The 71,078-nt window shown below is 43.3% G+C and overlaps 2 protein-coding genes and 2 long non-coding RNA genes across 22 annotated transcripts in view; 2 read left to right on the top strand and 2 right to left on the bottom strand.

Annotated features, from left to right (window-relative positions):
- The window catches only part of LOC147368218 (cytochrome P450 4F2-like), a 23,506-nt gene extending 9,109 nt beyond the window's left edge, over positions 1–14,397 (top strand). For 3 of the 6 annotated variants that reach the window (XM_086408698.1, XM_086408700.1, XM_086408699.1), the window contains exons 7-13: positions 8,987–9,257; positions 10,237–10,303; positions 10,473–10,602; positions 13,168–13,301; positions 13,397–13,461; positions 13,649–13,731; positions 14,140–14,397. In XM_086408698.1, coding sequence (XP_086264824.1) covers positions 8,987–9,257; positions 10,237–10,303; positions 10,473–10,602; positions 13,168–13,301; positions 13,397–13,461; positions 13,649–13,731; positions 14,140–14,314 — 925 coding nt within the window. In that variant the 3' untranslated portion in view covers positions 14,315–14,397. The remainder of the gene's footprint in view (positions 1–8,986; positions 9,258–10,236; positions 10,304–10,472; positions 10,603–13,167; positions 13,302–13,396; positions 13,462–13,648; positions 13,732–14,139) is intronic. The other 3 variants (XM_086408701.1, XM_086408702.1, XM_086408703.1) reach the window with 2 other exon arrangements.
- Positions 14,398–31,318: 16,921 nt separating this feature from the next.
- Positions 31,319–58,175, top strand: LOC147368216 (cytochrome P450 4F3-like). 14 transcript variants are annotated; one of them, XM_086408693.1, is made up of 14 exons: positions 31,332–31,382; positions 31,752–31,950; positions 33,517–33,614; positions 34,181–34,325; positions 46,104–46,157; positions 46,248–46,375; positions 50,139–50,260; positions 51,042–51,312; positions 52,208–52,274; positions 52,652–52,781; positions 56,610–56,743; positions 56,840–56,904; positions 57,085–57,167; positions 57,574–58,175. In XM_086408693.1, exons 3-14 carry the CDS (start codon positions 33,546–33,548, stop codon positions 57,746–57,748), a joined length of 1,443 nt encoding a protein of 480 aa, XP_086264819.1. In that variant the 5' UTR covers positions 31,332–31,382; positions 31,752–31,950; positions 33,517–33,545; the 3' UTR covers positions 57,749–58,175. The 14 variants fall into 14 exon arrangements, with proteins under 14 accessions (XP_086264815.1, XP_086264819.1, XP_086264817.1 ...); XM_086408691.1 differs by having other exon boundaries at positions 31,721–31,950; XM_086408690.1 differs by having other exon boundaries at positions 31,332–31,491.
- Positions 33,573–35,283, bottom strand: LOC147368217 (uncharacterized). The gene is made up of 3 exons (XR_015166541.1): positions 35,144–35,283; positions 34,593–34,713; positions 33,573–33,704 (listed from the first exon to the last, which is right to left on the bottom strand). It is a non-coding gene; the product is annotated as an uncharacterized LOC147368217 (long non-coding RNA).
- A 1,183-nt stretch (positions 58,176–59,358) lies between the features above and the next one.
- On the bottom strand, positions 59,359–64,211 carry LOC147368215 (uncharacterized). The gene is made up of 2 exons (XR_015166542.1): positions 64,081–64,211; positions 59,359–59,594 (listed from the first exon to the last, which is right to left on the bottom strand). It is a non-coding gene; the product is annotated as an uncharacterized LOC147368215 (long non-coding RNA).
- Positions 64,212–71,078: the final 6,867 nt, after the last annotated feature.

Here is a 71,078-nt window from a genome sequence, read left to right as displayed (position 1 = left end):
GTTTTTGAGATTAATTCTTTGTCAGTTGCTTCATTTGCTATTATTTTCTCCCATTCCGAAGGCTGTCTTTTCACCTTGCTTATAGTTTCCTTTGTTGTGCAGAAGCTTTTAATTTTAATTAGGTCCCATTTGTTTATTTTTGCTTTTATTTCCAATATTCCAAGAGGTGGGTCATAGAGGATCCTGTTGTGATTTATGTTGGAGAGTGTTTTGCTTATGTTTTCCTCTAGGAGTTTTATAGTTTCCGGTCTTATGTTTAGATCTTTAATCCATTTTGAGTTTATTTTTGTGTATGGTGTTAGAAAGTGTTCTAGTTTCATTTACAAGCGGTTGACCAGTTTTCCCAGCACCACTTGTTAAAGAGATTGTCTTTTCTCCATTGTATGTTGTTGCCTTTGTCAAAGATAAGGTGTCCATCAGATCAGATCAGATCAGTCGCTTAGTTGTGTCCGACTCTTTGCGACCCCATGAATCGCAGCACTCCAGGCCTCCCTGTACATCACCAACTCCCAGAGTTCACTGAGACTCACATCCATCGAGTCAGTGATGCCATCCAGCCATCTCATCCTCTGTCGTCCCCTTCTCTTCTTGCCCCCAGTCCCTCCATAGGTGCGTGGATTTATCTCTGGGCTTTCTCTTTTGTTCCATTGATCTATATTTCTGTCTTTGTGCCAGCACCATACTGTCTTGATGACAGTGGCTTTGTAGTAGAGCCTGAAGTCAGGCACGTTGATTCCTCCAGTTCCATTCTTCTTTCTCAAGATTGCTTTGGCTATTAGAGGTTTTTTGTATTTCTGTACAAATTGTGAAATTATTTGTTCTGGCTCTGTGAAAAATACTGTTGGTAGCTTGATAGGGATTGCATTGAATCTATAGATTGCTTTGGGTAGTATACTTATTTCCACTATATTGATTCTTCTGATCCATGAACATGGTATATTTTTCCATCTATTTGTGTCCTCTTTGATTTCTTTCACTAGTGTTTTATAGTTTTATATATATAGGTCTTTTGTTTATTTAGGTAGATATATACTTAAGTGTTTTATTCTTTTCATTGCAACAGTGAATGGAATTGTTTCCTTAATTTCTCTATTTTCTCATTATTAGTGTATAGGAATGCAAGGGATTTCTGTGTGTTGATTTTATATCCTGCAACTTTACTATATTCATTGATTAGCTCTAGTAATTTTTTGGTGGATTCTTTTGGGTTTTCTATGTAGAGGATCATGTCATCTGCAAACAGTGAGAGTTTTACTTCTTCTTTTCCAATCTTGATTCTTTTTATTTCCTTTTCTACTCTGATTGCTGTGGCCAAAACTTCCAACACTATATTGAATAGTAGTGGTAAGAGTGGGCATCCTTGTTTTGTTCCTGACTTTAGGGGAAATGCTTTCAATTTTTCACCATTGAGGATAATGTTTGCTGTGGGTTTGTCATATATAGCTTTTATTATTTTGAGGTATGCTAATGCTATGCTAAGTCACTTCAGTCGTGTCCGACTCTGTTCGACCCCATAGATGGCAGCCCACCAGGCTCCCCCGTCCCTGAGATTCTTCAGGCAAGAACACTGGAGTGGGTTGCCATTTCCTTCTCCAATGCATGAAAGTGAAAAGTGAAAGTGAAGTCACTCAGTCGTGTCCGACTCTTTGTGACCCCATGGACTGCAGCCTACCAGTCTCCTCCATCCATGGGATTTTCCAGGCAAGAGTACTGGAGTGGGGTACCATTGCCTATTCCTGCTTTCTGGAGGGTTTTTATAATAAATGGATGATGAATTTTGTCAAAGGTTTTCTCTGCATCTATTGAGATAATCATATGGTTTTTATCTTTCAATTTCTTAATGTGGTGTATTACATTGATTGATTTGTGGATAGTGAAGAATCCTTGCATCCCTGAGATAAAATCCACTTGGTCATGATGTATGATTTTTTTTTTTTTTTTTGCTAGTGGTTCTCTATTTATTTATAGTATTTTGCTCCCGCCAATCCCACAAACTACATATTTGATAATAAACAAGCATGGAGATCTTTTTAATGTGTTGTTGGATTCTGTTTGCTAGAATTTTGTTAAGGATTTTTGCATCTATTTTCATCAGTGATATTGGCCTGTAGTTTTCTTTTTTGTGGCATCTTTGTCTGATTTTGGTATTAGGGTGATGGTGGCCTTACAGAATGAGTTTAGAAGTTTACCTTCCTCTGCAATTTTCTGGAAGAGTTTGAGTAGGATAGGTGTTATCTCTTCTCTAAATTTTGGGTAGAATTCAGCAGTGAAGCCATCTGGTCCTGGGTTTTCGTTTGTTGGAAGATTTCTGATTACAGTTTCAATTTCCGTGCTTGTGATGGGTCTGTTAAGATTTTATATTTCTTCCTGGTTCAGTTTTGGAAAGTTGTACTTTTATAAGATTTTGTCCATTTCTTCCAAGTTGTCCATTTTATTGGCATATAGTTGCTGATAGTAGTCTCTTATGATCCTTTGTATTTCTGTGTTGTCTGTTTTGATCTTTCCACTTTCATTTCTAATTTTATTGATTTTTCTCTCTTTGTTTCTTTATGAGTCTGGCTAATGGTTTGTCAATTTTATTTATCTTCTCAAAGAACCAGCTTTTGGCTTTGTTGATTTTTGTTATGGTCTGTTTTGTTTCTTTTGCATTTATTTCTGTCCTAATTTTTAAGATTTCTTTCCTTCTACTAATCCTGGGGTTCTTCATTTCTTCCTTTTCTAGTTGCTTTAGGTGTAGAGTTAGGTTATTTATTTGACTTTTTCTTGTTTCTTGAGGTATACCTGTATTGCTATGAACCTTCCCCTTAGCACTGCTTTTACAGTGTCCCACAGGTTTTGTGTTGTTGTGTTTTCATTTCCATTCATTTCTATGCATATTTTTATTTCTTTTTTGATTTCTTCTGTGATTTGTTGGTTATTTAGCAGCATGTTTTTCAGCCTCCATATGTTGGAATTTTTAAGTTTTGTCCTGTAATTGAGATGTAATCTTATGGCATTGTGGTCAGAAAAGGTGCTTGGAATGATTTCAATTTTTTTTAATTTACCAAGGCTAGATTTATGGCCCAGGATGTGATCTATCCTGGAGAAGCTTCCATCTGCGCTTGAGAAAAAGGTGAAATTCATTGTTTTGAGGTGAAATGTCCTATAGATATCAATTAGGTCTAACTGGTCTGTTGTATCATTTAAAGTTTGTGTTTCCTTGTTAATTTTCTGTTTAGTTGATCTATCCATAGGTGTGAGTGGGGTATTAAAGTCTCCCACTATTATTGTGTTATTGTTAATTTCCCCTTTCATACTTGTTAGCATTTGTCTTACATATTGTGGTGCTCCTATGTTGGGTGCATATATATTTATAATTGTTATATCTTCTTCTTGGATTGATCCTTTGATCATTACATAGTGTCCTTCTTTGGCTCTTTTCACAGCCTTTGTTTTAAAGTCTATTTTATCTGATATGAGTATTGCTACTCCTGATTTCTTTTGGTCTGTATTTGCATGAAATATCTTTTTTCCAGACCTTCCCTTTCAGTCTGTATGTGTCCCTTGTTTTGAGGTGGGTCTCTTGTAGACAATATATATAGGGGTTTTGTTTTTGTAACCATTCAGCAAGAGTTTGTCTCTTGGTTGGGGCATTCAACCCATTTACATTTAAGGTAATTATTGATAAGTATGATCCCATTGCCATTTACTTTGTTGTTTTGGGTTTGAGTTTATACGCCCTTTCTGTGTTTCCTGTCTAGAGAATATCCTTTAGCCTTTGTTGGAGAGCTGGTTTGGTGGTGCTGAGTTCTATCAGCTTTTGTTTGTCTGTAAAGCTTTTGATTTCTCCTTCATATTTGAATGAGATCCTTGCTGGGTACAGTAATCTGGGATGTAGGTTATTTTCTTTCATCACTTTAAGTATGCCCTGCCATTCCCTCCTGGCCTGAAGAGTTTCTGTTGAAAGGTCAGCTGTTATCCTTATGGGAATCCCCTTGTGTGTTATTTGTTGTTTTTCCCTTGCTGCTTTTAATATTTGTTCTTTGTGTTTGATCTTTGGTAATTTGATTAATATGTGTCCTGCGTTGGTTTACCTTGGGTTTATCCTGTTTGAGACACTCTGGGTTTCTTGGACTTGGGTGACTATTTCCTTCCCCATTTTAGGGAAGTTTTCAGCTATTATCTCCTCAAGTATTTTCTCATGGTCTTTCTTTTTGTCTTCTTCTTCTGGGACTCCTATGATTTGAATGTTTGGGCATTTAACATTGTCCTAGAGGTTTCTGAGATTGTCCTTATTTCTTTTAATTCATTTTTCTTTTTTCCTCTCTGTTTCATTTATTTCCACCATTCTATCTTCTACTTACTTATCCTATCTTCTGCCTCCATTATTCTACTGTTGGTTCCCTCCAGAGTGTTTCTGATCTCATTTATTGCATTATTCATTATATACTGACTCTTTTTTATTTCTTCTAGGTCCTTGTTAAACCTTTCTTGCATCTTCTCAATCCTTGTCTCCAGGCTATATATCTGTAACTCCATTTTGTTTTCAAGATACTGGATCATTTTCACTATCATTATTCTGAATTCTTTATCAGGTAGATTCCCTATCTCTTCCTCTTTTGTTTGGTTTGGTGGGCATTTATCCTGTTCCTTTACCTTCTGGTATTTCTCTACCTTTTCATCTTGTTTATATTTCTGTGTTTGGGGTGGCCTTTCCGTATTCTCACAGTTTCTAGAGTTCTCTTTATTGTGGAGTTTCCTCACTATGGGTGGGGTTGGATCCGTGGCTTGTCAAGGTTTCCTGGTTAGGGAAGCTTGTGTCAGTGTTCTTGTGGGTGGAGCTGGATTTCTTCTCTCTGGAGTGCAATGAAGTGACTAGTAATGAGTTATGAGATGTCAGTGGGTTTGGTGTGACTTTGGGCAGCCTGTATATTGAAGCCCAGGGCTATGTTCTTGTGTTGCTGGAGAATTTGCGTGGTATGTCTGCTCTGGATCTTGTTGGCCCTTGGGTGATGCTTGGTTTCAGTGTCAGCATGGAGGCGTTTGATGAGCTCCTATTGATTAATGTTCCCTGGAGTCAGGAGTTCTCTGGTGTTCTCAGGATTTGGACTTAAGCCTCCTGCCTCTGGTTTTCAGTCTTATTCTTACAGTAGCTTCAGGACTTCTCCATCTATACAGCACTGATGATAAAACATCTTGGTTAAAGATGAAAAGTTTCTCCACAGTGAGGGACACCCAGAGAGGTTCACAGAGTTACATGAAGAAGAGAAGAGGGAGGAGGGAGATAGAGGTGACCAGGAGAAGATGGGGAATCAAAAGGGGCGAGAGCAAGCTAGCTAGTAATCAATTCCCTATGTGCTCTCCACAGTGTGGATCCCTCAGAGATGTTCATGGAGTTACACAGAGAAGAGAAGAGGGAGGAAGGAGACAGAGGTGGCCAGGAGGATAAAAGGGGGAATCAAAGGGTGAGAGACAGGTCCAGGCAGTAATCAGTTCCCTAAATGTTCTCCACTACCCAGAACACACAAAGAGATTCAAAGTTGAGTAGAGAAGAGAAGGGGGAGGGAGGAGATAGAGGTGACCTGGTGGAGAAAAAGGATAGTCAAAAGAGGGAGAGAGCAGTCAAGTCAGTAATCTGATTCCCAAGTCAAAATGGGTACTGAAGATTGGGTTCTTAAAGGTGCAAAATTGATAACAAATACCAATAAGCAAAGATTAAAAATCTAGAGTAGAGGTTCAGTTCAGTTCAGTTCAGTTGCTCAGTCGTGTCTGACTCTGCGACCCCATGAATTGCAGCACGCCAGGCCTCCCTGTCCATCACCAAAATCCCAGAGTTCACCCAGACTCACGTCCATCGAGTCAGTGATGCCATCCAGCCATCTCATCCTCTGTCGTCCCCTTCTCCTCTTGCCCCCAATCCCTCCCAGCATCAGAGTCTTTTCCAATGAGTCAACTCTTCGCATGAGATGGCCAAAGTACTGGAGTTTCAGCTTTAGCATTATTCCTTCCAAAAAAATCCCAGGGCTGATCTCCTTCAGAATGGACTGGTTGGATCTCCTTGCAGTCCAAGGGACTCTCAAGAGTCTTCTCCAACACCACAGTTCAAAAGCATCAATTCTTCGGCGCTCAGCTTTCTTCACAGTCCAACTCTCACATCCATACATGACCACAGGAAAAACCATAACCTTGACTAGACAAAGCTTTGTTGGCAAAGTAATGTCTCTGCTTTTGAATATGCTATCTAGGTTGGTCATAACTTTCCTTCCAAGGAGTAAGCATCTTTTAATTTCATGGCTGAAGTCACCATCTGCAGTGATTTTGGAGCCCAGAAAAATAAAGTCTGACACTGTTTCAACTGTTTCCCCATCTATTTCCCATGATGTGATGGGATCGGATGCCATGATCTTCGTTTTCTGAATGTTGAGCTTTAAGCCAACTTTTTCACTCTCCACTTTAGATTCTCATAAATACAATATTAAAGAAAAAAACAAAGCCACAAAAATTATAATATATATATATATATATATATATGAGGTTTGCTTTAAAAAATAGGGTCTTTTTGTGCAAAGTAATAGTAGGTTATAAAATGAAAATTAAAAGAGTAATAGAGGACTTAAAAATAATTTTATTTTTAATTTAAAGAATGATAATAGTAAAGATATATCTAAGACTTTCTCTGGTGTTGTTGTGGACAGTGTGGGGTCAGTTCATTTTCAGATAGTTCCTTAATCCGGCTTATACTTCTCAAGATCTATAGGCCCCTTCCTATGTAGCTGGTGCTAACTACAGGGTTTTAATCTATTGCACCTGTCACTTCCAAGGTGGTTCCCTCTGTTTTATTTAGCTTCTTCTGTTTACTGGTCTCTTCAGTGCCTAATTTCTGCCCTGACACAAGGTGGCGGTGGTGGACACTTTTTTAGGCTCATTCCGTTGTGCTGTGGGGAGCGAGGAACACTGCAAACAAATAACACTGTCGTGTGCTCGCAGTGTCTCAGCCACACTGGGTTTGCCCCAGCTCCCAGCGTTTGTGCTTTCCCTGTCTGCACTGCTTAGGCTCTAGGTTGCTCTGCCGGGAACTGTCTGAGGCTGGCCCTGGGTTGTATGCACTTCCCAGGTCTAAGCCGCTCAGGTTCAGGTACTCAGGTGCTCCAGAAAGGTGCAGGCTTGTTTTAGCCTGCATTTTATGTCTTCCCAGGTCCAAGCAGCTAAGGTACCAGGTGCCTGGCAAGCAGGGTCGCTGCAACTTATCGCCTCCCCCGCCCCTGCCACTTGGTTTTCTGGGTGTACAACTAGTGCACCTTCTCAGGTGTGCTGTGTGTCTCTTCTGGGAAGCTGATCTCTGGCTGTGACCCTCCCGGCAGATGTCGACCATCCAGAATATCAAGAAATCTTGGTTAGCAACGAAGCCTGCTTGCAGTTGGTAGATGATGCCTCTCTGGGGCCACGATAGCTCCCTTCCGGCTCTGGCTGCCCTCACCTGCCTGTCTCCAGTGGGGGGTGGGCCAGTCCACAGCCGGCTAGCTCTGCTCAGTCCTTTGTTCTGTGAGTGGGCCTGGTGGTGTCTTAGGTTAGGGCTTTTCGCGGGATAGCTATCCCACAGTCTGGTTTGCTATCTCAAGTTAGTTCCTTCAGATTGCCCTCAGAGCATTCAGGCCTGGTCTTTACCCTAAGCAATGCAGCCCTTGCCTCCCTGCCAAGCCCCTGCTTGCTAGTGGCAGATGCGGGTGTCTGTGCTGCTTATTCGCCGGGAGTTACCACTGGGCACATAATCTGTGGCTTTTGATTATTTATTTATTTTTCCTCCCAGTTATGCTGCCCTCTGAGGTTCCAAGGCTTGCCACAGACTTGCCAGTGAGAGTGTTTCCTGGTGTTTGGAAACTTCTCTCTTTTTACAGACTCCCTTCCCAGGATGGATCTCTGTCCCTACTTCTTTTGACTCTCTTTTTATCTTTTATATATTTTTTCCTACCTCCTTTTGAAGACAATGGGCTGCTTTTCTGGGTGCCTGATGTCCTCTGTCAGCATTCAGAAGTGGTTTTGTGGAACTTACTCAGCATTCAAATGTTCTTTTGATGAATTTGTGGGGGAGAAAGTGGTCTCCCTGTCCTATTCCTCCACCATCTTAGGACCCTTCACCCACTTCAGGAGATATCCTTTTAGGTAGGTAGAATTGCTTGGAAAGTGAAGTTGCTCAGTCGTGTCTGACTCTTTGTGACCCCGTGGACTGTAGCCCACCAGGCTCCTCTGTCCATGGGATTCTCCAGGCAAGAATACTGGAGTGGGTTGCCATTTCCTTCTCCAGGGGATCTTCCCAACCTAGGAATCAAACCCAGGTCTCCTGCATTGCAGGCAGATGCTTTAACCTCTGAGCCACCAGGGAAGCCCTTGATAAAAACTAGCAGGCTAAAATGAGCAAAGTGTGTGCAATAGTGAGGAGACACCTTGGAAATAAGTTTAGAGGAGTGGGCTTAAAACCTTCTGAAACCAAACAAAAAGGATAGGAAATTTATTCTGAGGTTTCCAGAGAGCCAAGGAAGATATTTGAGCACATGAAGGTCATGGTCAAAGTTGAGCTTTGAAGATGTCCAAGAGATCACTTGTCAGATGACTCAGGACCAACTGTGATAGGCACAACACCATTCAACTGTGTTGACACGGGAAGTAAGGAGAGTAAGGAAGCTGTTATCCCCATTGATCAGCTGGGCAAGGTTAAGGTTCTGAATTGAGTGAACACTGTGGGGAAGGAATGGGGAACAGAAACTGGGTGAGAAAGGAGAGAAGCCTGATGTCTAAGCTGTACTCTGGGTGCCTGGGGAATGGAGGCAGCTCACGGAGATGGGATGTGGGTTGAGAAGAGTTTGAAGAGCCACATCTCCTGGCTCATCCCCACACTGTATCTATGAACCATCTGTTTCTGGAGCCTCAGCTTCCTGAAGGGAGGTAGCCCCCAGCTTCTGGGCTTCTGGTATTTTAAGTGGTGGCTTCCCTTCATGCTCTCATCCTTCAGGAAGCCCAATGAATATATTGCCACCATCTTGGAGCTCAGTGCGCTTGTGGCAAAGCGGAACCAGCAGATCTTCTTGCACATGGACTTTCTGTACTTCCTCACCCCAGACTGGCGGCGCTTCCGCAGGGCCTGCCGCCTGGTACATGACTTCACAGATGCAGTCATTCAGGAGCGGCGCCACACCCTTCCCAGTGAGGGTACTGATGACTTCCTCAAGGCCAAGGTGAAGACCAAGACTTTGGACTTCATCGATGTGCTTCTGTTGACCAGGGTGGGTTCCTCTGGGATCTGAGTTTAGGAAGTAGAATGGACTTTTATCTGATCAGAGAACTTAAATAAGATACAGAGGGTACTGGAGAGTCATGGAAGGTGCTTGAGGAAGGGAAGTATGGGTCAGAGATTGTGTGGCATACTGTCTGCAGGGACTGCTATTTCTGAAACTGTCAAGGGCCTGAGACTTTAGTCTACTTCCAAGTTGATAAGTTAGTCTCTCTCTGTGTGTGTGTTGTATGTATGCAGAACCTTGGATCAGAGCAGAGCATTAATTTCAGTAGTCATAGTAGAACTTAGCTCTGGTTCTCCATTTGCAAATTCTTTTGAGGGCACCATGATACTTGTACTTGTACATGCAGCCACACTAGCATCACAGCAGAATTACCTCCAGATTTTGAAATTTGGAACCCATACAGGACAGCTAATACTTCTGCCCCTTCTTCCCTAAAGTGGGTAGGGAAAGGTATATGGATAGGCATAGGAAGACGGAGAGAGAGAGGGAGAGAGGAGAGAAGAAAAGAGAGATTGTTTGGAGCTTAAATAAATCATCTTTGGTGAGAAAGCAGTCTATGATTCTATAGGTTTAATACCCATTCCCTATCTCCAGGATAAAAAGATCTTTGGATTTACTCACCAAGCCTGTGAGCAGATGTCTTTGGGGACAAGGCTCAATCTCTAGCTTCCAAAACAAGTTGCTAGTTGAGTTGATCATCCTGTAACCCAGGTGGACATTACCTTTTTTCCTCCAAAATCCCTCATCATATCAAAACATAAAAATATGAATGGATCACTGATTTCTATCACCAGGCACAACATAGGAGGCAAAGAAATAGAGACATCTGGAGTGGGCATAAGAGGTCTAGGAGTTCCGGGTGGGCTTGGGTTTCTGGATGGATGATGGAGATTCAGAGGTTTTTGCAGTTTAGGCTCAGGGACTATGAGCTAGTGGGATTCTGGGGATCTTGCTTTCTCTCCAGGATGAAGATGGGAAGGGATTATCAGATGAAGATATCCGGGCTGAAGCTGACACCTTCATGTTTGAGGGTGAGAGTCCCAGTGTGGGACTACTTAGAAGGCTGGGTCTCTACTCCAGGATGTTGCCAAGGGGACCTTGGACCACTCAACCCCTCCCCATCCTCCCCATGGGAGGGTACTGTCCACCCTCTGGTGCTGAAGTAGCCCAGAGATCCAAACCTTTCTTGATACTCCTCAGGCCATGACACCACAGCTAGTGGCCTCTCCTGGGTCCTGTACAACCTTGCAAAGCACCCAGAATACCAGGAACGCTGCCGGCAAGAAGTGCAAGACCTTCTGAGGGACCGTGAGTCTAAAGAGATTGAGTGGTGAGTGCAGGTCCTCATGGTGTGCTCCTGAACCCCTCTCACTGACTCTGTTTCCTGGCTGGGGATAAGGGAAATTTTGTGTGGATTTTGTCATTATTACTTAGTGGGAATAGTAGCAAAGCTCAGAAGCTGGATCTGTTACTCAGTATGGATAGCAGGGTAAAGTTTTCTGGCTTTGAGGACAGAAACTTGGATTTCTGAGATAACTGGTGACAATGTGGGAGGGCAGATGTTGCTACTTAGCACGTATTCACTATGTGAACTTCCCCTTCACTCTGTTACCTTTCTCTCTAAAAATCACGTTTTCAAACGTCTTCATTCCATGAGTGTTTGCTGATCTCCTGACCCCTATATCTTCATATTATTTAGTCCAGGATTCACATGGAACTCTTAGGGACTAAAGTCATTCACCACCTGTCCAGGGATACCCGCATCTTCCTCCATCCAGTCCCCATTCAACAAACACTGGTACACTGCCTCCTTCTTCTCAGTTCTATGACATCTCCAATTCTTCTAAGTCCCATTCTGTGTCCTGGAGACTCGGGAAGGACCAGACCCAGTCTTGCCTTCCAGGAGCTCTCAGCCTGGTGAGGAATAGTCCCAGGTCAGAACATTACCAGTGTAGATGGCCAGGGTGGGGTTTTTATTTAGAGAGGAAAATCGAGGTTGGAAAAAATGTCCTCAACTTAGATCTTCCAAGATGAGCAGTAGCTATTTTGAGGTGCATTTTAGGTGCTCTATGGTCAAGAAATAGCAGGGCCAAAATGAAGAGATGGAGAGTAAGAAGGTGTAGGGGAGAAGGGGAGTGAGAGGCAGGAGGGAGGGAGGGGTTCGATTTGTACATGTGACTGACTGACTGTGTAAGGTAGATTAATTCCTAATATCAACACACACTACTCCAGAGTGTGGAGTGGATAACCAACTTTGGATATTAAAATAATATAGTTTAAATATAGTCTGAGATTTTAGTATGGAGACCGTATGCACATTTTGTTAAATTAACCCTTAAATATTCTCGTTGTTATGGTAAATCATATATTCTACCTGGATAGAGAAACATCTATATGTTCATGTGGCATACAGACACTAACATTTCTTGCTAAATTTAAACCAAATAGTCGATGTCATCATCATCTTTTTTCATCATCTTTTCTATTATTTCTCACAGGAAAGCTAACAATGTATGGTTATAAATTTCTTGCCCAGTGAACATGGTAACACTAAAAATATGGAGTGTCATATCAATAGGAAAAATAAAGCCTGTTTAATAAAAGCTCTTGTAACAACTGGAGAGTTAGATGGAAAAAATGAATCCAACTTCTTTCTCAGGTCTTACATGAATGTAACATCGACATGAATCAAAGGTATAAAATATAAAATAAATGTATCTTAAAGGCTCTAGAGGGCTTCCCAGGTGGCAGAGTAGTGAAGAATCCACCTGCCAATTCAAGAGACACAGGAGACATGGGTTTTGTCTCTGGGTTGGGAAGATCCCCTGGAGCAGAAAATGGCAACCCACTCTAGCATTCCTGCCTGGAGAATCCCATGGACAGAGGAACCTGGCGGGCTACAGTCCATGGGGTAGCAAAGAGTCGGACACAACTGAGTGACTGAGCATGCACAGGCACAAAGGCTCTAGAGGAAGCCATGGGAAATTATTTGTAGTTCCGCAGAAGAGAAGGCCCTATTCTTGACACAAGTCTCGGAGCTGTACAAGAAGACACTGATATACTGTTACATGAAAAAGATACAGACCAGGGTGTACATTATACAGCATGCTATTAATACTATATAACTTTTAAAATGCAATACACTCTCCTTGGAAGGATACATAAAACAAAGTTACCTAGGGAAACAGTGAGGAGGGGAAATGAGTGTTGGGCCATAGGAGTGTGTAGTTTTCTAATTTTGAACTAGTTAACTGTACCATTTATTAAGAATTTAAATCACCACACAAAATGAAGAGGATTAGGGAAAAAACTCAGTCCCCTTACTGGATCTTATCTTCAAAGTTTATAGAAATTTTCTAGTGAATTCTCTTGTTTTCTAAATATAAAATCATTATCTGCCAAAAATGACACATTTACCCCCACATTCAAATGATATTTCTCTCCTCCCCACCCCCATCTAATTGCATTAACTAGTGTCTGTAGTGCAGTAATAAATAAGAGTAAACATCATTTAATCTGTTTCTTTTGCTTCTTACTCATCTGCCTTTTGATTTCGTTCTTGCTATAAAGAATAATATATTTCTATACAAATTTTTGAATATTTTTATGGCTAGATTTTGGGTATGTTGCTCAGAAAAGCTGAAAACATCAGACTCAATTTTGTCTGGTTCTTCTGTGATACTGCTTTTCTTTCTATCTTTTTAAAAACCATTTAATTGAGGTACAAGGGATAAAGAAAAAGCTGTATAATTTATGTATATGACTTACTGAGTTTGGAGATATTTGATCCATCTGTGATTTTGTTCTGGGCAGAGAGGATCTTATGGGGCACCAGGAGGGCTGGTGGTGTGTCTCTGTTTTTGCTCCCTGGATAGTTGTCGTGGGGCTTCCTTAGGGACGACCTGGCCCAGTTGCCCTTCCTGACCATGTGCATCAAGGAGAGTCTGCGATTGCACCCCCCGGTCTCGGTCATCTCCCGCCGCTATGCCCAGGACACTTTGCTTCCAGATGGCCGGGTCATCCCCAAAGGTACTCACAATGACTAAGGGAGGAGTTTCCTGGTGAGAAAGAGGGGTCAATGAGGCAGTGAGGACCTAGCCCTGCTGCCCTCTCTTGTTCCACAGGTGTTATCTGCCTCATCAATATTATTGGGACCCACCACAACCCATCTGTGTGGCCAGACCCTGAGGTGATTCCTCCCCCACGTCATACCTCCATCATCCCTGTCCATTCCCCTTGGGAGGCCCAGGGGAGACTACAGAATTCTGATTGGCAAATCAGACATCACCTCCCTCCCATTATACACACATCTGCTTCTCCAAGGATGGATGTCCTGGGAGATCCCATCCAGTAGCCTTGTCTTGTTTTGCCCCCAGGTCTATGACCCCTTCCGCTTCGAGCCAGAAAACATCAAGGGGAGGTCACCTCTGGCTTTTATTCCCTTCTCAGTGGGTCCCAGGTGAGGGTAGTGGGCATCTGAGGTAGGGATGGGGTGGTGTGTTGGAGGTTCTGGGACTGAGATTCCAGACTTGACTCTCTGGTAGGGGAGTGGGGAAAATGAAGATGGTCAGAGTTTTGGTTCTCCTTCCCTCCCCTCCCCTGGAAGTTATAGGAGTGTTTGGGGAATGATAGTGGGTCCAGAAGGGGTCTACATTGTGCTGGGAGTCCTGTTTCCCTGCCTGCTGGTCTGTGTCCCTGAATGGGTTTTCGGTCAGGCTTAGATATTCAAGCCTATGTGGGGGTCCCAGGCAAGTTTCGTATTCTCTATCACTGTGGGTGGGGGTGGGAGTTGTGAGCTAGATTCTAGGAGCGATGGGGCCTGGATGAAGTTTCCCAGCACAGTCAAAGACCTCACTCCGGCCCACAGGAACTGCATCGGGCAGACATTTGCCATGACGGAGATGAAGGTGGTCCTGGCGCTCACGCTACTGCGCTTCCGCGTCCTGCCGGGTGAGGAGCCTCGCCGGAAGCCAGAGCTGATCCTGCGTGCGGAGGGCGGACTTTGGCTGCGGGTGGAGCCGCTGAGCGCAGACCAGCAATGACACAGCAGCCCTTTCTCTCCTGGAATCCTCCCCTGGTCTAGCCACCTCCCTGAAAATTCCCAGGAATAAAAACTATGTGGTCACTTCTGCGCTATTCTCATCAACAGCCAGCAGGGGGCGCTTGGTACTTTCTAGGTTCAACAGGACCGGAGTGGCTGTGAACTTGGGGGATAGGAGGAATGTGTGTGGGAGGGAACGCTGATGTGGTAGCTGGAGCGCAAACCTGAGTCATGAGGGTAAGACTACTCGTTAGGGAAGGTTGACCAGAGAGCTTGATGTAGCCAGGATCAGATTCACTCCCTGCTATTGTACTGCCAAGGTCACCATCCCTGTCTGCCATTTACTAGCTGTTTTGTTTGGGGGAAATCGTTTCTCTCTCAAAGCCTCATTTTATATTACATAATAGCAGCCATGTCATTGCGCTGTTGCGGAAACTGAATAAACAAGTGTGTGCAAAGTGACTGACTCAATATCTGGTAAGCATCAGTACTCAATAAGAGTTCATTTCCTCCTTTCTTTATGCATCACTTTCTCAAATTTAAAATGCTTCAAAGTCATACAAGTCATATTTAAGTTTTGAGACAGGTGGAAACCTGCTGTTGAAGAAAACTATCAGTAGAAGAGTCAGAAAGTAAAAAAATCCCCATAGTTACATCTATTACACAGTTGCCAGGAGCTTTAATGTGAAGCTGACCTGAAGTTAGGTACTGAAAAAACCAACTTTTTCCCTTCACAGAGACGTGACCCAGGATTTCATTTTTGTCTTGCTGTTCTAGGAAGTGGAGGTTAAGCAGGTTCACATTAGTCAGAGAAGATGGAGGTGGCAGGAGTGGGACCACTTCCTTCAGCACCTGGGACAGTAGCTGCCCCAGGACTAAGCGCACCTTGCCCCACGACTCAGGCCGCAGGGGCTTCTGGGGCAGAGTCCTAGTCTCAGACCCTTTCAGGAGTCTACAAGTTGGGGGACAGAAAACTTAATGGTTAACTAATAAGAAAGAAGCCCTGTAACATAAAAGAGCAAGTATTTAATATATTCTAAGCTGAAAATCACATTTGTTTTTCTTTGCCTTCAGAGTTCTTATTTAAAATGTTTGTCTTGTACCCTAAATGATACCTTATCATAGAAGAAAAATGTGAATAAAAAAATAAGAAGTAAAAATCATGTCCATAGCCCAAACATATCAAAGTAATCACTGTTCATATCCTTTCACACAAATTGCCACGTTTTAAATGTATATGTAATCCTTATATCAGTAAAAATTTGGCTTTACATCTGAATGTATTACAATTACATCATGTAATCGCCTTTAAAAATGCTGTTTTACTGACTACCAAGCACATGAAAGGATGCTCAACATCATTAGAGGTTATTGAAATGCAAATCAATGCCAGAGTGTGATACTGAGAGGGTAACAGGCAGGAGGGCCAGGGGTCTCCAAACGGAGGAAATAGGCTGCAAGTGTCAGACATTTTTATCTCTCTTAAGCAGCCGGAGAAAACAAACTAGCGATATTTTTTTCTTGTCTATACAAATTTAAAAGGAGGTTTCTCTTAAAATACTGTGTTGCCATAATGACACCTGGTTTCACCTGAAGGTAACTTTTCTCAAACCTTGAGTTAACCAATGCATTTTTCTTATGGAAATGTTTGTTTTAAGCTATGTTAATGTACTATTCATTTACCCCAAACTCTGTCTTCAAGCCGATTCCACCTAATGGCTCAGAACCTACTTGACAAACCAGTATGTTATACACAGATATTGTTCCCCTAATCTATGTAAATGAAACTATTTGTATGGTAATCTGTCCTTCTACAAGATTCAAGTCAATCGTTTTATGGCCCATCTGGTGCCAAGATTATCCCAAAATAAATCTTATGGATGAGGGGCCTGGTGCCATTCTGAGTTTTAAGACACTCTTTTCTTTCGTTAACAGACTGCTAGTGACTATATAACATCCAGCTGAAGACTAGCAGTGGGGGTACTCTTTCTGCCCCCTTCTGATGCCTATGTTAGAAGCTCTCTCTATCTCCTTTATACTTTAATAACACTTTATCACATAAAACCTCTGAGCGATCAAGCCTTGTTTCTGGCCCCAGATTGAATTCTTCTCCTCCAGATGGCAAGAATCCTGGCATCTTTTCGTTCACCAACAACCTTTCAATACCATTTTACACCCACTAGGATCACAAGAATATGAAACAATGGAAAATAAAAAGTTTTGGTGAGGATGTGAGATAATTGAAATCCTTATACACTGTGTTGGGAATGTAAAATGGTACAGCCACTGTGGAAAATAGTCAGTAAGTCAAACCTCGAATTATTATATGATCCAGCCATCTCATGCTTAGGTATATACCCAAAAGAATTGAAAACAGATACTTGTACATGATTCTTTGTAGTGACACTGTCCATAATTGCCAGAAGTTGAATATTTGGGAAACAATCCAAATATCTATTAACAGATGAATGGGTAAACAAAATGAGGTATCATAATAAGGAATATTGTTGGGTCATAAAAACAAATGAAGCACTGATATATACTCCAACATGAATGAACTTTGAAAACATGCTAAATGAAGGGAGCTGGACACAAAGCATCCATATTATATATTTTCATTTATATGAAATGTGCAGAATAGGTAAATCCATAGACAGAGATTCACGAGATGGAGGGTGGAGTGGGAAATAGAGAGTGACTGCTATTGGGTACCTTACTCCTTTCAGATGATGAAAATATCTTGAAAGCAGAAAGAGGAGATGTGGTGGCTGTACAGTATTGTGAATGTACTAGATGCATGGAATTGAACCTTATAAAAGGTTCAAATAGTGGTCAAAATAGTGAATTTTATCTTAAGTGAATTTTGCATCAAGAAAAAAATGCTATTTTATCCTATTTTTTTTCTTGCTAATCTGGGTTTTCATATAATAATATATTATGAACATCCTCCCACAACATACAATCATCATCTGGGGGTCTTTAAAAATCTTTAAGTGTTAAGTATTCAAGTCACTCTTTATTTTTGTAAATGGCACTGTGTTAGGAAAAAGCTTAGTAAGGATTCTCTTTATGCACTTTTTATATCACAAGTTACAAATTGAGTTACTCTTAATTGCATACCTTTGGGTGTAGAAATTTCATTTATATGTAGTAGATACACATACATGAAACACTTTTCATACAGCATGTGGTACCTGGTGACTCTAGACACTGTTCACTTGGTCCTAGTAACAGAGGTAACTAAGACTCATGTAGGTTCACTCCTCCAGTCCCCAAGGGCCTGTGTTTATTACCTTTTTTACTGAGAAAGAATGTGAAGTTCAGAGAGGGCACATCAGCTGGAGAATGGCAAAGACCAGCTTTGACCATGAGCCCTCTGACCCAAAGCCCAGTGTTTGCCCAAGTCCTCATTCTGTTATGAAATCAGGAAACAATGGTAGTTATTCATGCTTGGTGCTGACTCTGAGCCTGGGACTGTTGTTATAACCATTTAACTCATTTAAATTCATTTAAGAAGAGCATGCCCAAATTTAGTCTGGTGGTCCTGATTTGAATCCTGGAACCTGGAGTCCTTGTATTTTTCTTTTTTTAACGAGCATGCATCTGGCTTTTCATAGTTTGTATATGTTGTATCCTGCTGCATGGAAGGCAGGGCATTAAGTATGCAATAAGCATATTACTACCATAAAACTAAGCATTTTTCTTTTTAATTTTAAAAATTTTGAAAATTAAAAATTTTATAATTTTCAAATTATTTTTTAAATTTATAATCACATAGATTAGCAATTACAATGAAAAACATTTTGCAAGATTCATCTAAGGAAAGAAACAATTGGTTACACATAGACTACTTGTAGTCAAAGGCCAAAGCCTTTGACTGTGTGGATCACAACAACCTGTGGAAAATTCTTAAAGAGATGGGAATACTAGACCACCTTACCTGCCTCCTGAGAAATCTGTATGCAGGTCAGAAAGCAATAGTTAGATCTGGACATGAAACAACAGACTGGTTCCAAATAGGGAAAGGAGAATGTCAAGGCTGTATATTGTCACCCTGCTTATTTAACTTCTATGCAGAGTACATCATGAGAAATGCTGGGTTGGAGGAAGCACAAGCTGGAATCAAGATTGCCGGGAGAAATATCAATAACCTCAGATATGCAGATGACACCACCCTTATGGCAGAAAGCGAAGAACTAAAGAGCCTCTTGATGAAAGTGAAAGAGGAGAGTGAAAAAGTTGGCTTAAAACACAACATTCAGAAAACTAAGATCATGGCATCAGGTCCCATCACTTCATGGCAAATAGATGGGGAAGCAATGGAAACAGTGAGAGACTTTATTTTTGGGGGTTCCAAAACCACTGCAGATGGTGAATGCAGCCATGAAATTAAAAGATACTTGCTCCTTGAAAGAAAAGTTATGACCAACCTAGATAGCATATTAAAAAGCAGAGACATTACTTTGCCAACAAAGGTCCATCTAGACAAAGCTATGGTTTTTCCAGTAGTCATGTATGGGTGTGAGAGTTGGACTATAAAGAAAGCTGAGCACTGAAGAATTGATGCTTTTGTACTGTGGTGTTGGAGAAGACTCTTGAGAGTCCCTTGGACAGCAAGGAGATCAAACCAGTCCATCCTAAAGGAAATCAGTCCTGAATATTCAATGGAAGGACTGATGCTGAAACTGAAACTCCAATACTTTGGCCACCTGATGCAAAGAACTGACTCATTTGAAAAGACCCTGATGCTGGGAAAGATCTGGGAGGAGAAGGGGATGACAGATGGTTGGATGGCATCACCAACTCAATGGACATGAATTTGAGTAGGCTCTGGGAGTTGGTCATGGACAGGGAAGCCTGGCGTGCTGCAGTCCATGGGGTCACAAACAGTTGGACACGACTGAGCAACTGAACTGAACTGAACTGAACTGAGACACTTAACAGAACCATTGTTCCTTCTACTCCGCCCTCCCATTCCAGGTGTTGGGTGTAATATTTCAATTTTTCTGTGCCTACACAATCAAGGACACTGTCATGGCTGGATTGCTGAGGTGTTCCATCTCTTTGGGGAATGTAATAGTTGGGTCCTGATAGGGACCTCAGATGGGCTACTTTGTCGGGTTTAGGTAGGGGCCGTTTACAAAATATGAGCTGTGTAAGCAAGAAATACTTCTCGCTATCTGGTTCTATAAGGATTAAATCATTAGCCACTGCAGTCACTATTCAGCACAGAGAACAGGATGGGGTACTCTGTACATTGGGAAAAGAGGCAAAAAATGCCTTTAGATACTTATACATATATATATATATATATATATATTTCAGGAAAAAATTTTTATGAGCCTGAATTTTGCATCTTGCCATACTTAGAAAAGTACTTCAATGATTAACTGAGAAATCTGTTCCCTGTGACTGGCAATAACCTTATCCCAAGGTGTATATTGGATTGTCTGTACCCCTTAGCCAAAATCACATGTATGCTGACCTCCCCTCTTACCTCTTTGGAGCAGTTTCTCAGAGCTATGTGAGAGGCTGTATTCTGGGCTACAGTCCTCAGTAGGGTCTCTGAATTAAACTGAAACTCGCTACTCTTACACTGTGTGTTTTTCATTTCAGTTGACAACAGGACCAAGGGGAACCATCAAGTGTAGCACTCTGGGGGCTAGCATCAGTTGAGAGCTGACACAACCCCCAGGACAGGGAGTAGCTGGTCCTGGAATACAGAGAGATGAGCTGAAACTGCAAGCAGGTGGCCACTGGAAAGGATAGATGTCAATCCTCTAACGCTGTCTGATTGCCTGAAGATGCCTTCCACTACCAAATGTCATCTCCTTTCTCGACCCAGAGAGGCTGTAGGTAGATGGCTAAAAACTCCTGTTGTAACAGGGAAGAACAAATGTGACTTCACATCAGATCTATTCCTTTATCTCTAACCTTTGGTGCTGTGTTGCCAGTGCTTAGGCATGCTGACTCTGCACCTTTGTAAAAGAACATTGCCTATAGCCTGAAATATACATGATATCCCTTTCTCAAGACTTTGCCTCCCAGGATTGACCTTTAAAGCCATAACACTTTTTGTTCACTGGTGTTGTTGTTCAGTCCATAAGTCACTTCTGACTCTTTGCAACCCCATGGACTGCAGCACACCAGGCTCCTCTGCCCTCCACTATCTCCCAGAGTTTGCTTAAATTCAGGTCCATTGAGTTGGTGATGCTATTTAACCATCTCACCCTCTGCCTCTCCCTTCTTTTTTCACCTTCAGTCTTTCCCAGCATCAGGGTCTTTTCCAGTGAGTGAGCTCTTTGCATCGGGGGCCAAAGTATTGGAGCTTCAGCTTCAGCAACAGTCCTCCCAATGAATATTTAGGGTTGAATCTTTAGCTGATTTCTTTTAGGATTAACTCCTTGCATCCCAAGGGACTCTAAAGAGTCTTCTCCAGCACCACAATTCAAAAGCATCAATTCCTTGGAGCTCAGCCTTCTTTATGGTCCATCTCTCACATCCACACATGACTAATGGGAAAACCATAGCTTTGACTATGTGGACCTTTGCTGGCAAAGTGGTGTCTCTGCTTTTTAATACACTGTTTACCTTTGTCATAACTTTCCTTCCAAGGAGCAAGCATCTTTTACTTTCATGGCTACAAGCACCATTTGCAGTGATTTCAGAACCTAAGAAAAGAACGTATGTCCACTTTTCTCTCTTCTATTTGCTGTGAAGTGATGGGACTGGATGCCATGATCTCATTTTTATTTTAAATGCTGTGTTTTAAGGCAGCCTTTTCACTCTTCTTTTTTACCCTTATCATTCATATACAGATAAAATGCTGCAAAACAGAAAATGCTTATCTTCTTGTAGGTTTACATAAATATCTTGACAACAGCTGCATGGAGAGCTTTAAGAACAAGGGATTATCACACCTCCTCCAGTGTCTGGCTGGACCCAAGAAGTCTACAACAACCAACCACATCACCTCCCTTTCTAGTGTAAAAGAAGCCTGACTTCTAACTCCAGTAAGATGTTTCTTTGGGTCAGTTGCCCATCTTCTCGGTCTGCTAGCTTTCCAAAAAAGTTACTATTCCGTGCCCCAGCACCTTGTTCTTTGCCTGTCTTGTGGTGAGCAGTAGAAATCTGTACTCAGTAATGCTACTGTAGTCCATTTTCTCAACCTGGGTAGTTTCAACTCCACATGTCACTACAGATGGGAGTTCACTCACCTCCTGTGTACCTGGCCAGTACCTCTGCCCCCTGACTAAGCAGACACCTGAATGGAGAGCAAAATTTTGCCTCTCTCCCTATAGGCACTTTCTTCTCCCTTTGAGTGATGTTCTTAGGGGCTGTCTCCATTGGTTTTTGGATGAGAAACCCCTCTTTCCCCCTCCACAGGGATGTTCTCTATTGACCCCCCCCCCCCCACCCACTGAGTGCCTCCACTTCTGAGTGGTTGGAGTGGTCAGAACTAGCATCACCCAATAAATTCCAACCAAGGGAAATGAATGCAATTTACAATGGGTCTTTTGGACCTTCCTGAAGTTTTCCTTGTGCCTTACCTTTTCCAAAATCAGCTCATTTGTTCTTCTGGTATGTATGCCAAGAAGTTGGCAGCCCCAGTCTACAGATCTGGTCAGCTCAGGCTCCGTGTGCCCTCAGGGGCTGGTTAGGTTTCCTGATCTTTATTATGGTAAGTGAGATGCAATAGTTGCTTCCTGCTTGAGCCTCTGGCCAGATTTCTTCATCAATGTGCCTGTCCAGTACACCTTGTGTGCATGAATTAGTTGTTCAGTCATGTCTGAATTTTTGTGACCCCATTTTCTGTGTAGCCTTTCAGGCTCTTCTGTCCATGGAATTCTCCAGGCAAGTGTTCTGGAGTGTAGCCATTCCCTTCTCCAGGGGATCTTCCTGACCCATGGATTGAACCCAGGTCTCCTGCATTGCGGGCAGATTTCTTACCATCTGAACCACCAGGCAAGGCTAATACTTGCTTTTCCCACATAATGAAATGGGATGAAACTGCCTCCCTTTCTCTGTGTATTTCAGTGTGTTTGAGGAAGTAAGCAATAATGATACCTTTTTAAAAAGTCTATTTGATTACCCCAACTTTTGCTGGGTCTTTACAGTCCTAGCAAGGCTTTAGGGGGCATGGGTGGTGATCTTTATTCAAGACCCACTACTCCGTGTCTTCAAAGGCTGTGTGCTCATGGAGGACTTCCCTGATTGTCCAGTCTACAGCAGCCCCCTTGGTCACTTTCTAGCACATCTCACGCTGTTGATTTCACTCATTATTGCCACCATCTGACTTGTTCTTATTTCCTGTTGGCCTCCTCCATCAGACAAGAAAGCCATAATCCAGAGACCTTGTCTATCTTGTTTATTCCATGTCGTGAGTTCTAGCAGAGTGTGTGGTACACAGTAGGTGGTCAAGCACAGTTTTGTTGTTGTTGTTGAACAATCAACTACCTGGGAAAATAAACCTACCTTTTGATTTACAGAGGAGGATATGAGACTCAGAGAAGGCAACTGAACTGCCCAAGGTCACACGGTCACTGAGGCAGAACTGAGACTTTGAACTCAGTGAGTTCTGTTGAAGGCAGAAGTTGTACTTTCCCAAGAGATGAGTGTTGAGTTTAAAAAAAGCAAACAAAAGATGCACAATGTTAGAGCTGTGTGTGAAGTTTTTTGTTTGTTTTTTTTGGGGGGGGAGGTGTGGAAAAATGAGAACTGCAGCCCTGGAGAGAGCATCTCAGATAGGTCTGAGGAATTTCTCCAAAGAGGTAGTGGGGGAATGAGAATATATGTGATTTTGGTGAAGGGAGAGTTCATGCAATCAAGCGCTTATCTTACAAAAGGTTTTGTGCTAGTCACAAGGAGCTGATGTCACCATGGAGGGTTTAATGCTTTTCTGGATATGAAGAAATACAGGGATTGGGATTATGAAGTCAGTTCCTGAAAATATTTAATTATCTAAGGACCTGTTCCACCAGTTTTCCTGGGGCACAAAGTGCCTCATTCTCCACCGTGAACTCCCTTCAGGGCGTATTGAAGGTCAGCAGCTGTGGCAGCACAGGGTTCAATCTCCACAGAGGCAGCACATTTGCTCTTGGCAAGCCCATTTGCCTTTGACACAAAGAAATGAAATGCTGAGGGCCTGAGGAGAAGGGGGCAACAGAGAGTGAGATAGTTCGGTGGTGTCACCAACTCAATAGACTTGAATTTGAGCAAACTCTGGGAGATAGTGAAGGACAGGGAAGCCTGGCGTGCCACAGTCCATGGGGTCACAAAGAGTCAGACACAATGAGTGACTGAACAGCAACAACATGAGGAAAGAAATGGTGAAATTTCAGGTAGCAGGCAGCCTGCATGCTTGTTCTGATCCTGGGTAGATGGCAGCTGGTGGTACTGAGGCAGAGTTTTAGATTCTTGCACAGGAATTGAACTTGGATAGCCTGGACAACTTCCCTGGTGGCTCAGATGGTAAAGAATCTGCCTGCAATGCAGGAGACCTGGGTTCAGTCCCTGGGTAGAGAAGATCCCCTGGAGGAGGGCATGACAACCCACTCCAGTATTCTTGCCTGGAGAATCCCACGGACAGAGGAGTCTGGCAGGCTACAGTCCATAGGGTCACAAACAGTTGAACACAACTGAGCGACTAACACACATGCAGCCTGGGGGTGGGGAGGCAAAAAAAACCCTGGGAATTCTAGCTTCTATACCATCAAGTCTTAGAGACTAAGAAGGAAGATGCCCTATTGTCTCTTGCCCCATTTGAAAAATGAATTTCTCTAAGGCAAGCCTGTAAAACACAGGTACAAAATTTATTATCAGAGACACAGAATAACATGTGGAAAATCACACAGGGAAAGTTTGTTTATTTAGGAAAGAAGCAAGGCAGAAGTACACACCCAGAGAGAAACAGTGCAGGTGTCCCCTCTAAAGAGGAAGAGCATGGAAAAGAGGCAGTTAAATCATATTTATGAGCTCCCCTGGTGGCTCAGATGGTAAAGAATCTGCCTGTAATGCAGGAGACTTGGATTCGCTCCCTGAGTCAGGAAGATCCCCTGGAGGAGGGAATGGCTTCCCACGCCAGTAAGGCAGTTCTTACAGGTCTTTATTTACCTTTGGTCCTTTATCTCATTTCTTTGTTTACACCTGACCTTCCCTGTGGTTTTGTCACTCAGTGTCAGACTCTTTGCAACCACATGGACTGTAGCTCACCAGTCTTCTCTGTCCATGGGATTCTCCATGAGTGGATTGCCATTCCCTTCTCCAGAGGATCTTCCTGACCTAAGGATTGAACCCTGGTTTCCTGCATTGTAGGCAGATTCTTTACCATTTGAGCTACAGTTAAGTCCTTCCTACAGGGAAGACCTTCGCTAGGACCCTCCTCTACACACTTGCACATCTTTTTGTCCGAATGGATACCAGTGCAGAGGCCTGGGGGAGGTTCAACAATACCTATTATGGGGCGGCAACCCCTCCCTTATTGACTCTGTGCGTGTGCAGTGGGGGAGACTTCCTTGACCTCAGGAGCGATAGATTTGCTCATCTTATCTCTTTGTTCTAGCAGAGCTAGTTCCTGCCATTAACTTTGTCCTTGGGGTGTTAGGGAAAACAAAGTTACAATTTATTCTGCTTGACAAAGTCCAGCTGCTCTGCCCAGGGCCCATCTATCTCTTGCCTAAGCTCTAGAGAGATGCCAGGCCAGTTCCTGGGAGACGTGTCTTCATGGCAAGATGAAATAAGAACTGCTCATCCGTTTTATGTGCCAGCTGTGTCTTCTCAGGTGGCTCGGTGGTAAAGAATCTGCCTGCTGATTCAGGGGATGTGAGTTTGATCGCTGGCTTGGAAAGATCCCCTGGAGAAGGAAATGTCACCCCACTGCAGTACTCTTGCCTGGAAAAATCCCATGGACAGAGGAACCTGGTAGGCTACAGTCTATTGGGTCCCAAAAAGTTGGACATAACTTAGTGACTAGACAACAACAATGTGCTCCTCACCATTCCAGATTCCTATTTCTTTTAAAAATTGTGTCTTACTGTTGGTGGGAATGCAAACTAGTACAAGCCACTATGGAGAACAGTGTGGAGATTCCTTTAAAACTGGAAATAGAACTGCCATATGACCCAGCAATCCCATTGCTGGCATACACACCTAGGAAACCAGAATTGAAAGAGACACATGCACCCCAATGTTCATCACAGCACTGTTTACAATAGCCAGGACATGGAAGCAACCTAGATGTTCACCAGCAGACAAATGGATAAGAAAGCTGTAGTATATATACACAATGGAATATTACTCAGCCATTAAAAAGAATACATTTGAATCAGTTCTAATGAGGTGGATGAAACTGGAGCCTATTATACACAGTGAAGTAAGTCAGAAAGAAAAACACCAATACAGTATACTAACGCATATATGTGGAATTTAGAAAGACAGTAACGATGACATTATATGCGAGACAGCAAAAGCGACACAGATGTATAAAACAGTCTTTTGGACTCTGTGGGAGAAGGAGAGGGTGGGATGATTTGAGAGAATGGCATTGAAACATGTATATTATCATATGTGAAACAGATCGCCAGTCCAGGTTTGATGCACAATACAAGATGCTCGGGGCTGGTGCACTGGGATGACCCAGAGGGATGGGATGGGGAGGGAGGTGGGATGGGGGTTCAGGATGGGGAACACATGTATACCCATGGCTGATTCATGTCAATGTATGGCAAAACCAATACAATATTGTAAAGTAATTAGCCTCCAATTAAAATAAATAAATTAAAAAAAAAAATCGTGTCTTAGAAATTATAGCAGCTCAGTGTGGGTGATCAATGCATTAGAGTAGGGGGTCCCCAACCCTTTTGGCACCAGGGACCAGTTTTACAAAAGGCAAATTTCGACTGACGAGGTGGCACAAGGGATGGTTTCAGATGATTCATTCGCATGACGTTTTTTGTATACTTTATATGTCCGTTATTATTACATTGTGGAATTTAATGAAATAATTACACAACTTACCATAATACAGATTCAGTGAGAGCTCTGAGGTTGTTTTCCTGCAAGTAGATGGTCCCATCTAGGGGTGATGGGATAGCCATGAAAGTGAAAGTGAAAGTAGCTCAGTCGTGTCCGACTCTGTGACCCCACGGACTATATGGTCCATGGCATTCTCCAGGCCAGAAAACTGGAGTGGGTAGCCTTTTCCCTCTCCAGGGGGTCTTCCCAACCCAGGGATTGAACCCAGGTCTCCCGCATTGTACGTGGGTTCTTCACCAGCTGAGCCACCAGGGAACCCTGGGAATGCCACGAGGCGTGACTAAATAAAGATGAAGCATCGCTGGCTTGCTCTCCCACCGCTCACATCCTGCTGTGTGGCCCAGTTCCTAACAGGCCAGGGACCAGTACTTGTCCATGGCCAGGGGACTGAGACTACAATTCTACTTCCTCCAATTCCCCCACAGTGAGTGGATTCCTCTGGTTTTTTCCCAATACATGCGCAAAGTGTGCACACATACACACACATCCCTGTTTCATTTATGAATGGAACCTTTACTCACATACCATTTTTGAAACATACTTTCCCCTACTCTGTCTTTGTTTAATACGATGTTTGCAACTCTCTGTGACATTCTATCAGCCTATTTAACACATATGAAGAAAGTGGTTCAGAGGGGTGACACCAAGTGACCAGAATAGCTGATGTGATACAAGCTTGCCCACTGAACGGTTCTGGATGAGGGTGGAAGAACCCCTGGAGAAGGTACAGTGGGTGAAGTGTTTTCTTTTTTTTTTTTTTTTTAAAGGGGGACTCGATGCCCCACACACCTCAGAGCGCCACCGAGCAAGCCAGCGAGCCAGCTAGCCAGCCGCGGCCCAAGGGTGAAGTGTTTTCAACACAGGCTGGGGGACATTTCATAAGCCAGGCTTCTGTGATTTGGCAGCTGAGATGTTTGTGTTTGGTGAAAAACCATTGGGGATGCTCCAGCCTCCTCAGGTTCTGCACAGAATTTCTTCTTCTGAGTGTGCCTGCCTCCTGTGCTGCCTCCCCTTTCCCTTCTACCACCTGATCCAGGAGTCAGGGGAGCCAGGCCAGTAGACCCTGTCCTTGTGTTGGCTACAGAGACCTGCTGTGGCTTGAGTATTTGGTCCTGGCTACAGAAAGTTAGATACCTGCTTAGAGCTTCAATATGGGGCTAGAATTTGCTCTGCATGTTGCCCTTCATAAGGATCAATTTATTGTTGTCCCATAGCTAAATCACATCTGAGTCCTTGCAGCCCCATGGATTACAGCATTCCAGGCTCCTCTGTCCTCCACTATCTCCCAGAGTTTGTTGAAATTCATGTCTATTGAGTCAGTAATGCTATCTAATCATCTCATCCTGTGCAGTCTTCTTCTCCTTTTGCCTTCAATCTTTCCCAGCATCAGGGTCTTTTCCAACAAGTCGGATTATTGCATCAGGTGGCCAAAGTATTGGAGCTTCAGCAACAATTCTTCCAATGACTATTTAGGATTGATTTCCTCTAGGACTGACTGGTTTGATCTAGCTGTCCAAGGGAATCTCAAGAGTCTTCTCCAGCACCATAGTTTAAAAGCATCAATTTTTTGGTGCTCAGCCTTCTTTATGGTCCAATGCTTTATGGTCCATAAATGGCTACTGGAAAAACCATAGCTTTGACTATACAAACCTTTGTCAGTAAAGTGGTATCTCTACTTTTTAATATGCTATCTAGGCTTGTAGATAATTTTAATTTTATTTTCATGGCTGCAGTCACCATCTGCAGTGATTTTGGGGGCCAAGAAAATAAAATCTGTCATTGCTTCTACCTTTTCCCCATCTATTTGCCATGAAGTAATGGGACCAGATGCTAAAGGTCAATCACATGATATCAACTTTTAGCACAGATGTCAAAGGACAACACCCACTTGCCCTTTTGTGCAGCCTGGATGTTCTACCCAATGTCTGTTCTTGGAGGCTGTTGCTCCTCATTCAGGTCTCTGCCCATCCACACCCTTGGACTAAGGTAGGATGTTCTCTGGACACATCACTCACCACTCTCTGACACATCCTTGGTGATTCATTCAATCATTGCCCCTCTCCTCACAAGATGTGAGCCCCTTGACAGCAGGGAAAATATCTGCAGTGCTCACTGCTGCATCCCCGTGCCTGAAATAGTAACAATCATGGTTGTAGGAACAGCTCCAAAGGTATAGATTTTTCTCTTTATAACTGAAAATTAGAATTAGCAGGATGAAGGAAGGCACTGTGCTCCCTGTGTCCTTTTCTGAATCCAGGCTCAGGAGTCTTATGGCAACACTTCCTAAAACTCGAAGCAGTGTACACAGTTCCCCTAGGTATCTATTTAGATGCAGTTCGGAGTCTGTTTCCACACGGGGGTTTCTGTATTTATTTGCAAACTCTCAGGTGATATGGTGGGATGGCAGTTTGAGGACCACACTTTCGGCAGCCTAGCCTTGGAACTGCCTGATGCAAACCTTTCTCTCCTTCCCAGTTTTACAATGAGTGTTATTATGTGTCAGGCTTTGCTATCACCTGTACAGTCTTATTTAACTAATTTGCTGGGGAGCTGCTGCAAGCTGCTTCACATCTCTGAATTTCCAGCTCCTCCTCTGTAAAACTGGGCCAAGGCTGTTGGAAGATTACGTCAATAACAACGACAACAACAAACAATGACTTGCATTTACTGACCCCTTCCTCTGTCTTCTGTGTTCTGTAAGCATTGTCTCTTAGTGATCCCTCCCATTTTCCATGAGAGGTGATGCTAATGAAATGCCCACTTACACACAGGGAAGAAGGAGAGCTTCATGGTTCAGGCTACCCAGCGTGAGGCCTGGGTCACAGCCTGTTTCCATCACATATATGACTTTGGGTGAGTCACTCACATAGTTTTCAGTCTCAGTTTCCTCAACTCTAAAATGAAAAGCAAACAAAAAAGTTCATACATGAGAAGGCGTCAAACAGCTTCAGTGGCCCCTGTTGGCAAATGCTGGGTGGTGGTTGCCATTCCTGCTCTAGGCTTCTTGCTTATTCCTGGCCCATAGTTGGTCTGCAGTGAGTTGAACCCCTTCAGGCACTGGGGCTCCTTCTATGTGTATGTTGTCATTTCATGGTTTATCATATTCTGGCCTTGCCACTTTAACTCTGATGTGAATGAACTTGCCAGGAGGCAAAATCTACCCCTGTGGAGGAGAAGGTCATTCTTGGGGGAAGATGCACCCCACACCCCTGAGAACATTAGGATCCTCCACTTGAATCCCCCAGCCAGTGTTGAGGGGAAGGATGTTTGGAGTCTCTCTAGCATTCCACCAGTTTCAGGACAGTCCTCTCCCCACTCCCCTGCTCAGTTTCTTTGCCAGGAGCTCCATCCTTCAAGTTCTCTGTCACCTGAGACCACACCACAGGACAATTCTGGACAGGATCAAGGAAGGACCAGGAGGGGACACCAGATCCACTGGGTGGTTCATCCCAGATGTGGGAAGATGATCCACGTGATGATATGAGGACCTCAAGATATCTCTCCACTGGGGTGACCATATTGGCAGAGAATCCACCATTATAAATGCCCCCAGATTAGTAGAGTGTCATCCCTTATGAATGGGAGTGGAACAGTATAGCACAGGAGAAAGGCTTAGGCTTGGCGGTATGACAGACCTGGCTTCTTTCCAGCTTTGCAACTTAGGTTAGAGCTTTACCTCTATGAACTTCAGTTTACTCTTTTGTTAAATAGGTACCTTTCCTTCTGCCATCACTTGGGTCCGTCTGCCTGACCCCAGGGTGCTGGCCCAGAGCCCTGAGGGAAAGGTGATGCATTATCTTGCTGGAAGAACATCCTGCACACAGTGGGATTACTATATGTAGAGCACTGGACATACAGTAGGCATACTATACATGGAGCACTCAGCACACAACAGCTGTGTTTTACATAGATTATCAAAGACACAGTAGGTTTTCTTTACATACCACACCTAACACATAGTAGGTATGCCTTGTGTAGGGACTCAGCACTTAGTAGGCACGCCTTGTGGAGAATCTTCAGTACACCCTGGCCATGTAGAACACCTCGCATACAGTAGACAGGATTTATGCAGAGTGCTTGGCACACAGTAGGTGCACTTTCAGTAGCCCATCCAGAACATAACAGGCACGCTTTATGCAGAGCTTCTGACACACTGTAGGCATGCTTTTTGAGGGACCCAGCACACAGTATGCACTTCTCATATACAGTTGTCACACAGAGTTGTTTCCTTTATGCAAATCTTATTTCAGGGTCTCATCCAACATCCCATTTCCCAGATAGGAAGGTTGAGATCAGAGAGGGTCTTCAAAGCCCACAGTATGAATGAGGGTGGGTCAGAACTCCACTCCCAGCTCTGCCTCTTCTGTGTGCATACTATTCTCTCTAGGTCCCTTGCAGCCTTACCCTTCATGTCTCAAGATGCCCTCTTCCGACTGAGTCCTTTATTCCTTTGTAATTCTCAGCCGGGGGTGTTTCTCTGCTCCTGCTCCCAGCAGTCATGTCTCAACCTGGGCCCTGGGCTGCTGAGAAGCAGGACTTGAATTCTTGTCAGGCTGTGTCACCAGGAGGTCAGAGAGTTCAGGTCTCCGAGCTCCCTGTTTCTGTGCCCAGAAATGTTACATGACACCCTCCTGGCCCAGGCATGGAGAGGAGCCCTGGAAATGACTTCAGACAAGGCTGAGCTAGGCCCTGCTTGCATGATACCTGAATGTTCATGCTTTTATCTGCTACACTGTGCTTAGAGCAGCAGGTATGGCTGCACACCTGGGAGCCCAGAGTCATCTTTACCTGCCCCATGATTTTCCCATTTGGGATGTGATGAGTCCTGAGCATCCAGTGTACAAACTGTGACCCTGAACTTGTTCACAGGCCTCACCCTTTATTTGGACAGCCTCCAGATAGGGAGGAGGTAAGCAGGCAGTGAGGATTGGCTGGCTTAGTGTGGATCCTGGCAGTTTTTTCTTGGGTCAGGGTCAGACCATGCCGTCCCAGGAGGAGGAGGGGAGTTGTGCAGTACAAGCAGCTCTTGGCAGAAGGTGAAAGGCTGGGGGTCATGGGGCTGGGGAACCTGGCCTGGGGTGGGAAAGGCCACTGTTCTAGGCAGGGTGGCTCCAGGGAACAAGCTGGTCTGGGAGATGAGTGGATGTCAGTAGATAACTAACACACAAACATTCTGTGTGTGTGTCTTTCTATCTCTCTCTGTCTCTGATTCTCCCTCTTACCCTGACTTTCCTTTTTTGAGCCCATGTCTGCCCATTTCTGAGCCTGTCTTGCCCTGTCCCCAGCACTGACCCTGCCCTTTGCTCCCTTGCTCCTCCACTCTATTTATCTCTACTTCACAGCTCACCATCACTGCCTCTTCTTTCACCCTCAGGAGCTCAGCCTTCACCCTGTTTGCCCCACAGGATGCTGGAGCTGAGCCTATCTCGGCTGGGACTCGGGCCGCTGGCAGCCTCCCCGTGGCTGCTGCCGCTCCTGGCTGGGGTCTCCTGGATCCTGGCCCGCGTCCTGGCCTGGACCTACACCTTCTACAACAACTCTCGCCGCCTCCGATGTTTCCTGCAGCCCCCAAAACCGAACTGGTTCTTGGGTCACATGAACCTGGTGAGTATGGGCAGCAGAATGGGTCTGGGGGATCAGGGTGGATAGACTTTCTGAGGGTCAGGAATGGGGCTCAGGTTGGGGGTGGGGTCTAAGACAGCAGAGAAGCAAGGGAAGCCAGGGAGCCCCCTCTTCCTCACTCACTCATTCCTCTGCTCTGCCATAGAGACCTTCCCCACATCCTGTCCTTCCAGCCCTAGTCTGTTTTGAGGTCCATTTCCCGCCTGACTTCCATACATTAGTGTACGGAGAAGGCAATGGCACCCCACTCCAGTACTTTTGCCTAGAAAATCCCATGGACGGAGGAGCCTGGTAGGCTGTAGTCCATGGGGTCGCAAAGAGTCGGACACGACTGAGAGACTTCACTTTCCCTTTTCACTTTCATGCATTGGAGAAGGAAATGGCAACCCACTCCAGTGTTCTTGCCTGGAGAATCCCAGGGACGGGGAAGCCTGGTGGGCTGCAGTCTATGGGGTCGCACAGAGTCGGACACGACTGAAGCGACTTAGCAGCAGCAGCAGCAGCAGCACATTAGTTCAGGCTGTACAGAGCCTGGTCTCCTGGCCTCTCCAGTCTCCATGGTGACCTTGAGGTCTCCTCAAGGGTGCTGTCCAGGGTCTGCTCTGCTTGTGGTCCATTTCCTGTGTCTTTTCATTCTGGGTTACAGCTGTCCCACAGGAATTGGCTATCAACTCCCCACCCCCACCTATAGGACCACAGCTCCCCATACCCTCTCCCAGGATCCCTTCCTCTAATCTTACCTTCTCTCCTCCCAAGATATCCCAATGGGCTCATTGCCCAACCTGGATAAAGTTCACTTCTTCTTTAAGAAGCCCTCTGTACTTGCCAACTTTGTGCCCCAGACTTTGATCTTTGAATTGGTTCTGCTTATGATTAATAAACAGTCAATTGTCCAATTATATATTAATCGCCTTCCAGTGGGGTCACACAGAGTCAGACACGACTGAAGTGACTTAGCAGCAGCAGTTTGATGCTAGTTCTAGGGAGCAGTCACTACAGTGTGTACTCCAGGGCTGGCATACTGTAAGCATGCAAAATAAATGTTTGGTTATCTAGGTGACGAACTTGCCATTACCCTCTTCTGTCAAGGTCAAAGGAATGAGTACCCAGCCCTTCCCATCTAACAGCCCGGCTGAGAGATGAGAACATTTTTTCTTTCCTGTCTGGGATGAGAACTACAACTTGAGGGAGGACTTGACTACAATTTTCCTGTTTATTATGGCAAAGTTCAGAAGCCCAGAACAGGGGGCACTCCAAAGCTTGCTGTGTAGATTTCCTGAGAGTCTGGGTCTAGAAATGGTCTCTGCAAGCCCTGGAGGTGACAGGAATGTTATAAAATTACTGCAGTTCTGCTCTTCCCTCCAAGGGCTTGGCTGTGTGGTCTGGTCTGGACTTTTCCTTCCTGCGGCCCCTCTTGCTGTGTGACCTTGGCTGAGTCACTCTCTCTCTCTGGACCAGTTCTCAAAGTGCACTGAACCCTCACCTGAGGTCCTTGGGGAGAGGGGAACAAAGCCCCAAAGTAAAAGTGACGTATGTTCACCTGCCTAGAGCACCTGGAGCACCTTTGTCAAGCTTGAATGGAGCATCCTGATGGACCTGACGCTTCTCTAGGAGCATCATCTTCTTCCCGTTGGGCTGCATATGGTGTCAGTTTCTTCATCTATAAGTGGTGTGATTGAAAGTTGTATCCTGAGGTTGCAGAGGAATAGACAGACAGGATGCACTCTTCACAGAGCCTAGCCAACAGAGAAAGTTTGTAGGTCTGAGATGCTTTCTTGATTAATGTCTGTCCCTTGGGATCTGCCAGGGCTGGAAGGTCCCAGGTCTGCAGACCCTTTACCATGTAAGGAACTGGAGGCCATGTGAACCATCCAGATTATGAAAGGATGTGGGACCCAAACCTAGGGAGAAGTCCTGAGGCCACCCTGCATCCACAAACCTCCCCCATAGGGATCTCCTCCTGTAGGCACTCCTGGAACTGGGACCACTCCCAGGACATGAAAAATCTGACTTCTTAAGTCAAGGTCAACCTCCCTATGGTAGAGAGCCTGTCTTTTCCCTGTGTCCTGGGGTACATCCTTGGGACTTGGAGATGCTCCATGTCCCTTCTGCCCCCAGAGAAGGAGGAAGCAGAGATTCTCTCCATCTGTACAGAATCTGACATACTGTCCACTGCTCCATCTGGAAGTGATGGCTCTTCCCTTGCTTGCAGGTGCCCTCCACGGAGCAGGGCCTGATCTACTTCACTCAGATGGCGGCCAACTACCCCCGTGGATATTTGATCTGGTTTGGCCCCATTATCCCAATGGTCATCTTCTGCCACCCTGACATGCTCCGGAGCATCACCAACGCCTCAGGTACCCAGGCAGAGCTTGTGGTGGTGGGTGCCATGACACATTTGAGGGATTCCAGCTCCTCCTTGCCAACATTTGATGTGGCCCCTACAGGACCATGGCCCCTCCTCCCCTTTCTGGCTCAGCCGTTTCCTCCTTTCTTTCATATATTCATCAGCCCCCATTTCACTGTCTCCTTCTTCCTCACTCTGTTATCTATACCCCACTCTGGTGCCCTGTTGAAAGATGTCCCAATCTCAGGACTCAGAGATGGAACAGGATATCCCTGACCTGGTATGGTTGGTCAGGAATTGGCTGGAGGGAGATAGGCTGTGGCGACCCAAAAAGAAGCAAGGTCCTCTGTCAGGGCATGTTGGAAGGCTTTCTGGAAGAGGAGGTGCTGGAACTGGATCTGGAACAATGAACAGATATATTTGAAAGCAGAGGGTAGAGTGATGCAGTGGGCATCCATAGCATCCCAGGCCCCCTGGCAGGTCTGCCCTCACTCATCCCCAGATCCCCAGCAATGAAAATTTATGTCTGGTGCATGATCTGGGCTGCTATTTTTGTGACATCCACCTCTCCAGTGGGTCGGTTTCTTGACCGTATCCTGTGGCTCAGCCACTTCTAATTCTGGGCCTTCCTTCCCGGCTGATCCAGGGTATTCGAAGCGGGGACGGCGTCGGCGACCTATTTATTTATTTAAATATTTTATCAAAGATATAAAGAGTAATAGGATGAGGATAGCTCAGTAGGAAAATTCAGTGGAGAAAAGAGGCTGAGTGGCTTGGTGTACGCGGGAGACCAATAAAACTTCAAGACAAGAAGTTTGCACCACTTACGTAGGCCGCAGGCGTCCTTCCGTTCTCCCGAAGGGGAGGAGACACTGAGGCCTCCCCGGTCGGATCTTAGAAGCCCAGGCATAATTAGTAAGCATGGTGGGTTCCGCGCTCCAGATGGAGACTCAACCAGAGTGAGAGAGAGAGCGACATGGGGAGACCAGTATTTCGAGAAACTGATCCCAATTCTTTATTTTCCAGAGTCTGTTTTTATACACTGAGATGTTATACAAAAGTCACGTGGGGACAGCAGTCCTGACTTTTATTAAAGTCAGGTGCTTCACACAAATGTATACAGAGGTCTTAGGGGTGTTACATCATCTTCTGGCCAGGGGGGCCTGCTGACAATTTACGAGCCTCTCCTTGTGATAGCGGTCAGTCAGTCAGGACACTTATTTCTCCAGGGCTGATTAGTCTCAAAACAGACGCCACCCAAATAAAGTTACATTCCTACAGGGTGAGGGTGTAGTGGGTTTTAGTTAAGGAAAGAATTTACTTAGCCTAAGGTCTAACGTGATTAATATCAAAGGTTAATACTTATTCCTTCTATATATTCATTAATGTGTGTAAGGGCAGGGGATATGGAGACTTAGCAACAAACGTTGGCTCAACAAATGAAAAACCCTTCACCAACACAATTTCTAATTAGCCCACTATACTTATAGTTTTCTAACTTCTCTGAAGAACCTGTTTTTAGAGGGTTTAAAGCATCTCGTGCCTCTCACGGTTGGGAGGCTGTGAGCAATCACATGTGGCCCGACGAGCCTGTCAGGCAGGCTAGAGAACCTTCAGAGGAGTTTGTAGGTTAAAACACTCTTGTCACACCCAAGAGTTTTTATTGACTGGAGCTCTAGGTTAACCCCTTCTCCGAAAGAGGTGGTGGGGGACAGCCCCCCGTAAAGTCAGAGGTGTAGGTAAGAGCACAAAGTAGTAAAGTAGGCAGGCTCTGGTTATGGGGGTAGATGCTCGAGGAGTTCCAGGGGGACTCCTGAGGCTCGATCCCGCCTTTGCATATGTCGAGCCTCCTTCCTCATGACCTTTGTCACGGGCGGAGTACCTCACTCTGGCCCCCAACATCTCCCCCTTTTTTATTTCTTAAAACAACCAGATGCAGCTCAGTCGCGAGCTTCCGAATGCTCTGCCGGAGAATCCTGACAATACAAGGAAGAATGATTATGAGAAGTAGGATTACAGACTAGGGATATTAGACAGAATATTTTTTCCAGAAATAAAGTTAGAGAAGGTGTTAAAAAAATCATTAGCTGCTCTAGTGGCGGTAAAATCCAGCCAAGAGTGTTCCAAGGTCTGTATTTGATTATGAAGTTTCCCTAAGTCCAGGCCAATATCAGAGCTATTCCAAACACCTGAGACATGATTTTTAATCTTTTCCCATTCATAATCTGTCTCGTTTACCTTCAAAGATGTCACGCATATCCACCTGTAATCAGCGTGGCACGTCAAAGCCATCTTCACCTTTAAAGCCTGTAACTCAATCCCAATATGCATAATTGCCTCTTCTAAGGCGTCTATTCTCATCTCTAATTTCCTATCTATAGCTTCCTGAGTTGCTAGAGTTAAAAAGACAATTTTAAACATGGTATCAACATATTGGGCAGTATGCACTTGTTGAGTCAATGATACTGCTGCCGCAGTAACAGAAGTAATTGTTGCTATCAAAGCTGATATTCCTAGGATAAGCAAGACCACAAACCGTCGCGATCGCATTAAATCCTGCAGTTGTTGTAACACAGTAAGACCATAGCTATCATATAGGCACCATAAGATAGGATGGGCATTGTAACACCACAAAGGAGCAAACATTACATTGAGGGTTTAAACAAGATGAAAGCATACATTGTTCACAAGTCACTACGTTAGGTCCACCTGAATAATTCATGCCTACATTAAGTTTGTTGGAGTCATTAGTAAAAAGGAAAACATAAGGCGAGGGTGGACAAGCTAAAACAGAATAAGTAGAATTATTTTCTGGTTGGAGTTCATGCTGCAGCAGCCCTGTCAGTCTCGCCGGGATCTCGATGTTTATCTTGTCTCCCCTGCTGGCGGGCGTCGCGCTGGTCTGGTCGGCACTTTGCGGGTGCGCTCTCCTCTCTGGCCCTCACTCGCTGCACAAACTTCTTTGCTCTAGGTCGCGGGGTGCAGCGAGGAGGGTGCGGGGCGAGGCTGGAGGCGCAGAGGCGAGGGCTGCCTGGTGGGCGGGGCGAGCGAGTGCGCGCCGCGAACCTGGCCTGTCTGGAACCCAAATTGGTGAATCTGCGTCCTGTGGAAAAATACAAGCACATCCTCGACCGCTAATTAATAATGAGTCAGGACCCTTCCATTGTCCGGAGAGGAGGTCCTTCCATTTGACTAATGGTTTTGCATTTAATTGCTCCAGGCACCAATGACGAAGCATTGCAGTAGTTCCAGCTGAATCGTCATTTAACATATTTATTACAAAAAGAGCAAGTTGCAAGATTTGATGGGGAGAGCTATACTTAAACTCCCCTTCTTTTAATTTTTGAATTTGGATCTTTAATGTTTGATGTGCTCTTTCCACAATGGCTTGTCCCCGGGGATTGTAAGGGTTGCCTGTATTGTGTTTAATTTGAAACTGTAAACAAAATTCCTGAAAAGACTTAGAAGTGTAAGCAGGAGCATTGTCAGTTTTCAGAGCTTTTGGTAGGCCCAAATATGAAAAACAAGTAAAGAGATGTTGTATAACATCTTTAACTGCCTCTCCGGTACGAGACTTTTCTCATGTCCTTATTGCAATGTTCATTGCAATAAGGACATGAGAAAAGATATCTATAGTTACATGAACAAAGAAAAGTTTTCCAAATGAAGAGATATTAGTTACATCCATTTACCAGAGTATGTTAGGTTTGAGACCGCGAGGGTTAACTCCTATAGGTAGACTATATTATAAACAGTGGGGCAGTGTAAGCAAGAGCGCACAATCTCTCGAGTAGTCTCTCTGGGAATTTGGAATTGATATCTTAAAGCAGTAGCATTTTGATGATGAAGTAAGTGAGAGGCTCTGGCCTCCTCAATCACAGTAGCCACTGTATTTCTGGTTAACAAGTCAGTCAAATCATTAAAGGCATTTAAAGGGCCGGGCAATCCGGAATGAGCCCGAATGTATCCAATGAAAAATATTTTATTTCTTTTCCAAATTTGTTGCTGTAATTTAGTTAACAAATGAAATATGGTAGTTTTATTTTTAGACAAAAAACGCAGTTTCAATGTGTGGAAACAACCTGACAATATACTGAGAATCAGAATAAAGGTTAAATTCCTCATCTCCAAACACAGCAAAAGCCTCTATGACTGCTGTTATTTCAGCTCTTTGAGCTGAAGTTTCCCGTGTTTCTAAAACCTTTTGGTGATTTTTAGTGACTATGGAGGCTTTATCATTTGCTGACCAGTCAGTAAAAACTATCTGAGCATTTGGAATAGGAGATTGTTTACATCTGACAGGGAAAATAACTGGATGTCTGGATATAAAATTCAGCAAAACACGTGAAGGTAAATGATGCAGAATTTGACCACAATAATTTCCTATGGCAACCTGCCAGTCCTCATCAAACATTAGAAGAGCATCAAGTTGTTCCTTATTATATGGAATTACAATTTCTGATGGCTCTTTACCAAATAATTTAATGCTCCGCTTTTTTCCTTTAATATCAAAGTAGCTATCAATCCCGGATAAGAAGCCACTACCTTTTTAGTTGGAGCGGGAAGATGGACCCACTCTAGGGGGCCGTTTTGCTATAAAACCAATTTTTTGTCTGGCCACCCCAATTACACCTATGGGGGTTTTATGGCAAAGGAATTGTCAAGCAGTTGTCAATTTAATTTTTAAAATTTACATTTTAAATTTTGGGATATGTTAATTTAGGTCTAATGTTTAGTTTAGGTCTGTGTATAAATTTAAATAATAAATGTATAACCTCCTTATCTCATTTTGGTATACAGATATATCTAAATGCAAAATGTATTTATATATGTATTTATACATGGCAACAAATATAAACTTATTGACATAATCAATATACTTGAATTAATCTTCATAATTAATATGTTAATTAATATATATTACAGCAATACAACACGTACACAGCTAATACCAGCCAACACAAACCAATGTACTGTAATAGCACATGTCACACATATATAATATAATTATATAGTATATAGACCATATATCATCACAGCACATCAAACCATACCAATTAATATCAGCCACACACATTATATTACTGTAATATATATTTAATTATACAGTATATATATAATATGCATATATAGTATACATACTAATTTATATACAAATTAATTAAGTATAGATCTATAAATAGAATTAGGTATACCTTTATTATATTTTATTTATACCCTTATCTAATTAGGCAAACTGTAATTAGGCAAATATATTTATATTATGTATTTATAATAATATATATAGTATTAATTGTACAGCCTGTTGATAACTAAGAAATTGAGAAAACCCTTCTCTGAGTATCTCCTAGTTGAGATAGCACGTCCCTCCCCCATAGGGTAAAGGGGAGCGTAGGAACTACATAGGGTTGGAAAGTTCCACATGTACCCTCAAAATGCCAATCTAACATTTTTGAACTTTTAACTACTGTGGGGGCTTGAGGGCAAATGAAACAAAATTTGACCCCTGAAATCTATCAGGGCAACTTGCCAATCATCACTACTTTGTAAAAGACTTGTAGTTGATCCTTATTGAATGGAATTACTATATTTGCTACTTCTTTTCTAAAAAGTTCCACACTTCTTTTTTCCTCCTTTTATAATTAATTGTGCCACCAAGCTGGGATAAGATAAAACTATTTTTCTTGGGGTCACTGGTAGATGGAACCAATGGGCCTTTTTGTCACAAGCACCCTGTAGGTGTATGTTTTGTGGCAAGAATAATTTAATCTCATCTTTTGGTAATATTAATCTTAATTAACTGATCATTTAAAGTCTCATCTTCTTTGACAAGAGCCTGTTTCATTAGTCAACTTTTTCTTAGAACTGGAATCAAGATCGCTTTTTAAGCAATCAAATAAAGGCTTTAAATCTGTAGTAGTCAGTTTTAAATGTGGGCGTATCCAATTAATGTCCCCTAATAATTTTTGGAAATCATTTAAAGTTAGTAAACAATCTCTCCGCAGCTTCAAAGGGGCATTGTCAGTTTTCAAAACTTTTGGCACCTAAATATGAGAAGCAAGTAAAGAGGTGTTGCACAACATCTTTATAAGCTTCTCCAGTTTTTGTTTTGTAACCTAAATCTGGTCTATAGCTTTTTAGATGACAAGCAACCATCTAATCTTTGCTTGAATACTTCCAGCAACAGGGAACTCACTACTCTTCAAGGTTTTAAACTCTCCCTCACCTTTTTTTTTTTTTTTTTTTCCTACAGCATTCTCACCCCGCATATCACTTTCTCTAATCTCACCAACTCATTTTTAGTAGTATGTGTGGGCCAGGGACTGGGCCAGTCTTTTCCTGCAATGTTAAGAGACATCTGTTCCTGTGTCTAATAGCCCTGACATTTTATTTTCTTGAATTAAAAGATCTTTTAAAGGCCTTGGAGCTGTAATTCCCTGCACCCAAAAAGCTAGATCACTAAATCTAAATGCTCTGTGGCTCTTAGCTTGAGAAGTCAAGGTTTTTCTTGTCTAATAGTAAGGTAAAAGCAAAAACTGTGTTATTCTTTGACCTTTATTAATTTGCACAGTTTTGGTAGGCAGCGAGATCAAAACTTTAATTTCTCCAATATAATCAGAATCTACTACACCATACACCACCCAAAGTCCTTGAAAAGAAAGCGAGCTACACCCTAGCACAAGTCCTACAATGCCCTCAGGCAGGGGGCCAGCCACTCCCATTGGAATCGGAGCAACCGCAAGTCCGGGGTTAAAATTGTTGCTAAATCCCCTTACCAGTCCGCTTTTTTCTTAGCCTGGGTGAGACCCCCCTGAGGGGGTTTTCTCCAAGGAGCACGCTCTGCATATTGTGCATGCAGTCTGTTTTAAAAGCTCCACTATTTAAAAAACTTTTTATCTTTTTCAGGCTTAGGCAACACTTTGAGAGGCTTTGGGGGCAAAGTGGGGAACTCTTGGGCCCTGGAAGGCGCAAACGGAGGCGGCGGCTATCGCCCCAAATCAGAAAGTGGTGGATAAGTTTTTTTAAAAGTTTGCGCAGAGTGGGAGGTAGCTGGCCAGGGCGTCTGGCCACAGTGTCCTGTAAGTCCTCTCCTCTCTCCTCTGCTGATTTTTTCTTCCTTCTTCTCTTTAAATCTTTCTCAAGTTTTCTTTCCCTCACTCTACTTTTTTCCTTCCTCTTCTCTTCTCTTTTACTTTCTATCATTTCCTTCTTGTTTCCCTCTTTCATTCTCCCTTCTTCCTTCTTACTGTCTTCTCTTTCTTTCATTTCTTTCCTTTACCATCTTTCTCTCTAACTTTTTCTTTCCTCCTCCCTCTCTTTCTCTCTGTATCTCTTTTTCTAACTTCCTTTTTTCCTTTTTCTATCTTGCTGCATTCCCTGATTTCTTCCTCCTCCGTTCCTCTCTCCTTTCCACTCTTTAGTTCTTTTTCTATCTTTAGATCTTTCTCTATTTTCTTTCCTTTTTTCTTTTCCACTTTTTTTCTTTTTTCTTTTTCTCTCTTTTTTTGCTTGGGTGAAGCCCCCCTGAGGGGGTTTTTCTGCAAGGAGTAGGCTCTGTATATTGTGTATTTTTTAAAAGCTCCTTTCTTTAAAAATAAAACTTTTTAATCTTTTTCAACCTTAGGCAATGCTCTGGGAGGCTTTGGATGTAAACTGGGGAATTCCTAGGCCCTGAGAGGTGCAAGCGGAGGTGGGGTAGTCGCCTTAAATCAGAAATTGTTGGACAAATTTTTAAAGGTTTGTGCAGAGGGAGAGGGGGCTCGCGAGGGCGCCCGGCCGCAGCGTCCTGTAAGCCCTCTCACTCCTCGGGAGGTAGAGCACAGTGTCCCTCCTTTTCCTTGTCAATGGCAGAAAATATGATCTGCGCAGAAGGTGGAGACCCACTACCATCCACCGCTATAGCCTCTCCCATAGGTCATCCCACAGCCTCATGACGAGGGTCCAGAACATTTTAAATCATATTTATAGGATAAGTGTTCAGTTGTTTTTTTCACCTTCACCCAAGTATCTAAATTAACAGTAGCTTTAACAGTTTCAAGATTACTTGTATAAAGAGTTGCCATTCTTAATTTCAGTGTTATCCATGTCAGAAAGTTAAACATAATAGAAGATAAAGCTTTTAGCTTTCAAAAGATCAGGCTTTTCTTTGGCCTTTTAACTTCAGAAACCGTTTTTTCTCTCTAACTCTTTAACACTTTCAACACTTCCCACTCCTACTCGCCCTGTCTATCCTACAGGGGGGTCCGCGGCACCCTGAGTGGGGTCCTATCCGTCCCTAAAATTCAACACTGGGGGAAAGGGTTGGGGACCTACCTTCGAATCGTCCCTGTTCGGGCGCCACCTGCCGGGGTCCTCCCCCGGCTGATCCAGGGTATTCGAAGCGGGGACGGCGTCGGCGACCTATTTATTTATTTAAATATTTTATCAAAGATATAAAGAGTAATAGGATGAGGATAGCTCAGTAGGAAAATTCAGTGGAGAAAAGAGGCTGAGTGGCTTGGTGTACGCGGGAGACCAATAAAACTTCAAGACAAGAAGTTTGCACCACTTAAGTAGGCCGCAGGCGTCCTTCCGTTCTCCCGAAGGAGAGGAGACACTGAGGCCTCCCCGGTCGGATCTTAGAAGCCCAGGCATAATTAGTAAGCATGGTGGGTTCCGCGCTCCAGATGGAGACTCAACCAGAGTGAGAGAGAGAGCGACATGGGGAGACCAGTATTTCGAGAAACTGATCCCAATTCTTTATTTTCCAGAGTCTGTTTTTATACACTGAGATGTTATACAAAAGTCACGTGGGGACAGCAGTCCTGACTTTTATTAAAGTCAGGTGCTTCACACAAATGTATACAGAGGTCTTAGGGATGTTACATCATCTTCTGGCCAGGGGGGCCTGCTGACAATTTACGACCCTCTCCTTGTGACAGCGGTCAGTCAGTCAGGACACTTATTTCTCCAGGGCTGATTAGTCTCAAAACAGACGCCACCCAAATAAAGTTACATTCCTACAGGGTGAGGGTGTAGTGGGTTTTAGTTAAGGAAAGAATTTACTTAGCCTAAGGTCTAACGTGATTAATATCAAAGGTTAATACTTATTCCTTCTATATATTCATTAATGTGTGTAAGGGCAGGGGATATGGAGACTTAGCAACAAATGTTGGCTCAACAAATGAAAAACCCTTCATCAACACAATTTCTAATTAGCCCACTATACTTATAGTTTTCTAACTTTTCTAAGGAACCTGTTTTTAGAGGGTTTAAAGCATCTCGTGCCTCTCACGGTTGGGAGGCTGTGAGCAATCACATGTGGCCCGACGAGCCTGTCAGGCAGGCTAGAGAACCTTCAGAGGAGTTTGTAGGTTAAAACACTCTTGTCACACCCAAGAGTTTTTATTGACTGGAGCTCTAGGTTAACCCCTTCTCCGAAAGAGGTGTTGGGGGACAGCCCCCCGTAAAGTCAGAGGTGTAGGTAAGAGCACAAAGTAGTAAAGTAGGCAGGCTCTGGTTATGGGGGTAGATGCTCGAGGAGTTCCAGGGGGACTCCTGAGGCTCGATCCCGCCTTTGCGTATGTCGAGCCTCCTTCCTCATGACCTTTGTCACGGGCGGAGTACCTCATTCTGGCCCCCAACACAGTGCCCAGGAATCTCCCTGAGGAGACTCTACCTCATCCCACCCTGGCTCCCTAACTTTGTCCCCTGCCCCGCCCATCCACAGACAGACCAGGCAAGCAGGGGAATGGGCAGCTTCTGACAGAGACCTGGTTTCTGACACCAGAATGCTGAGTGACTCTGAGAAGGGCCCTAGCTCTCTCTGGCTGCTGAAGTTTCTTTCAGCTGTTAGTGGTGGAAACTCAACCCTCTATGATCTATACAAAGAAAGAGTATCAGTTGACTGTAAACTCCAAGGAAGATGTCTTCAGGACAGCTGGATCTGGGTCTTAAAATGTCATCAGAAATCTGTTTTCATCATTTAGTTCTGTGTTCATCTGTGATGGCTTCCCTCTTATCCTGGTAAGATTGAATCCTCCAAGCTAAACTCCCATAGAAAAGTGAACTCATTAAAAACAGTTTTAGAAAAAGTTGAAGGTTCCCTTTAATTTGCCTGGCTGGGGTCATAAGACCAATTCCCATGTTCCTGAGAGTCTGATTGCATGTCTTGGCAGGCACAGGGTTACCTGAGCTATTGTTTTAGGGCTCAGAGTAGTTCAGTGGTTAAGAACTCAGACCCTGGATTCAGGCACACCTGGCCTCATGTGTCAGGCATAGTATCTGTGTGACTGTGGGCAAGTCATTTCAATATTCAGAGCCTCAGTTTCCTTATCTGGAATATGGGGGTGGGAGAGATGTGAGTTGAACGTGGTGTTTGGGTCCACACAGGGAAAGACCCTTTCTATCCCTGCACCTGAAGGGACATCCAGCTGTCCTTTATGGAGAGTGTGGGGAAGGAGCCTGAGAAAGCGTGAGGACAGAGGAGCAGCTGATGAAATTGATTCATGGCTTCAGGTGCGGCTCTCTGCCCTGCAGGTCCTTCCCTCTGGCAGCCTAGAAGAGCTTGAATTAGGTCCTAATTGTTCCTCTCCAGATTCAGAGCTGGAAGGAAGGTCTTCTGTACACACAGGGCCTGGCCGGCACCTATGGGGATGCTTGCTGCTGGTGGGTGGGGCCCTGGCACGTGGTCATCTACATCATCCACCCCACCTGCATCAAACCTGTGCTTTTTGCTCCAGGTAGATCCTTGGCCACAGCTTGTCCCCTGTCATGGTCTGTGTTGCTTCTAATTGGGCAGCTGATCATGATGCAGACAGTGGGGGGGGGGGGGGTGTGGCCAGGGTACCACTGTTTCTCAAGGCAGACTCCCACCTGCCTGACCTCCAGTCATGTCTGTGCAGTGTCTGCTGCATGGCTACATCTGGTCACATTTATGTATCCACATGGATTCTGGTTACAATTGGTGTATGTTATACCTGGTGCCACCTAGTATATTTTATACCTGAGCTCAAAGATGTTCTCAGTCATGTCTGGAGCTCACCTGTGGCCAAGGACATTTGAGGCATCTAGGAGTCTCTCCGGTTCTTATCTGAAATGTCATTAGAGATTGTCTGGTTCTCCTGTTAATCACTCCTGGGCCACATGTGAGGTTTGCCTCAGGTCTGGGGCTCAGGATCACTTTGAGAAATGCCTGAGACCTTGTGTGAATCCTGCCTGTTTTAGGTCTTAAGGTATGCCTGGATCACACTTGGTTCATGTCTGTGAGGTCACTGTATTCAAGTCCTGCCTGGAGCCTGCCTGGGGCACCCTGGGAACAGGTCAGATGGTCTTCAGGTCCATGGCAGCGCTGTTGCATCATTTCAGGTTGTGTCATGCATGTTGGGGCCATGTCAGGCCATGGTAACACATGGGGCCATGTCAGATGTCTCAGAAGAGGTCCCCGTGCTGGGGCAGGTGTGGTGTTCTTGGTCCCTGTAAAGGTGTTTTGTAGAGGGCTGGGTTTTGCTTCCGTGTCAGAATGTGTTGGACTCTGTAGGCTATGTCAAGGAATGTTGGGGCATGTTGTGTCACTCTGGGGTGTGTCTAAGCATACTGAGTTGTGTCTATGGGCTCTACCTTTGCTCTTCTCTGTGCTGCAGCCTGGTCTGGTCACTTCTCCCTTCCCAGCTTCCTGTGCTCTTGGTCCCATTCTGTTATATTGGTCTTGGAGAGGGAATGTAGATTCCTGGCTGGAAGCCTCCATCCCTCAGCAAAAGTCCCTCTCCTTCCCATCTACGTGGCCCCTGATTTTCTTTATTCATTTCAGCTGCCATTGCACCCAAAGACATGCAGTTCTATGGCACTCTAAAACCCTGGCTTGGTGAGTAACTGTGAGTGAAGGGGATTGGGGATGACTTTGGGGATCCAGGGGAAGGTTCCTTTGCTCACTCCCTGTGGCTGTCTCTGCTAGGGGATGGGCTCCTGCTGAGTGCCGGTGACAAGTGGAGCAGCCACCGTCGCATGCTGACACCCGCCTTCCACTTCAACATCTTGAAGCCCTATATCAAGATTTTCACCAAGAGTGCAGAGATCATGCACGTGAGTCTCTTGAACCCAGGGTCCCAGCTGGAGCCTTGAGGATAACGGGGACTCAGGAACATCTTGTCTGGAATTCTGGATCTTCCAGTTGACCTTGAGGCCATTGTTCTTCCTTCTGAACCTTAGTTTCCTTGGCTGATAAATAAGTATAATGTGAGCCTTGCTTTGCAAAGTGGTCAACATAATGTAATGGAGCCATGTTCCTGGCACATAGTAGGTGCTCAGAACGTGTTAGTTTCTCTTTTTCTTCACAGAAGCCTTGGAATCTTGAGACATATTTTAGGAAAATAATGAATGTTGTATAGTAGTTATTCTGGAGTAACAAATCACTTACAAACAATAACACAAAAGTGAAAGTCACTCAGTTGTGTCTGACTCTTTGTGACTCCATACAGTCCATGGAGTTCTCCAGGCTCAAATACTGGAGTAGGTAGCCTTTCCCATCTCCAGGGGATCTTCCCAACCCAGGGATTGAACCCAGGTCTCCCACACTGCAGGCGGATTCTTTACCAGCTGAGCCACCAGGGAAGCCCAAGAATACTGGAGTGGGTAGCCTATCCCTTCTCAGATGATCTTGGATCGTTTCACTGAGGTGAAATGGACTTCCTTTTGTGTGATTCTCTCCCTAGAAGACATTTCAGGTTTGTTCACTGGCAGAAGCAATATTCCAACAGACTGAGAAGAAACTGCAATGCCCTTTTATTTTTATTTTAGTTTTTAGTTGGAGTTTAATTGCTTTACAATGTTGAGTCAGTTTCTGCCATACCACAATGCTAATTAGTCATATATAGCAGCTTCCCCGTAGCTATCTGTTGTACACATAATAGTAATATATGCATCAACACTACTTTCTCAATTTGCTCCACCCCCTCTTCTCCCTGTTGTGTTCAAGAGTCTGTTCTCTATATCTGAATCTCCATTCCTGCCCTGCAATTAGGTTTATCAGTGCCATTTTTCCAGATTCTATGAAAAGTGAAAGTGTTAGTCTCTCAGTTGTGTCCAATTCTTTATGACCCCATGGACTGTAGTCCACAGGCTCCTCTGTCCATGGAACTCTCCAGGCAAGAATACTGGAGTGGGTTGCCATTCCCTTCTCCAGGGGTCTCCCTGATCCAGGGATTGAACCTGAGTCTCCTTGCATTGCAAGTGGATTCTTTAATGTTTGAGCCACCAGGGACGCAAATTCCGTATATATATATATATATATAACAAAATATTTGTTTTTCTCTTGGCCAATATAAAACTTACTTCACTCGGTGTAACAAGCTCTAGATTCATCCACCTCAGTACGACTGATTCACATTTGTTCCTTTTGATGGCTAAGTACATTGTACCTATGTACCTATGTACAACAACTTCTTCATCCATTCATCCGTCAATGGGCATCTAGGTTGTTTCCATATCCTGGCTATTGTAAATAGTGCAGCAATGAACATTAGGGTATATGTGACTTTTTGAACTATGATTTTCTCAAGATAATTGCTTAGTATTCCTGGTTTTTAAAGAAATCTCCATACTGCTCTCCACAGTGGCTTGTATCAATTTATAGTCACACCGATAGTGCAAGAGGGATTCCTTTTCTCCACATACTCTCCAGCATTCATTGCTTGAGACTTTTCGATGATGGAAGTTCTAAATGGGGTGAGGTAATACCTCACTTTAGTTTTGATTTGCATTTCTCTAACAATGAGCAAGACTGAGCACCTTTTTTGTGTGTTTATTGGCCACCTGTATGTCTTTGGAGAAATTTCTCTTGAGGGCCTCTGCCCATTTTTTGATTGTCTTGTTTGTTTTTCTGATTTTGAGCTGCATCGGCTGCTTGTATATTTTGGAGATTAATCCTTTGTCAGTTTCTTTATTTGCAATTATTTTCTGCCATTCTGAGGGTTGTGTTTTCACATTATTCCAGATGGACCTAATTGATATCTACAGGAAAACCCTTCCAAGAGCAACAGAATACATTTTTTTTGTCCTCAAGTGCACATGTGACCCAGGATAGATCACATCTTGGGTCACAAATCAAGCCTTGGTAAATTTAAGAAAATTGAAATTGTATCAAGCATTTTTTTCTGACCCCTATGCTATGTGGTTAGGTATCAATTATAGGAAAAAACTGCAAAAAACACAAACACAATTTAAAAATACCCAAAAACCAATGACACTGAAAACATGACAACTCGAAATCTATGGGATGCAGCAAAAATAGTTCTAAGAACTGCTTTTCAAGCCTACCTCAAAAAACAAGAAAAATATCAAATAAACAACCTAACATTACACCTAAGGCAAATAGAAAGGAAGAACAACAAACCCCCAAAGTTAGTGGAAGGAAAGAAATCAGAGAGATTGGAGCTGAAATAAAAAAGAAATGAAGAAAAAAGTACCAAAGAGCAACAAAATTAAGGTGTTTCTTTGAGAAGATAAATAAATTGATAAACCATTAGCCAGACTTCTCAGGAAAGAAGAGGGAAGACTCAAATTGATAAAATTAGAATTGAAAAAGAAGTTACAACAGACAATGCAGAAATGCAATGCCTTTTCGGGTCTTGGTTTGGGGTACCCTGAAAGTCAAAGTCACTCAGTTGTGCCCGACTCTTTGTGACCCCATGGACTATACAGTCCATGGAATTCTCTAGGGCAGAATACTGGAGTGGGTAGCCTTTTCCTTCTCCAGGGGATCTTCCCAACCCAGGTCTGCCACACTGCAGGCAGATTCTTTACCAGCTGAGCCACAAGGGAAGCCCAAGAATACAGTAGTTGGTAGCCTATCCCTTCTCCAGTGGATCTTCCCAACTCAGGAATCGAACTGGGGTCTCCTGCATTGCAGGTGGATTCTTTACCAAGTGAACTATCAGGGAAGCCTATGGGGCACACTAGTCATCATTTTTCTTAGGTTATTGGCCAAAGGAGGTCCAAGGTCAACTCAGAATCAAAGGATGGTGAAATAAGCTCCACACCCTATTATAATCTACTTAAAAATCACATTGCAAAGGGTTTGAAGATTTTGTGAAGTGCTTGGGATTTTTCTATACTTGCAAATGGACAAGTGAGCTTGTTACTGTTTCATGGATTCTGCCATTAGACATGAGAGTCCTGAGTCACAGACAAAGGATGATTTATTACTCTTGGCTCAGTAAATGGCATATGCTTCCTGTTGGTTTGTATTCTTCTTCCAAATAATCAAATTCTATGAGGATGACACAGGTGCCTGCTCATGTAGTATGTTGTATTACAGTGGGTAAAACTACTAGGTTTAGGGACTCTATGACTTTTAGAACTAGAAGCAAGCCTGATATTTTCCCAGGAGGACACATTACCTCACTCCTCAAGGTTGTTTACTACAAACACAACTCTGAGAAATGGCCCAGGTAAAGAACATCAGGGTCTTCCAATTTTTTTAGTATACCAAGCAAGAATATGCAGGGATACTCAAGGCCCATGGAGGACCTTGGCCTTTCTCAACATAGGGGACAGTTTCCAAATCAGCTTTTAACAATGAAGATGATGAAAGCAAGACTTATTGAGCATTGGATTAATGTCACAAATTGATAAAGAATATACAGAGAGCAGGAGGCTGAGTCAGGATTTAAATCCAGGTCTCTTGACTTCCAGCAATGAGAACTTCACGTTCTACAAGTAACAGCTTACACTTCCACTCAAGCCTGATGCTCCCTGGGGATGGTCCTGGAACCAAGAGGCAAGGTCTTAGGGTAGTCCACCCAGGTGGTTGTGAAGGGGCCCCAGCTCTGTCTCCTTCTCTGACCAGGCCAAGTGGGAGCACCTGATCACAGAGGGCCACACCCATCTGGACATGTTTGAACACATCAGCCTCCTGACCCTGGACAGTCTGCAGAAATGTGTCTTCAGTTTTGACAGCAATTGCCAAGAGTGAGTTTCATCGCTGGGCCTGGGAACATGAGTCATAGACTCAAGGAAATAGATGGGGGAGGGAGGACTGAGCAGGGCAATTGGAAGGGCCTTCCTGGAGGACGTGGCTCAGAGACGGACAACCCAGGACAGGAAATGCAAAGAGAAGGAGCTATCCTTCCAGGTAGGTAGAATCCTTTGATAAATGCAAGGAGGGTAGGATGAGAAAAGTATGCGCAACTGTGAGGAGACACCACGAAAAAAAGGTTGGAGGAATGAGAAGGTAATATCTTAAGGGAATTCTGAAGTCAGGCTAAGAAGATATGAACTTTATTTGAGGTTTCCTGGAAGCTATGGAAGGTGTTTGAGCACATGAAGGTCTTGGTTAAAGTTGAGCTTGGACATCCGACTCAAGAGAATCCAATAGTCATTTAGATACTGGATGCTGTTGACACTGGATGTAAGGAGACTAAGGAAGGGGCTAGGCCATTCACCAGCTGGGAAAGGATAAGGGCTGAGACAAGTGGACAGTATGGAGAAGGAGAAGGGGGAGATACTGGGTGAGAGAGAAAGGAGAGAAGCATGGTATCTAAGCTGTGCTCTGGGTGCCTGGGGCATGGAGGCAGCTCACTGAGATAGGATGTGGGTTGAGAAGAGTCTGAAGAGTCACATCTTCTGGCTCATCCCCACGCTGTATCTATGGGTTATTTGTTCTTGGAGCCTCAATTCCTGAAGGGAGGTAGATCCTAGCTTCTGGGCTTCAGGTTTTAAGTTGTTGCCTCCCTTATGCTCTCTTCCTCAGGAAGCCCAGTGAATATATCGCCGCGATCTTGGAGCTTAGTGCGCTTGTGTCAAAAAGAAACCAACAACTCTTCCTGTATATGGACTTCCTGTACTATCTCACCTCAGACGGGCAGCGCTTCCGCAATGCCTGCCGCCTAGTGCACGACTTCACAGATGCCGTCATTCAGGAGCGGCGCCGCACTCTCCCCAAGGAGAATATTGATGACTTCCTCAAGGCCAAGGCGAAGACCAAGACTTTGGACTTCATTGATGTGCTTCTGCTGACCAAGGTGAGTTCCTCCGGGATGTGAGTTCGAGAGGTAGAAAGGACTTTGATCTGATCAAATAATTTGAATGGGATGCAGAGGGTCCTGGGGAGCCATGGAAGGTGCTTATAGAAGGGAGGGATGGGTCAGGGATGTTTTAGAGATGATCATTTGCAGTATAGCCTGTAGGGGACTGCTGAGTCTGAAACTGTGAAGGGCCTGTGATTTGATTCTAATGCAAACTGATAAGTCAGTCTACCACTGCGATAGGCTCTACATGTAGGTACAGAATCTATCTATCTATCTATCTATATATACAGAATCCTGGAGCAGAGCAGCACATTTATTTCTCATGGCCATAATAGTAGCCTGAGTAGAATTGTAGCTCTGGGTCCCCATTCCCAAATGCCTATTAGGGCACCATGATGCTTTTTTTTGTATATCAGCCATGCTTGGATCTCAGTACAAGTACCTCTAGATTTTGACGTTTGGAACTTATACAGGGCAATTGATACATCAGCCCCTTTATCCCTATGGAGAGAGGGAGAGAGGGACTGGAAGAAAGATTATTCTGGAGCTTAAACAAATACTCTGGTGAGAAGGCAAATTCTAAAGGTTCTATAGTTTATAACCCAGGTTGTAACCCAGATTGCCAGAAACTTTTTGCAGAAATCCCCTGTCATGTATAAACATGAAAATATTTACAGATCACTGATTCCTCTCACCAGGGACAACACAGTAGAGAAAGATGTTAAGGAGGAGGCCTATGGAATATGGCCTCTAGTTACAGGCTGAGCAAAGGATTTCTAGGGCTTCAGGTTGGGATTGGGTTCTTATATGCAGTTTTACAGATTGTTTCACATTAGACCCAGGGGCCCTCAGAACTAATGTGATTCTGGGGATCTTTCTTTCTCTGCAGGATGAGGATGGGAAGGGATTGTCAGATGAAGATATCCGGGCTGAAGCTGACACCTTCATGTTTGAGGGTGAGGGTCCCAGTTTGGGGCTAGAGGAAGGGAGGGAACTTGCTGAATTGACCCTGGACTACCCCATCCCTCCCCATGGGCCTTAATGCAAGGGAGCTGTCCATGCTCTAGTACTGAAGTAACCCAGAGACCCAAGCGGTTCTGGATGCCCCTCAGGCCATGATGCCACAGCCAGTGGCCTCTCCTGAGTCCTACACAGCCTTGCAAAACACACAGAATACAGGAAAGGGCAGAGTCTCTCTATCCCAGGGACTTGGTGTGTGGATCCTGGGCTACCTCATCCCTACCAATACCCCCATGGTCCTTACTGTGAGGGTGCTGTTCACCTTTGGTGCTGAAGTAGCCCAGAGATCCAAGTCTTTCTGGATGCTACTCAGGCCATGACACCACAGCCAGTGGTCTCTCCTGGATCCTGTACAACCTTGCAAAGCACCCAGAATACCAGGAGCGCTGCCGGCAAGAAGTGCAAGATCTTTTGAGGGACCGTGAGTCTAAAGAGATTGAATGGTGAGTTCAAGACCTCATGGCCTTTTTTTGAATCCCTCTCCTTGGCTCTGCTCCCTGGTTGGGGAAGAGAGAAAATCCTTTTGTCGATTCTTTCACTTAGTGGGAATAGGAACAGAACGCAGAGGCAAGATCTAGTACTCAGCATGTATAGCAAGGCAAGCTGGCTCTTGGGACAAAAATTTGGATTCTGAGATAATTTGCAACAATGTTTGAGGACAGATGATGACACTTGGCACATATTCAGTAAGTGAACTTCCCCTCCACTCCCTTAATTTTCTCTCTGAAATCACATGTTTTCAAACATCTTCACTCTGTGTTTCCTCATTTCCTTTCCCCTCTAGTTCCTCATATTATTTAGTCCAGGATTCAGAAGGATCATTGAGGGAATAAGGTATTCAACTCTTGTCCAGGGACACCCCCATCTTTCTCCACCCAGTCCCCATTTAGTAAACACTGCCACCCTGCCTCCCTATCCCCAGTTCTATACCATCTCCAATTCCTTCCAGCTTCTTTGTTGTCCTGGAGATTCAGGAAGGTCCCAGACGCCCCCAGTCTTTGCCTTCCAGGAGCTCCCAGCCTGGTGGAGGCATAGTTTCAAGTCAGGACACTTCCAGTGTACATGGGCAGGCCTGGAGTTTAGGCTAAGAGGGACAAAATCGAGGGTGGAAAAAAGTGCCTCAGATGAGACCCTGAGTATTGGTGAGTAGAGTAGATATTTGGGTGCATTTGAGATATAATTAGGTCAGGAGGACAGCAGGGAATAAATTAAGAACTAGGAGGAAAGGAGAAGAGAGAGAGAAAGGAAGGATGGAGAGAGGTGGTTGTTGTGAATATATAATTGACCTGTGGGAAGCATAATATTAATACACAGTATCCCAGAGCTTGAAGTGGATATCCATTTTTGGATATCCATGTAATCTCCAGGCTTTTAATGGAGCCTAAAATTTTAGCATGAAGATCATACTCAGATCAGATCAGATCAGATCAGTCACTCAGTCGTGTCCGACTCTTTGCGACCCCATGAATCGCAGCACGCCAGGCCTCCCTGTCCATCACCAACTCCCGGAGTTCACTCAGACTCACGTCCATCGAGTCAGTGATGCCATCCAGATATCTCATCCTCTGTCATCCCCTTCTCCTCTTGCCCCCAATCCCTCCCAGCATCAGAGTCTTTTCCAATGAGTCAACTCTTCGCATGAGGTGGCCAAAGTACTGGAGTTTCAGCTTTAGCATCATTCCTTCCAAAGAAATCCCAGGGCTGATCTCCTTCAGAATGGACTGGTTGGATCTCCTTGCAGTCCAAGAGACTCTCAAGAGTCTTCTCCAACACCACAGTTCAAAAGCATCAATTCTTCGGCACTCAGCCTTTTTCACAGTCCAACTCTCACATCCATACATGACCACAGGAAAAACCATAGCCTTGACTAGACGGACCTTTGTTGGCAAAGTAATGTCTCTGCTTTTCAATATGCTGTCTAGGTTGGTCATAACTTTCCTTCCAAGGAGTAAGCGTCTTTTAATTTCATGGCTGCAGTCACCATCTGCAGTGATTTTGGAGCCCAGAAAAATAAAGGCTGACACTGTTTCCACTGTTTCCCCATCTATTTCCCATGAAGTGATGGGACCAGATGCCATGATCTTCATTTTCTGAATGTTGAGCTTTAAGCCAACTTTTTCACGCTCCACTTTCACTTTCATCAAGAGGCTTTTTAGTCATCTGCATATCTGAGGTTATTGATATTTCTACCAGCAATCTTGATTCCAGCTTGTGCTTCTTCCAGCCCAGCGTTTCTCATGATGTACCTGCATATAAGTTAAATAAACAGGGTGACAATATACAGCCTTGATGAACTCCTTTTCCTATTTGGAACCAGTCTGTTGTTCCATGTCCAGTTCTAACTGTTGCTTCCTGACCTGCATGCAGATTTCTCAAGAGGCAGCTCAGGTGGTCTAGTATTCCCATCTCTTGAAGAATTTTCCACAGTTTATTGTGATCCACACAGTCAAAGGCTTTGGCATAGTCAATAAAGCAGAAATAGATGCTTTTCTGGAACTCTCTTGCTTTTTCCATGATCCAGCAGATGTTGTCAATTTGATCTCTGGTTCCTCTGCCTTTTCTAAAACCAGCTTGAACATCAGGAAGTTCACGGTTCACATATCACTGAAGCCTGGCTTGGAGAATTTTGAGCATTACTTTACTAGCGTGTGAGATGAGTGCAATTGTGCGGTAGTTTGAGCATTTTTTGGCATTGCCTTTCTTTGGGATTGGAATGAAAACTGACCTTTTCCAGTCCTGTGGCCACTGCTGAGTTTTCCAAATTTGCTGGCATATTGAGTGCAATTCACATGTTGTTAAATTAACCCTTAGATACCCTTGTTGCTATGGTAAACCATATAGTGTATCTGGATTGAAAAATATTTATAAGTTTATTTGGATAATACACATTCACATTTCTTGATAAGTTCAATTCAGATGCTTTATATCATGGAGATGGGAATGGCAACCCACTTCAGTATTCTTGCCCGGAGAATCCCATGGACAGAGGAGGCTGGCGAACTACAGTCCATGGATTCTCAGAGTCAGACATGACTAAGATACCAACACACACACACACTTTGTATCATCACCATCATCTTTTCTTTTATTATCTCTTCTAACTGACTGCTATTTCTAATAGAAAAACTAATAATTTAAGGATAAAGCTTTCTTGTCCACAGCAAGCAACAGCAAATGCTAAATATTTAGTCTCTTATCATTAGGGAAAACAAAGGTTGTTTAATAAAAGCTCTGGGTCAACTAGGGATGTATATGGAGAAAAGTTAATTCATCCTGCTTCTTGGGCATTGTAAGAAAATAACATCCACACGAATTAAAGATTTAAATGAAAAATAAAGAAGTCTTAAAGTCTGTAGGATAAACCATGAAACGTTATTTTCTAGCTCCAGAGTGTGGAAGGCTCTGTTTTTGACACAAATTCCAAGAGATGTATAAGACATTGGTATAAGTTACTTGAAATGAACAGCAGTGTGTATGGTATTCAGTATGCTACTATATAATTTTTTTTTAATGCAAAAAGGTACCTCTGGAAGGATACATAAAAAATAATCACTAGGAAAACTGAGGAGGGGAAGTGAGTGCTGTTGGAACATAGGGGGTTTGTCTTGAAGTTTTCCAGTTTTGAGCTAGTTAACTGTGTCAGCTATGAAGAATTTAAATCACCACACAGATGGGGGGGATTTAAAAAAAAGAATTCAGCCCCCCCTTACTGGATCTTGTCTTCAATGTTTATAAAAGTTTTCCAGTGAATTCACTTGTTTTCTAAATATAAAATCACTATCTGCAAAAAATGACACATTTGCCCCACATTTCAAATGGCATTACTCTCCCCCCCACCCCGACATAAGTGTATTAGCTAGCATCTCTAGTCCTGTAGTTAAGAGTAAACACTGAATCTGTTTCTTAGTCATTTGTCTTCTGATTTTGTGGTCTTGCCATAAAAATGTTTTACATTTACAAAATTGTAAAAGTTTCTATGATTGACTTTTAGGTGAGTTGTTCAGAAAATCTAAAAATATCTGGCTAAGTTTCTTCTAGTACTTTTTTGATCCTGCATTTCTTCCTTCCTTCCTTCTTTCTTTCTTAAAACTTATACTGAGTCATGATGGTCAAAGAAAGAGCTATCTATATTTACGTATATGACAGTCAATTTGGAGATATTTTATCGATCTGGGATTTTGTTTTAGGAAGAAGGATCTTAAGGAACAGTCGAAGGGCTGAGGAGTGTCTCTGTTTTTGTTTCCTGGATAATTGTCATGAGGTTTCCATAGGGACGACCTGGCCCAGTTGCCCTTCCTGACCATGTGCATCAAGGAGAGTCTGCGGTTGCACCCCCCAGTCACCAGCATCTCCCGCCGCTGTACCCAGGACATTGTGCTCCCAGATGGCCGGGTCATCCCCAAAGGTGCCCACAATGATTAGGGGAGGAGGTTCCTGGTCAGAAAGAGGGGCCAATAAGGCAGGAAGCACCTAGTCCTGACTGGTCCCTCCTGTTCCACAGGTGTTGTCTGCCTCATTGATATTTTCGGGACCCACCACAACCCATCTGTGTGGCAAGACCCTGAGGTGATGCCTCCCCCACTCCCTGCCTCCATCATCTTTGTCCATTCCCTTTTGGAGACCCAAAGAGGGCACAGGGTTCTGGCAAATCAGACATCACTCTCCCTGTGATACACACATCTGCCTCTCCAAGGATGGACGTCCTGGGAGATACCACCCAGTAACCCTGTCTTGTCTTGCCCCCAGGTCTATGACCCCTTCCGCTTCGACCCAGAAAACATCAAAGGGAGGTCACCTCTGGCTTTTATTCCCTTCTCAGCAGGTCCCAGGTGAGGACATTGGACATTTGAGGTGGGAATGCGGTGGTGGGGGTGGCAGCATCTGGGACTGAGATTCCAGGCATGACTGTCAGGCAGGGAGGTGGGAAAAATGAAGATGGTCAGAGTTCTGGCTTTCCTTCTCTCCCCTGCCCTGGAGGTGACAGATAAACGTTTGGGGAATGGAGGTGGGCCCAAGGAGGGGCCTGCAGTGTGCTGAGAGCCCTTTTCCTCTCGCGTTCAGAACTGGAATCTGGACCAGGCCCAGGGGATATGCAAACCCATGTCCGCGGTCCCAGGCATTGTTCGACTTCTCTGTCTCTGCAGATGGGGATGGGGGTTGTGGGCCAGATTTCCGGCTTGGTGGGGCTGGGATGAAGGTTCAGGGAATAGTCAGAGACACCACTCCTGCCTGCAGGAACTGCATTGGGCAGACATTCGCCATGACTGAGATGAAAGTGATCTTGGCGCTCACCTTGCTGCGCTTCCGCGTTCTGCCGGACAAGGAGCCGTGCCGGAAGCCAGAGCTGATCCTGCGCACCGAGGGCGGACTCTGGCTGCGGGTGGAGCCGCTGAGCGCAGGCCAGCAATGACCCAGCACCTTCTCTCCTGAGATCCTCTCTGACCCTAAACACCTCACGTGCAGATTGGAAATCAAACTTCGTGGTCACCTCTGCCCTAGTCTCGTCTAGAAGACAGCAAGGAGCACATGGGATCTGCTAGGTTCCAGGCAGGTGGGGGTTGCTGTAAACCTGGTGGCCTTTAGCGGGGCGGCTCAGAAGGGAACTTGGATCCTAAGTGTAAGACTCCTCATTAGGAAAGTCCAACTGCTTGATGCAGAGAGGGTCAGATGACCTTGGATTTGCTCCCTGACATGGTAATATAAAGGTCACCGTCCCAGTCTGCCACTTACTAGTTGTTTGGCTTAAGAAAATTGTTTACCTCTCAGTTCCTTTATTACATAATTGTAGCCACTTTACTGGGCTGTTGGGGAGATTGAATAAACAAGCATATGCAAAATGACTGACTCAGTGTGTAGTAAGCGTTAGTAATCGATAAGAGTTCATTTCCTCACTTCTTTCTGCATTGCTTTCGTAAATTTAAAATGTTTTAAAGTCCTCATAGGTATATTTAAATTTGGGGACATGTGGAAACCTGCTGCTTCAGAAGACTATCATTAAAAGATTCAGCAACTTCAAAATTCCCATATTTACATCTATAGCAGTTTCACAGGGCCTTGCTGTGATGCTGACCTGAAGTTGGGAACTGAAAAAAATTTTTTTTCCTATCACAGAGTCATGACCAGGACTTCATTTTCATCTGGATGTTTTAGGGAGTGGAGGACAAGTGGGTGGAAGTGGATGGGGCAGGAGTGGGGCCACTTCCTTCAGCACTCAGGACAGCAGCTACCCCAGGACTAGCTGCACCCAGGTTGCAAGGATAGAGTCTTAGTCTCAGACTTTCAGGAGCCAGAGGACTTAATGGTTGCAAAATAAGAAAGAAACCCTATATCATAAAATAAGTGAATATTTAACATATTCTAAGCTGGAATCAAGATTGCTGGGAGAAATATCAATAACCTCAGATATGCAGATGATACCACCCTTATGGCAGAAAGTGAAGAAGAACTAAAGAGCCTCTTGATGAAAGTAAAAGAGGAGAGTGAAAAAGTTGGCTTAAAACTCAAAATTCAGAAAACTAACATCATGGCATCCGGTCCCATCACTTCATGACAAATAGATGAAGAAACAGTGGAAACAGTGGTTGACTTTATTTTTGGGGGGGCTCCAAAATCACTGCAGATGGTGATTGCAGCAATGAAATTAAAAGACTCTAACTCCTTGGAAGGAAAGTTATGACCAACCTAGACAGCATATTAAAAAGCAGAGATGTTAATTTACCAACAAGGGTCCGTCTAGTCAAGGCTATGGTTTTCCAGTAGTCATGTATGGATGTGAGAGTTGGACTATAAAGAAAGCTGAGTGCAGAAGAACTGATGCTTTTGAACTGTGGTGTTGGAGAAGACTCTTAAGAGTCCCTTGGACTGCAGGGAGATCCAAGCAGTTCATCCTCAAGGAGATCAGTCCTGAATGTTCATTGGAAGGACTGATGTTGAAGCTGAAACTCCAGTACTTTGGCCACCTGATGCAAAGAACTGACTCATTTGAAAAGACCCTGATGCTGGGAAAGATTGAAGGCAGGGGCAGAAGGGGACAACAGAGGATGAGATGGTTGGATGGCATCACCGACTCAGTGGAGATGAGCTGGAGTAGACTCTGGGAGTTGATGATGGACAGAGAGGCCTGGTGTGCTGCAGTCCATGGGATCTCAAAGAGTCGGACACGACTGAGCAACTGAACCAAAGCTGAAAATCACAGTTGTTTTTCTTTGCCTTCAGAGTTGTTATTGAAGATGTCTGTCTTTTACGCTAAATGATACCTTGTCATAGAAGAAAATACAAATAAGAAAAAAAGAAATAAAAGTAATATCCTTAATCCAAACATGTTAAAGTAATCAGCATTCATATTCTCTCACACATACTGCCAAGTTTTCATTATATTAATATTTGAAATCCTTATACCAGTAAAAATTTGACTTTTCATCTGAATGTATTACATTTACATCATGTAATCTCTTTTTTAAAAAAGTGTTATTTTACTGACTGCCAAGCACATTGAACCTGAAACTCCAATACTTTGGCCACCTGATGCAAAGAACTGACTCTTTGAAAAGACCCTAATGCTGGGAAAGATTGAAGGCAGGAGGAGAAGGGGACAATAGAGGTTGAGATGGTTGGATGACATCACCGACTCAATGGACATGAGTTTGTGTAAACTCCAGGAGTTGGTGATGGACAGGGAGGCCTGGCGTGCTGCAGTCCATGGAGTTGCAAAGAGTCAGACATGACTGAGCAACTGAACTGAACTGAACTGAACTGAATCCTATTGTATAATAGTTGTATAATCCTCATACATTGCTGTTGGGGATATAAAATAGTGCAGCCATTGTAGAAAATAGTCTGATATTTTTCAGTAAAAAACCCTAGAATTATTATATGATCCAGCCATTCCATGCCTAGGTATCTACCCAAAAGAATTGGAAACAGGTACTTGTATGTAACTCTTTGTAGAGGCATTATCCACAATTGCCAGAAGTTGGATATTTGAGAAACAATCCAGATATCCATTAACAGATGAATGGATAAATAAAATGAGATATGTCCATAATAAAGAATATTATTGGGTCATGAAAAGGAATGAAACACTGATACATGCTGCAACATGAATGAACTTTGAAAGCATCATGCTAACTGAAAGGAGCAAGACACAAAAGGTCATATATTGTATGATTTCATTTATACGAAATGTCCAAAATAGGCAAATCCATAGAGATAGATCCAGTAGCTGGAGGGTGGAGGAGGAAATGGACAGTGACTGCTAATAGTACAGATATCCTTTCAAGTGATGAAAATATCTTGAAACCAGAGGAGAAGTGGTGGTTTCACAATACTGTGAATGGTGAATTGGTCAAATGGTGAATTCTATCTTATGTGAATTTTGCCTCAAGAAAAAAAATTATTCTTTTATCATACATTTTTTCCTTGTTCATCTGAGTTTTTCATATAATAATGTATGTTGTGAACATCCTTCCACAGCATACAATCAACATCTTAGGGATCTTTAAAATCTTTTGTGTCAAGTATTCAAGTCACTTTATTTTTGTGAATGGCATTATGCTTGGAAATAATTTAGTTTGGCTCACTTTGTAAGAATTCTTTTTATGAAATCACAACCAATTTCAAACTGAGTTACTCTTAATCACATTCTCTGGGTGTAGAAAATTCATTCCTGTAGCGATAGATACCTTCCCTTTGGTATATCTTAAGCTCTTAGAGATAGGAGTACCAGACCATCTTACCTGTCTCCCAAGAAACCTGTATGCCAGTGAAGAAGCAACATAACCGTTGCTTCTAACGAACCTTTTATGTAACAACTGACTGGTTCAGGATTGAGAAACCAGTACGACAAGGCTGTTTATTGTCACCTTGTTTATTTAACTTATATGTAGAGCACATCATGAGAAATGCTGGGCTAGATGAGTTACAAGCTGGAATCAACACGGGCAGGAGAAATATCAACAGCCTCAGATATGAGAATCAGATCAGATCAGATCAGTTGCTCAGTCATGTCCGATTCTTTGTGACCCCATGAATCGCAGCACGCCAGGCCTCCTTGTCCATCACCAACTCCCGGAGTTCACTCAGACTCACGTCCATCGAGTCAGTGATGCCATCCAGCCATCTCATCCTCTGTCGTCCCCTTCTCCTCCTGCCCCCAATCCCTCCCAGCATCAGAGTCTTTTCCAATGAGTCAACTCTTCGCATGAGGTGGCCAAAGTACTGGAGTTTCAGCTTTAGCATCACTCCTTCCAAAGAAATCCCAGGGCTGATCTCCTTCAGAATGGACTGGTTGGATCTCCTTGCAGTCCAAGGGACTCTCAAGAGTCTTCTCCAACACCACAGTTCAAAAGCATCAATTCTTTGGCACTCAGCCTTCTTCACAGTCCAACTCTCACATCCATACATGACCACAGGAAAAACCATAACCTTGACTAGACAAACCTTTGTTGGCAAAGTAATGTCTCTGCTTTTCAATATGCTGTCTAGGTTGGTCATAACTTTCCTTCCAAGGAGTAAGCGTCTTTTAATTTCATGGCTGCAGTCACCATCTGTAGTGATTTTGGAGCCCAGAAAAATAAAGTCTGACACTGTTTCCACTGTTTCCCCATCTATTTCCCATGAAGTGATGGGACCAGATGCCATGATCTTCATTTTCTGAATGTTGAGCTTTAAGCCAACTTTCTCACTCTCCACTTTCACTTTCATCAAGAGGCTTTTGAGTTCCTCTTCACTTTCTGCTATAAGGGTGGTGTCATCTGCATATCTGAGGTTATTGATATTTCTACCAGCAATCTTGATTCCAGTTTGTGTTTCTTCCAGCCCAGCGTTTCTCATGATGTACTCTTCATATAAGTTAAATAAGCAGGGTGACAATATACAGCCTTGACGAACTCCTTTTCCTATTTGGAACCAGTCTGTTGTTCCATGTCCAGTTCTAACTGTTGCTTCCTGACCTGCATACAGATTTCTCAAGAGGCAGATCAGGTGGTCTGATATTCCCATCTCTTGAAGAATTTTCCACAGTTTATTGTGATCCACACAGTCAAAGGCTTTGGCATAGTCAATAAAGCAGAAATAGATGTTTTTCTGGAACTCTCTTGCTTTTTCCATGATCCAGCAGATGTTGTCAATTTGATCTCTGGTTCCTCTGCCTTTTCTAAAACCAGCTTGAACATCAGGAAGTTCATGGTTCACGTATTGCTGAAGCCTGGCTTGGAGAATTTTGAGCATTACTTTACTAGAGTGTGAGATGAGTGCAATTGTGCAGTAGTTTGAGCATTCTTTGGCATTGCCTTTCTTTGGGATTGGAATGAAAACTGACCTTTTCCAGTCCTGTGGCCACTGCTGAGTTTTCCAAATTTGCTGGCATATTGAGTGCAGCACTTTCATAGCATCATCTTTTAGGATGTGGAATAGCTCAACTGGAATTCCATCACCTCCATTAGCTTTGTTCATAGTGATGCTTTCTAAGGCCCACTTGACTTCACGTTCCAGGATGTCTGGCTCTAGGTCAGTGATCACACCATTGTGATTATCTTGGTCGTGAAGATCTTTTTTGCACAGTTTTTCTGTATATTCTTGCCATCTCTTCTTAATATCTTCTGCTTCTGTTAGGTCCATGCCATTTCTGTCCTTTATCAAGCCCATCTTTGCATGAAATGTTCCTTTGAGAATGATACCACTCTAATGGCAGAAAACAAAGAGGAACTAAAGAACCTCTTGATGAAGGTGAAAGAGGAGAGTGAAAAATCTGGCTTAAAACTAAATATTAAAAAAGCTAAGATCATGGCATCCAGTCCCATCACTTCCTGGCAAATAGATGGGGAAAATGTGGAAGCAGTGACAGATTTCCTCTTCTTGGGTTCTTAAATCCCTGTGGATGGTGACTGCAGGCATGATATTGCAAGACGATTGCTTCTTGGCAGGAAAGCTATGACAAACCTAGATAGCATGTTGAGTTGAATAGCAAAGACATTACTTTGCTAACAAAGGTATGTATAGTCAAGGCTGTGGTTTTTCCAGTAGTCGTGTACAATTGTGCAAATTGGATGATAAAGAAGAAAAAGTGCTGAAAAATTGATGTTTTCCAACTGTGCTGCTGGAGAAGACCCTTGAGAATCTCTTGGACAGCAAGGAGATCAAACTAGTCAATCCTAAAGGAAATAACCCTAAATACTCATTGAAAGGACTCATGCTGAAGCTGAAGCTCCAATACTTTGACTGCCTGATGCAAAGAGCTGATTCATTGGAAAAGACACTGATGCTGGGGAAGATTGAAGAAGAGGGCAACAGAGAATGAGATGGCTGGATGGCATCACTGATGCAATGGACATGAACTTTGGCAAACTCAGGGAGATGATGAGGGACAGGGAAGTCTGGCATGCTTGTAGTCCATGGGTTGTGAAGAATTGGACACGGCTTGATGACTGAACAACAACAAACAATAGATACACATGCATTCATGTAAGATGTGGGAGTAGTTAGACGCTTTTTATACAACACATAAGGCTTGGTGACTCCACAGACTGCCGGGGTCCAGCCCCGGCTGATCCAGGGAGTTTGAAGCGGGGACGGCATCGGCGAGGATTAGGATACAATAGCTTCAATTAGATATTAATTAGAGATGTAAAGAGTAATAGAATGAGGATAGCTCAGCAGGAAAATTCAGTGGAGAAAGGAGGCTGAGTAGCTTGGTTTTACTGGGAGACCAATAAAACTTCAAGACAAGAAGTTTGCACCACTTACGTAGGCCACAGGCGTCCTTCTGTTCTCCTGAAGGAGAGGAGACACTGAGGCCTCCCCGGTCGGATCTTAGAAGCCCAGGCATAATTAGCAAGCATGGCGGGCTCCGTGCTCCAGATGGAGACTCAGCCAGAGTTTGAGAGAGAGAGCGACATGGGGAGACCAGTCTTTCAAGGAACTGATCCCAATTCTTTATTTTCCATGGTCTACTTTTATACACTGAGATGTTATGCAAAAGTCACACGGGGTCAGCAGTCCTGACTTTTATCAAAGTCAGGTGCTTCATACAAATGTATACAGAGGTCTTAGGGATGTTACATCATCTTCTGGCCAGGGGGCCTGCTGACAATTTATGACCCTCTCCTTGTGACAGCAGTCAGTCAACCAGGACACTTATTTCTCCAGGGGTGATTATTCTTAAAACAGACGCCACCCAAATAAAGTTACATTCCTATAGGGTGAGAGTGTAGTGGGTTTTAGTTAAGGAAAGAATTTACTTAGCCTAAGGTCTAACGTGATTAATATCAAAGGTTAATACTTATTTCTTCTATATATTCATTAATGTGTGTAAGGGCAGGGGATGTGGAGACTTAGCAACAAACATTGGCTCAACAAATGAAAAACCCTTCACCAATACAATTTCTAATCAGCCCACTATACTTATACTAATGGTTTTCTAACTTTTCTAAGGAACCTGTTTTTAGAAGGTTTAAAGCATCTCGTGCCTCTCACGGTTGGGAGGCTGTGAGCAATCACATGTGGCCGGACAAGCCTGTCAGGCAGGCTAGAGAACCTTCAGGGGAGTTTGTAGGTTAAAACACTCTTGTCACATCCAGGAGTTTTTATTAACTGGAGCTCTAAGTTAACTCCTTCTCCGAAAGAGGTGGTGGGGGACAGCCCCCCGTAAAGTCAGAGGTGTAGGTGAGAGCACAAAGTAGCAAAGTAGGCAGGCTCTGGTTATGGGGGTAGATGCTCGAGGATTTCCAGGGGGACTCCTGAGGCTTGATCCCGCCTTTGCGTATGTCGAGCCTCCTTCTTCATGACCTTTGCCACGGGCGGAGTGCCTCATACTGGCCCCCAACAATAGACACTGATGCTTTTGGTCCTATTAACAGAGGTAGACCACTGGAAGCAAGAAGATGATGACACTTCAGCTCCCCAAGGTAAAGACCAAATTTCATCCTCACACCAGTCTTATGGATTAGGAAGATTAACTCACTTGCTCAAGGTCACTCAGTTGATGAGTGGTTGGAGTGGGGGTAAATTTGGTCAGCTTGTCTTCAGAAGTCATGTCTTGTCTTCAAAGGGAGTGATTTTTCAAGGTCTGTCTCAGCCCCAGCTGCATCAGATCACCTGGAGAATCCCTGTAGGTTTACTAGATGAGAACCTTTGATGAGTGATGCCTAAATCTTTAAATGTAATATTTTGACATGAAATACATCCAGTCATGTAAAAAAATTGGTTCTCCATATGTCCTTGGTTTTCCCAGTTTTCTCATCTTTTAAAATATTTCTTATTTATCATTTCATATATATTTATGCAAATAATATATATGCTTAGCTGCCCTCTGCTTCATCTTAAAATGGTATGTAAACTTATAAAATACAAATAGCAAAGTTTTCTGTACTTGGTGTACAGCCTTGAGTTTTGACAAATTCCTAGAGTAGTGTAACCATCACTGCTGTTGGTAAACAAAAGCCTTTCACCTCACCCCCTGAGAAACACTGATCTATTCTCTATCCCTAGAGTCTGGCTTCTTTCACTTAGCAATGTATTTACGATTCACCCATGTGGCATTTATCAATGCTTTGTTTCTTTTTATTGCAAGGTAACATTCCATAGTAAGGATGGGCCCTGTTTTCTTTACCAGTTGGAGGACATGGCATTGTTTTCAGCTTTCTGCTGTTATGAATAAAGCTACTATGAACATTCTCATACACGTGTTCATTGAACTTGGAGTGGGATACTAGGTCTTAACAGATGTGCATGTGTAACATTAGAAGAAACAATAAAACAATTTCCGAAGTGTGCCATTTAAAATTCTTAAATAAATAAAAATTCTCAGGACTTCCCTGGTTAAGTCCTGTGGTTAAGTGGTTAAGACTTCATGTTCTAATTAAGGGGATGTGGGTTTGATCCCAGGTTGGGTAGATAAGATCCCACATGCCTTGCAGCCAAAAAACCAAAACATTAAAAGTAAAAAGAAAATTGTAAGAAATTCAATAAAGTCTTTAAAGATAAATAAGATCCCCAGCTTTATTGAGATATGATTAACATATAATACTGCATCAGCTTGAGGTGTACAACATAGTTGACTTGATACACTCATAACTTAGGAAACCATGATCACTATAGTATTAGGTTACCACCTCATCTCATAGTTGCCACTTTTTTTTTTCCTATGGTGAGAACATTTAAGATCTACTCTCTAGGCAGCATTTAAGTGTGTGATACAGTACTGTTAGCTCTAATCACCATACTGTATATTAGATCCTCAACTTGTTAATTTTATAACTACCATTTGACCAACATCTCCCATTTCTCCTATTGCTATATCTCATGATAACCACCATCGTATTCCTTTTCTTTTGAGTTTGTCATTTTTTGGATTCCACATATAAGTGATATCATACAGTAGAGTTTTCATCGATGTCTGTGTCAGGCATTGGTTCTAGGACTCCCTACAGACACCAAAATCTTGAGATGCTCAAATCCTTCATTGAAAATGGTGTCCTATTTTCATGTAACCTATTCATCTTCTCCTGTTTGGTTTAAATCATCTCTAGATTACTATAAAGCCTAATACAATGTAAATGCTATGTAAATAGTTGCTGGTGAGCAGCAAATTTAAGATTTGTTTCTTGGATTTTTCCATTGTGAATATTTTTTATTATGATTAATTGAATCTGAGGATACAAATCTGGAAACAGGGCCACCTATATATTTCTTTCTCTAAATTATTTCACTTAGCATAATGCTTTCAAGGTCCATCCTCCTTGTCACAAATGGGCAGGTTTTCCTTCTGAATAATGTTCCATTGTATATATACACGGAGAAGGAAATGGCACCTCACTCCAGCACTCTTGCCTGGAAAATCCCATGGACGGAGGAGCCTGGTGGGCCGCAGTCCATGGGGTTGCTAAGAGTTGGACAAGACTCAGCGACTTCACTTTCACTTTTCACTTTCATGCATTGGAGAAGGAAATGGCAACCCACTCCAGTGTTCTTGCCTGGAGAATCCCAGGGATGGGAGAGCCTCGTGGCTGCCATCTATGGAGTCGCACGGAGTTGGACATGACTGAAGCAACTTAGCAGCAGCAGTATATATACACACATCTTCTTCATCTACTGGTGGACAGTTAGATTGTTTCCATATCTTAGAATTGCAAATAATGCTGCAGTGAACATGAGAGTGTAGATCAGATTTCAATTTTGCTGGAGTGTATGTCAGTTTTAGGTTTTCTTGAGTGGTTCAGGGGTAAATAATCTGCCTGCAGTGCAGGAGACCTGGGTACAATACCTGGGTTAAGAAGATCCCCTAGAGGAAGGCATTGCAATACAGTCCAGTACTAGACTGGAGAATTCCATGGACAGAGAAGCCTGGAAGGCTGCAGTCCATAGGGTCACACAGAATTGGACACAACTAAGCAGCAGCAGCACGTTAGTTTTAAAAATTTGAGGACTTTCCATACTGTTTTCCATTAATGGCCGTATCATTTAAAATTTCTGTCTTTGGTGGGGGACGGCCCCAAGATGGCAGAGGAATAGGATGGGGAGACCACTTTCTCCTCCACAAATTCATCGAAAGAACATTTGAGCGCTGAGCAAATTCCACAAAACAACTTCTGAATGCTGGCAGAGGACATCAGGCACCCAGAAAGGCAGCCCATTGTCTTCAAAAGAGATGGAGATGTCTTGAGGCCAATGTAAGAACAAGACTGAAAACCAGAGGCAGGAGGCTTAAGTCCAAAAACCTGAGAACACCAGAGAACTCCTGACTCCAGGGAACATTAATCAATAAAAGATCATTAAAAGCCTCCATACCTACACTGACACCAAACACCACCCAAGAGCCAGCAAGTTCCAGAGCAAGACATACCACACAAATTCTCCAGCAACACAGGAACAAAGCCCTGAGCCTTAATATACAGGCTGCCCAAAGTAACACCAAACCCATCGACATCTCAAAACTCACTACTGGACACTTCATTGCACTTCAGAGAGAAGCAATCCAGCTCCACCTACCAGAACACTGACACAAGCTTCCCTAACCAGGAAACCTTGACAAGCCACCCGTCCAACCCCACCCACAGTGAGGAACATCCACAATAAAGAGGAACCACAAACTTCAAGAATACGGAAGGGCCACCCCAAACCCAGAAATATAAACAAGATGAAAAGGCAGAGAAATACCCAGCAGGTAAAGGAACAGGATGAATGCCCACCAAACCAAACAAAAGAGGAAGAGATAGGGAATCTACCTGATAAAAAATTCCAAATAATGATAGTGAAAATGATCCAAAATCTTGAAAACAAAATGGAGTTACAAATAAATAGCCTGGAGACAAGGATTGAGGAAATGCAAGAAAGGTTTAACAAGGACCCAGAAGAAATTAAAAAGAGTCAATATATAATGAATAATGTAACAAATGAGATAAAAAAACACTCTGGAGGAAACCAATGGTAGAATAACGAAGGCAAAAGATAGGATAAGTGAGGTAGAAGATAGAGGGTAGAAATAAATGAAGCAGAGAGGAAAAAAGAATTAAAAGAAATGAGGAAAACCTCAGAGACCTCTGGGACAATGTCAAACGCCTCAACATTCTAATCATAGGAGTCCCAGAAGAGGAAGACAAAAAGAAAGACCATGAGAAAATACTTGAGGAGATAATAGTTGAAAACTTCCCTAAAATGGGGAAGAAAATAGTCACACAAGTCCAAGAAACCCAGAGAGTCCCAAACAGGATAAACCCAAGGCAAAACACCCCAAGACACATATTAATCAAATTAACAAAGATCAAACACAAAGAACAAATATTAAAAGCAGCAAGGGAAAAGCAATAAATAGCACACAAGGGAATTCCCATAAAGATAACAGCTGACCTTTCAATAGAAACTCTTCAGGCCAGAGGGATCGGCAGGACATACTTAAAGTGATGAAAGAGAAAGACATACAACCGAGATTACTGTACCCAGCAAGGATCTCATTCAAATATGAAGGAGAAATCAAAATCTTTACAGACAAGCAAAAGCTGAGAGAATTCAGCACCACCAAACCAGCTCTCCAACAAATGCTAAAGGATCTTCTCTAGACAGGAAACACAGAAAGTGTGTATAAACTCAAACCCAAAACAACAAAGTAAATGGCAGTGAGATCATACTTATCAATAATTACCTTAAATGTAAATGGGTTGAATGCCCCAATCAAGAGACAAAGACTTGCTGATTGGATACAAAAACAAGACCCATATATATGTTGTCTACAAGAGACCCACCTCAAAACAAGGGACACATACAGACTGAAAAGGAAGGGCTGGAAAAAGATATTCCATGCAAATAGAGACCAAAAGAAAGCAGGAGTAGCAATACTCATATCAGATAAAATAGACCTTAAAATAAAGGCTGTGAAAAGAGACAAAGAAAGACACTCCATAATGATCAAAGGATCAATCCAAGAAGAGGATATAGCAATTATAAATATATATGCACCCAACACAGGAGCACTGCAATATGTAAGGTAAATGCTAACAAGTATGAAAGGGGAAATTAACAATAACACAATTATATTGGGACTCTTTAATACACCATTCACACCTATGGATAGATCAACTAAACAAAAATTAACAAGGAAACACAAACTTTAAATGATACAATGGGCCAGTCAGACCTATTTGATATCCATAGAGCATTTCACCCCAAAACAATGAATTTCACCTTTTTCTCAAGTGCACATGGAACCTTCTCCAGGATAGATCACAGCCTGGGACATAAATCTAGCCCTGGTAAATTCAAAAAAATTTAAATCATTCCAACCATCTTTTCTGACCACAATGCAGAAAGATTAAATGTCAATTACACGAGAAAAACTCTTAAAAATTCAAATATATGGAGGCTGAACAACATGCTGCTGAATAACAAACAAATCACAGAACAAATCAAAAAAGAAATAAAAGTATGCATAGAAATGAATGAAAATGAAAACACAACAAACCCAAACCTATGGGACACTGTAAAAACAATGCTAAGGGGAAGGATCATAGGAATACATGATTACCTTAAGAAACAAGAAAAAAGTCAAATAAATAACCTAACTCTACAATCAAATCAACAAAATTAGAAATGAAAATGGAGAAATCACAACAGATGACACAGAAATACAAAGGATCATAAGAGACTACTATCAGCAACTATATGCCAATAAAATTGACAACTTGGAAGAAATGGACAAATTCTTAGAAAAGTATAACTTTCCAAAACTGAACCAGGAAGAAATAGAAAATCTTAACAGACCCATCACAAGCACGGAAATCAAAACTGTAATAAAAAAATCTTCCAACAAACAGAAGTCCAGAACCAGATGGCTTCACAGGTGATTTCTACCAAAAATTTAGAGGAAAGCTAACACCAACCCTACTCAAACTCTTCCAGAAAATTGCAGAGGAAGGTGGGCTGCCAAACTTATTCTATGAGGCCACCATCACCCTAATACCAAAGCCAGACAAAGATGCCACACAAAAAAAGAAATCTACAGGCCAATATCACTGATGAACATAGATGCAAATATCCTTAACAAAATCCTAGCAAACAGAATCCAACAACATATTGAAAAAAATCATACATCATGACCAAGTGGGCTTTATCCAAAGGATGCAAGAATTTTTTAATATTCAAAAATCAATCAATGTAATACACCACATTAACAAATTGAGATAAAAACCACATGACTATCTCAATAGATGCAGAGAAAGCCTTTGACAAAATTCAACATCCATTTATGATAA

Source organism: Bos grunniens, chromosome 7, assembly GCF_055505025.1.
Source record: "Bos grunniens cultivar Pamir isolate PY7600 chromosome 7, Bosgru_T2T1.0, whole genome shotgun sequence".
Taxonomy (NCBI): Eukaryota; Metazoa; Chordata; class Mammalia; order Artiodactyla; family Bovidae; genus Bos; species Bos grunniens.
The sequence above is the reverse complement of the archived record's forward strand: the minus strand, read 5'-3'. Positions and strand labels throughout refer to the sequence as shown.

Bases quoted from the DNA above. Each gene is read 5' to 3' on its own strand.
- LOC147368216 (XM_086408682.1), top strand. From the start codon at position 31,400: ATGGGGCTGGGGAACCTGGCCTGGGGTGGGAAAGGCCACTGTTCTAGG. The intron at 50,261-51,041 runs GTGAGTTTCATC...TCTCTTCCTCAG, and splicing joins TTTGACAGCAATTGCCAAGA to GAAGCCCAGTGAATATATCG. The intron at 57,168-57,573 runs GTGAGGACATTG...TCCTGCCTGCAG, and splicing joins CCCTTCTCAGCAGGTCCCAG to GAACTGCATTGGGCAGACAT.